Source organism: Lontra canadensis, unplaced genomic scaffold (genome assembly GCF_010015895.1).
Source record: "Lontra canadensis isolate GAN:19392208 unplaced genomic scaffold, GSC_riverotter_1.0 scaffold84, whole genome shotgun sequence".
Lineage (NCBI taxonomy): Eukaryota > Metazoa > Chordata > Mammalia > Carnivora > Mustelidae > Lontra > Lontra canadensis.
Window position 1 is genome coordinate 9,108,450 of NW_022631078.1, and position 69,238 is coordinate 9,177,687.

General features: G+C 52.3%; 2 protein-coding genes and 1 pseudogene across 4 annotated transcripts in view; 1 reads left to right on the forward strand and 2 right to left on the reverse strand.

The window, feature by feature from the left end:
* Positions 1 to 1,861: 1,861 nt before the first annotated feature.
* LOC116882527 lies at positions 1,862 to 13,747 on the reverse strand (annotated as a pseudogene).
* A 22,931-nt stretch (positions 13,748 to 36,678) lies between these two features.
* On the forward strand, positions 36,679 to 55,481 carry CBX7 (chromobox 7). Of its 3 annotated transcripts, none has more exons than XM_032882978.1 (6): positions 36,681 to 36,963; positions 39,333 to 39,376; positions 46,228 to 46,293; positions 50,657 to 50,723; positions 53,289 to 53,640; positions 53,990 to 55,481. In XM_032882978.1, the coding sequence occupies exons 1-6, from the start codon at positions 36,895 to 36,897 to the stop codon at positions 54,142 to 54,144; spliced, it is 753 nt and encodes a 250-aa protein (XP_032738869.1). In that variant the 5' UTR covers positions 36,681 to 36,894; the 3' UTR covers positions 54,145 to 55,481. The 3 variants fall into 3 exon arrangements, with proteins under 3 accessions (XP_032738870.1, XP_032738869.1, XP_032738871.1); XM_032882980.1 differs by having other exon boundaries at positions 36,683 to 36,963; positions 53,568 to 53,640; XM_032882979.1 differs by lacking the exon at positions 46,228 to 46,293 and having other exon boundaries at positions 36,679 to 36,963.
* Positions 55,482 to 66,122: 10,641 nt separating this feature from the next.
* The window catches only part of APOBEC3H (apolipoprotein B mRNA editing enzyme catalytic subunit 3H), a 4,745-nt gene continuing 1,629 nt past the window's right edge, over positions 66,123 to 69,238 (reverse strand). Inside the window, exons 2-5 of the mRNA XM_032882981.1 lie at positions 67,951 to 68,107; positions 66,997 to 67,264; positions 66,647 to 66,762; positions 66,123 to 66,322 (exon numbers count right to left, since the gene is read on the reverse strand). Coding sequence (XP_032738872.1) covers positions 66,275 to 66,322; positions 66,647 to 66,762; positions 66,997 to 67,264; positions 67,951 to 68,107 — 589 coding nt within the window. The 3' untranslated portion in view covers positions 66,123 to 66,274. The remainder of the gene's footprint in view (positions 66,323 to 66,646; positions 66,763 to 66,996; positions 67,265 to 67,950; positions 68,108 to 69,238) is intronic.

Sequence of the window (69,238 nt, forward strand, 5' to 3'; positions counted from 1 at the left end):
TTTATGTCAAACATACTTTATTAGCACAAAAAAGCAGCCATAGGGGTGCCTGGGTGGCTCAGTAGGTTAAAGCCTCTGCCTTCAGCTCAGGTCATGATCCCAGGGTCCTGGGATCGAGCCCCACATCGGGCTCTCTGCTCAGCAGGGAGCCTGCTTCCTCCTCTCTCTCTCTCTCTCTCTCTGCCTGCCTCTCTGACTACTTGTGATCTCTGTCTGTCAAATAAATAAATAAAAAATCTTAAAAAAAAAAAAAAAAGAAGCCATAACAAGCCACAGCAAGAAGAAACATACATTAGCAGTCAAATAGTTAATGTTGCCTACAAATACAGCTTTTCCTTTTTGTAGCCTTGGCAGTAGCCAACAGCTTGTAAAAGAACTTTCTGTCACAGCAGGGTAAGGAAACCAAGGAGTACTGACCGGTGGTCCAGAGCACATTAACAAAAAGACACAAGAATGGATTCGACGAGTGCAAAATGTCTGGGACAGAACTGTAAATTCAGTTCAATACTCAGAAGCAAACACTAGCACTTGGCATCACTTCCAAAATAGCTCACGGAAGTAGTATTTCATACTATTCTAAGTGACCAAAAGGTGCTAAGTGAAGTTATTTATAGATACAATGGTTGCACAGTATCTTTTAAGCCTGCAATGTGAGTTTCAGATTTTCCGTTAAAAATTAACTGCCCTGAAATTGTACAAACTGTACTTAAGCAATTCAGCTATGAGAGTTTACAGCTAAGAGCTATATCCTGCCATCCAAACTGATCATCGCAGTTTAACAATCATCTCAACGTCGGCAACCACTGCTGTTACCATCGGACTTGTCTGGGCATCTTCTAGTCTCACTTTCTTCATGGTTCACAAACGCATCACGGGCACAGGAAAAGATCCAGCTTTCATCCATGAGTAGACTGCACGTACTAACCTAAAAAAATCACACACAGGACCACATTGCAGCTCTTCCCAGTGTGTTTTAAGTTAAAGCACTCATTCAAAAAAAATTAATACCTAAGGCCTTGGGATAAAATTCTACTACCAGCTTTATAAGCCTGAATTTTTAGGAGCAACTGTCTAGGAAACCTGGTTTACTGAACAGTACCTTTTGCAGAAGAGACACGAGACTGACTCCAAATTCAACACTTCAGTGAACTTCACTGTACCCTTTTGGCCAGGAAATTGCATTTTTCTTTTTTTCTCAAAGGAAGGCAGTCTTTATCTTTTGGACTTCCAAATCTTGATTTATAGTAACTACAAACAGTGCTACTGTTGGAAGGCTGTAGAAAATTCTTCTAAAAAATAACAATTTCAAAGATTAGTCACACGGTTGAAATACTCATCCAATAGTAATAATTTGTTCTTTAGTAAGAAATAGAATTCTTTGGGGCCTGTGGGTGGCTCAGTTGGTAAAGCACCTGCCCTTGGCTCAGGTCGTAATCTCGGAGTCCTGGGATCCAGCAGCCCCTCATCCTGGGCTCCCGGCCCAGTGGGGAGTCTGCTTCTCCCACTCCCTCTGCCCCTCCCCCCTGCTTATGCTCTCTCTTAAGAAATAAATAAAATCTTAAAAAAAAAAAGAAATAGAATTATTCACAGCAAATGCCCCAGAGTTGTTTCACTCAATTACAACCGTCATTAAAAACCAAACTGTTCGCTCAATCAACAAAAAAATGTTTTTGCAGCCTTACTGAACACTCTGTCTTCTGTTGCCTCAACGGGCCCCACATATATCTGAGTAAGTAACAGCAGATGGCACCTGACAGATACTAACACTAAGCCTATACACTGTACTGGAAAAACCCTAACACGGATACGCGTCCTTGCTATGTAATAGCACACGGTCTGATGCACATAAAAGCAGATCAAGTTAATGCCCTTCGGGGGCATTCTTTGCCTTGACTGGTTCTCGTTCTAACCAGTGAACTCTTAACTTTTCGGGCATAATGATACTCTTTCAAAAAATCCTGCAGTATGAATGGTAAAGGGAGCCATCTGTTCCATCACACGCAGGGCACCTACAGACCACTGCCCAGCAGGTATATGGCAGGCTGAAAGGGAAAGTCCTATTTAGGGATAGAGTAAGCAATGGTTCAAAAAACATGCAAGAACTGGGATCTTCATAACGTTCCCAGAGTCCTGTTACAGTGGAGGCCTGAAATATACACGGGTGACCGGCACCCAGACTGCACTTGGGTGCAGTGTTCAATTCACAGAAGCTCACGGAGGTTCTGTGGTCGCAAGAGGTCATCCTCTTGCGTGGAAGGTGCAAGAAGCTGCCTTCAGTTTCCCTTCAAGGAAGGCTTCTGCTTCGTAACGGTCCATCTCTCCCCAGGAACAGGGGTTCCCTCGAATCCAAAGCAAGTCGGCATGTGGCAGTGCCTGTAATCAATTTGCGGATGGACTTTCCAACCCCCTGTCTGCTAACGTGGACATGGCTGTCTCCAGACACCTGACGTGGCTTCTGCCTACGTGACTGCAGGCACAGAGTGACTGTCCTCTTCTGAGTCATGGTTATCTTCTAGAATCGCAGTAATGTCCCCATTTACTTCAGTCATTCCAGGAGCTGACTTTGGTCCCAATTTACATAACGGGTTAACCTGTGCGGTGCCTTCAAATGTGGGTCTTTGTGCCTTGGGAGGAGGGTCAACCCCCTCTTCGATACTAAAGATCTTCCCTCTTGAAGCCTGTCTTCTTCATCTCCTGTACAAACCAATGATGGATTGAATAGATCAAAAAAGTTGAGTGTGGGCTCACGAGGGGCTCTGTGCTGTTTAATCAAATGCCATCGGGGAGCTACATCTGAGCCAGCAGGAAATGGACATTTCTCAAGCCTTAATTCAGAAACATGTATTTTTTTTTTTAATTTTTTTATTAGAGAAGAGGGTCTGGACTGCTGGCTCTAAGTTCTCATGAGGAAACACAAGCTCACAGTGTCCTGCAACCTCTGTCTCAGAGAGTGCCTTCCCACGGCTCTGCGGACACCTGTCCACATCGAGGACAGAGCTTACGCCATACTGCCGCTCTCTCCTTTGAAGTCCGCAGAGTTCTACCCAACTTTTTATCAGCATCAAATGAACTCTACGTCTTTGTAGAACAGGAATGTTTTCTCTTCCCACCCCATGGAGCATGTCCAGAGTACGGATCTCTTCTTGCAAGTCTCTTTCCTGGGGTGACACACGAATCATTACCCTTTTCAGTGTTTACTTCAACAATTTAGCAATTTCGGTGGCACAGTTTTGGGTTCTCCTTAAAGAATTCTTGGAAGGGCTTAATCTCAGTTGCAAGGTAAGGTTTTCTCCTAAGGGGCTGGTTTGTTGTTAGGAAGCTGAGTACAGATAAACATCTGTTGGACTTCGTGTCCACATCTTCCCCCTCCCTCGTGACCAAAGAGATTCTGACACCTGTGTTTAAAGTGATTCTGCATCTTCCCCACTTTATCTGTTGATTATAAGATCAGTTTGGGCACGTGGGAGGGCCTCCCCTGGGGGCACCTGAGGCCAGGAAGAAGGTCCCGTCTGTCCTTTTCGACTGACCAGTCAAGCACAGTCTCGCTTCCTCTGGACTAAGCCGGGGGCTCCGGGACCCCAACTCTGCCAGATGCTTCTGCACCCCCTTCCCCAGCCACCTTTCCCCCCTTCACCTTTTCCCCTCCCCCCAAATCTCACCGGAATGCAAAATACCTCCCCTCCATACCAGTTTTAGAATAATCTTGTCTATCTCTATCCTCAAAACATTTTGCTGGAGTTTTAACAGGAATTGTATTAAGTCCATATGCCAATTTGGGGAAAATTGACATTTTACTCTGCTGAGTCATCTTCACGAACATAGTATGTCTTTCCATGTCTTTGCCTTTGTTGATTTCTTTCATCCGTTTTTCGTGAGTTTTCAGCATGCCAAGCCCCGTGGACGTGTTTTTTTAGATTTACACCTCAGCATTTTATTTTATTTGAGCAATTGTAAATGGTACTTTAAATGTTTATATCTTTTGTTTCTTGGCTGAGACTTTTGTTTTCATTGGTTTCAGATGTGTTCGTAACACTTCGCTTATCTTGGTGTGGGCATCTTTGCTCATTCGGCTTGAGATCTTCCTGGCTTTTGGCTTGACGAGTGGTTTTCTAGCGAGACCTGGATATTTTGGGCATTGTGTGATGAGACTCTGTATCTTGTGCAGCCTTCTGCTTTAGCTAGTTGCCCAGGATGCTTCTGGAGTAGGGAAGTGGGGGAACTACCTCATTGGTGCCAAATAGGGTTAGAAGTCGAATTCCCCACTTGACCTCTGTTCGCGCTACAGTTGGTGAGTTTCCCTCTTACAGCGTAGGTGGAGAGGCAAGTCCCAGCCCCCTTCTTGGCCTTTCCCCGATAGCATCCCGGCAGGGAGATTGGAGCACCTTGTACACTGCTGAAGGGAGAAGTCTAGGTTTCCCACGTGGTCTTGCTGGCACGGATGGGGCCACAGATTTTTCTGAAGGGTTTGGCCGGAGTACACCAATTATTGTGTAAAATTTTTCTGTCTTGCTAGCTGCCTCTTTTCTGGTTCTTTGGCTAGATAGAGTAGGCTTTGTTGTTTTTTTTGGGGGGGTGTGTGTGAATATCCAATCCCCTTGGCATTTCCAGATTGCTGGCTTCTTGAGCTTCAAGTCTGAGCTATATGAGGCAAATAAAAAAAAAAAAAAAATTCCAACAACAGAAACTCATCGCTGTGTTGTTTCTCGGGTCCTGTGATCCCTAGCTAATCTGCCTTCTTCTCGCCTCCCTTCAGAGCCTCCTTGGGCTTGTTTTATATACTGTGATTAGGGTTTTAGTTGCACTTAGTGGGAGGAATAAGAAAAAGTACATCTTCTACTTCCTCTCAGAAGCAGTCCAGTTTAAATATAATTTTACTTTTTATGTCAAGTGGAGATTGTTCCGTTAACTAAAATCTTTTGTTCTTCATATGCTTTCACTGTCCATGTAGGGCCTTTAAAAATTTTATATAAAGTGTGTGTGTGTGTGTGTGTGTGTATCTCCCCTCATCCCTGAACCAAACCCTATTCCCCTCCCTCCAAAGACTCCTCTTCAAATGTAGTCATGATATGTTCTTTTTGTTTTGTTTTGTTTTTGTTTTTATTTTTTAAAATTTTATGTATTTATTTGACAGATGGAGATCACAAGTAGGCAGAGAGTCAAGCAGAGAGAGAGGGGGAAGCAGGCTCCCCGCAGAGCAGAGAGCCAGATGTGGGGCTCGATCCCAGGATCCTGGATCATGACCTGAGCCGAAGGCAGAGGCTTTAACCCACCCAGGGCGCCACCCAGGTGCCCCACGATATGTTCTTAAATAAATACATACCCTCGTCAAGCAGGCAGCTTTGGGGGAGTGTGTATATCCATTTTAAGTTTACACCAGTGAGATAAATGTCTGACGCCCCATTTTATTTCCTTTTTTTCCCTCAAAACCAGGTCTTTGGGTTTGACCCATGTTGTTTTACAGATGGGCTAAGTCTTCTCCCCTCCACCTGCATCCCCCACATTCCTCACCCATTTCCCTGGTGAGGGATGCCCGGTTGCCTTCACTTCACGATTGCTGCAAGCAGGGTCTCGGGAAACTTCTCGGGCATGGTCCCCGGAGGGCTGGATTGTAACGTGCCCCCAGTGTTACCCCAAGGGGAGGGCTGGCTGTCTCTCGGGGGGGCACACGCTGTCCTAACTTGCTTCTGCGAGGACAGTACCTGCTCGTGCTCCCGCCACCAGTGTCTGGGACATCCCATGGGGAAGACGAATATAGCATTGGGAATTCTCTGGTAAAGCAGACAGTATTTTGGTGAGGTGAACCACCGCCCTCTAAATCATGTTCGGGCTTGTAAACAGCCAGGCAGGCAGTATAACCCAAGGTTCCCTGGGATTTCCCCTGGTGATTGCGGGAGAGTCCTGCCTGGTCCAGTGCATAGGGACTGGTGTACGGGATGGGGAAGCATCCAGAAGCAGGGAGAGACTTAAACCCCCAGAAATCCCAGAAGTTGAAATAGTCCCTGGGAAATGGAAATGAATGAGCAGTGAAGGGAACAGCCCCTCCTGTAGAGCCTGGCATGCAATTCATACTCAGTTAATATTTACCAATTGTGAGAACCAACCAAGGAAGGAATGATTGGCCCAGGCCTCTGCACACTCACTGCTGGCGTTGGTGGGGTCTGTGCTTCCGGAAACCCCAAATTTTATTTCCGGTATTGACTCTCCAGCTGGAGGTGCGCATTTGTAAAGGGGAATCCGGTGTCCTGGAGGCCCTCAAACCCTTGCCTCTCAACATATAGTCAGGCCCTCATTCATCCCTAAAATCCTCCCAGACACCTAATGGTTCCGACCCTGTGCCACGCTCCTGGGAACTGAGATGAGAAGTCATGGATGTAGATATGTTCCCCTCAGACAGCCACGGGTTAGAGCTCTCAGTCTGTAGGGTGCCCTCAGCCTAGAGACTCCCCACTGCAACCCCCCAAACCGCCCCCCCCACCACAGCCCTCCCCCGCCCCCCACATTATTCTCCACTGACTTCCTGGACTTCCCTCCCCAGCATACATGTGATTTTTCAGTGTCTGTTTCTGCAATCATTTAATTTTTATTAGTGTAACCTATTATTTATGACTGTTTATCCAAAGTGTTATGTGCCCGACACATAACAAGAGTTTGGTAAATGCTGTGGCTTGACCATCAGAAGAATAAGGGCCGAAATGAAGGTACCCGTGGCTCTCTGAGGACAGAGAAACCGCCTCTGTCTGGGGCCGGGAGGGAGGGCTTCCTGGTGGTGGTGGCAATCCCAGAGCAGAACGTTTGCCAACTGGATCAGGGAGTTCCAGGCACAGAGAACTGCATGGCGTGTCCTGGGGACGGACAGTAAGTTGCTGGGAACCACCATGGGGGACTTTGGGCCGTGTAGGTTGAGGAATTTTTTTTTTTTTAACTTTTTATTGAAGAGCAAACTATGTAAAGAAAAATGCCTGCATCACTCAGTGTCCAGCTGGATAAGTTTTCCTAAACACACCAGCATAACCAGTGCCTAGATCAAGAAACAGGACATCATCAGCATCCAAGAAATCCCCCTTTACTCCCCCCACCCCAGGCACTGTGCCTCCTTTCCCCACAAAGATAACCACCATCTTGACTTGTTCAATTCTGTCTGTTTCTAAAATTCACATAAATGGAATCCCACGGTGCGGATGCCACCGTCGTGTCCAATTTCTGCCTCTCAACACTTTTTGTGATGTGTCCACGTGGCTGCCATACTTGTCCCTCATTGATTTTTCCTCCCTTCCACTGTTGATGGATATCCGGGTTATTTCTGGCCTTTGGCCACTGTGAACAAAGCTGCAACAAATGATCTTCTCCATGTCTTTCAATGGCCGTCTTCATGCATTTCTGTTAAACATAAACCCAAGGGTGGGATTGCTGGGTAGAGGGGAGACAATGCCAAACCACTTTCCCAAGAGCTTGTACCAGATACCCTCCCTTTTGCACCAGTGTTCTGGGAAGTCCCAGTTGTTCCACATCCTTGCCAACACTTGATAGTTTCTATACCTTTCCTTTTAGCAGTTTGGGTGGGTGTGCAGTGATACCTCATTGTAGTTTCATTTTGCATTGCCCTGATGATTAATGATGTTTTTGTGGACTCATAGGTTACTTGCAGAACCTTTGTTGTGAAGGGCCTGCTCAAAGCCTCCTGCTCCTTTTCACTTCCTGCCTCTCTTTTTCTTATTGATTTGTAGGAGTTCTTTACATATGTTGGAATTGAGTTGTATGTTTCGCAGATACTCACTGGACGTGACACCAGGGACTGATGTGGTTGAACTGCATTGCTGAAAGCTCCCCTTGGCTGAGAGGGAAGGACAGACTGTGAGACCTCAGGAGGGAGGGGGTGCCGTGGAGGAGCTGACCAGGGCAGTGGCTGTGCAGTTGGATGGCGGGGGCCGGGGTCTAGAGAGACTTCAGCAGCACAATTGACAAGCAACATCTGTCATATCGTGTCATGACATAAACAAGACGTGAATGGTGATGGAGTGTGGGGGAGGGGCAGCGAGGCTCACTTCCAGGTCTCGCGGGCTGGCTGATGAGCTGACGTACTCTGCCCACCCAGCTGCCAGCGGCGAAAGGCGGCTTTGTCCTCCGAGGCCCCACCCAAGCCTGCTGGTCCGGGATGCTCTGGGGTCACCGTCGGGACACTGGACAGAGTGTCCAGTGGTAGAATCTGGGTCTCCAGTGGCAACTGGGGGACAAACACCACCTCCCCCCAACCCCGCATGGCTGGGCTGGTCCATGGAGACCCTGTGCCCTGGAGGAGTTGGCAGCAGCGGGATCTAACCCCGCCAGGGCAGACAATGCCCCCCGTGTCTGCAGCCTCCTCACCCCTGCTGAGTCCAGGCTCAGGGGATGAAAGTCCTGCTCGGGTCCTCAGTCCCCAGGGAAAGGGTGGAAACAGATTCTGCTGTGTCTGGACTTCTGCCCAGCAGCGGGGGATAACGCTGGAATTGGGCCTGACTCTCTCCCAGAAAGCGAGGAACCCTGCGTCTGTACCGCAGGTTAATTTCTCACCAAAGTCCCACCCCCATTCTGTTTCTCAGTGTTTACTTGGAAGAGTTCCGCGGGCTCCATCTTGCAGCATTGGGCTCAGCAGATCACAGCATTTCTGCTATGATATTGTAATTAAACCTTACAAACTCCTTCCATGATGGGTAGAGGAATATGACACCCGGCCCCGGCTGCACTGTGCTAGCTGCTATACATACGTGACGTCAGTCATTCCTCCCCACGATTTCTAAGGGAAGTGTTCATTTCTTCATTTTGTACTGAGTATACTGACTTGCCCACATTCACACAGCAAGCATGGCTAGAGGGTGGACCTGAACTTGGGCCAGTTGGACCCTGCAGCCTCCTTTTCTCTATCTTCCTGCCTGGCAGACAGTAGGGGCTATGGGGGGATTGAACGTCCCCCCCCCACAACGGACGGCCTCACCCTCACATTACTGTGTGTGGGATGGGCCTGACTCAGAGCTGAGCTACGGGAAGGAGAGTAGGGGGAGGAGGCTGCCTGAGAGAGCTCAGGTTCCTATTCTGCCTTTTCCCCACCTCTCTGAGTGACCTTGGGTGAGCTACATTTCTCAGAGCCTCGGCCTCCCCATCTGAGCAAAGGGGTAATCCCTGCCCAGCCTTGCTCCCTGGGTTCTTGGGTGAGCAAGGTATGGAAAGACCCAGCTGAGCTGAGCCCAGGCATGGCTGTCTGCTTTTGTCACGCTAGCTGTTTGGATCCCTTCTGGAGCCTAAGCTGACCTTTCCTGTTCCCTTTTTTGGCGTTAGGGAAGAGTCAGATGGCTCCCCCGCCCCAGCCGTCTCCAGCCTGCACTTTTCCCAGCTTACTCAGTCCCCAGCTGCCCAAGTGTCCCAGGCAGGCCCTGGGTTCTGGCCAATGGTGGCTGTCCCCATCCCGGGGCTCCAGGCTGGCCAGATGGGCAGATGGTACTGGAAATAGCCTTGATAGGAGATTCCCCCCTTGCCGGCGCTCAACCACTTCCTCTCTGACAGAGCGCGCCCTCTCCAGGAGGTCCTGCTAGGCGGGCCGAGGGACATGCCTCGGGTCCTCGTCTTTTGATCGTGAGTCTCGTGAATCTGTCCTACTGTAACAGACGCTGAGTGGTTCCTTCTCTGGCACCCATTCCCTCCCCTGCCTCGGGATAGGACCCCATGTTTCCAAGGGTAGACGCGGTCTCTGCCCCAGGTGGGCCCTGATTGATTTAAACCAATTATGATAGGGCATCTCATGGCTACTGTGATTGGCTCAGGGATGGACACGTGACTCAAGCCATCCAATCAGAGCAGAGATCTCTACTTAAGCTCCCCGGGAAGTGGACCTTCTCTCTGCAGGTTGTTAAGGCAAGGTAGACCCAGACCCAGCTGGGGGCCAGACTGAGAGCCCCAAGGGAGAGCCAGCGTGGGACAGGAGCCAGAACATGGAGCCAAGAGATGGAGGCAGAGAAACCAGGTCCTGTCACCCTGTTTTCAGGGCTGGGTCCAGCTTTGCTTGAAACCTCAAATACTCATGTGCTTTTCACTATACTACACAGCCCACAGATTTTAGTTTTCAAAGTCACCTTGAGTGGGGTTTTCTGTGACTTGGAACCTAAAAATCCCGAACAAGGCCTACACCGTAATGATGGCCAGGCCTCCTCTTCCTGCCTGTCCGGCTCAATGGATGGAGCCCAGGGCAGTGCAGACAAGGTTCCCATGGAAACATGTCCCCGTGGCACCTTCAGTCTCAGAAGCAGAAGACCACTTAGAGGCCTCGAATGGATTTTCCAGATGGGGGAAACGAGGTTCCCTTCAGCCCTTCCCTACTCCACTGTCTGTGTACCTCAGATGGGAAAGGCTGAAGACCCAGCCTGCTGCGTCCCCAGGCCTCTGGGAAGGCTCCTGTCTTCCCCATCCTGCTTCATCTGAGGATAGAGGCTGTGTTCTGTATTGATAAAACCAGAGAGGGCCCGGCAGGTGCACGGAAGGTAAATAAATACCTTTAATTGGGTGTACTCTCAGTAGCCTCCAGGGTCAGGTTCAAACACCTTAGCCTTACATCCAGGACACAATGCCCTTGACATTTCCTCTTCATCTTCTGCTCCTCCCTGGAGGCATGGACGGAAGCTTGGGGCCGCTGTTTCTGTCCCTGCAGAAATGTGTTGAGTGCCATCAGGCCAAGGGACGGAGGGTGATCTGAATTTCATGACCATAAGTCTCAAGTTGGCCCTTAGTGTTGTTCTGGGTCATAAAGTAAAGGCTTAAGACAACTATGATTTTATCATCTCTTGTGGATTCTGGGGGTCATGGAGTTGGGTGGGGCTCAGCTGGGTTGTTCAGGGTTTCAGAGAGTGGCAGTCACGTGGTGGCCGGGGCTGAAGCATCTGGGACTGGCAGGACATCTCTCCCTCTCTGTGACCTCAGAGCTTTTCCTTGTGGTCTCTCTGGATGAGCTGGTTTGGGCTTCCTCACAACATGGCGGCCCAGGGCTCCAGCGGGAGTGTCCTACACGACGCGAGTGTTTCCCATGTCACTTCAGAAGTGTGGCAGCATCACTTGCACTGCATTCATTGCCAAGAACTGAGTCACCAACCTGCCCAGGTTCAAGGGGATGGGGAATTATATTCTGCTCCTTAGTGGGAGAGTGGAAGGTTCTAGAAGGGCTTGTGGGATTCAAAATGTTGCTGTGGCCCTCTTGGGAGAATGCATCTGCCAGCATGCTGTTGGGCAGAGCAGCTATATTTCTCAGGTCCCCTGGCTCCCCTTCCATACACAAGGGCTCTTGCAAACCTCCTCCCTCTGCAAACCTCCAGGGCCCTCTGCCCTTATTTGTAGCCCACGGTGACACTCCTTTTGCACTGAAATAGCAGAAGGAATCATGGGAGAACATCCACGTGCTCCACCCACCCTCCTGCTGGGCCCTGCACCTGCTCAGGCTGCCTTCTCAGCTAGTGTCGTGGGTGGGGTACCTGTGAGTCTCCAGCGGGACGATCCTACACACGTGCACGTGCACTGGACCCCCAGCCCTCCCGCAGTCTGCACTCAACCTGCTCCATGGGTTTCCCCTCCCTGGGTTCACTCTTTGGGAGGGAATGCTAGTTTTTCTCCCATCTTAGAAACCAAACAAAACCTGAACCAAACCAAAAGACAACCCTGTCTTCACCCCACCACTCATGCTGTCCGCTCCAGGAGAACCCTAACACTGGCAGGCTCTGGGGCCAGGGTCCAGTTGGAAGTCTGCGTACTGAAAGTCAATATCCAAGGGGCATAACCGCGTGAAACATGTGTGAAGTCAAATAGAGGCTCTTTCTCCATGAGAAGCAGATCTTATTTTTTTTTCCTTGTTCATACAGTATTGTCTTCCCTTTATGAAACCCTGAGTCAAGCACATTTCCCGGTCTGCCTGGGGAGGCATAGGAGAAGAATATACAGGGCAGACGAGACCTCTGGGAGGTGGACATGGCTCCTTCCTGTGGCAAAGAGGAGGAAAAAGTCCACCAGCAGGCACAGGAGCGCCATGGCCTTTGGGAGGGTCAAGCTGCTAGGCTCTCATCGGTCGGTGTCTCTGGTGGTTTTAGCACTGCCGCAGACAGTGATGGGCTCAACAGCTGAGAGCTGCTCTCCTGACCAAGAAGGCGGTGGCGGCTGGCTTGGCCCAGGCATCCGTTTTTAGCGGATGCGGGCCTGTGGCAGAAGAGCCGCTCCCCAGTGCAGAGAAGACAGAGAGGGAGAAGTCGATCTTTTTTTTTTTTTTTTTTAAAGATTTTATCTATCTATTTGACAGACAGAGACCACAAGTAGGCAGAGAGGCAGGCAGAGAGAGGAGGAAGCAGGCTCCCCGCTGAGCAGAGAGCCCGATGCGGGGCTCGATCCCAGGACCCTGGGATCATGACCTGAGCCGAAGGCAGAGGCCTCAACCCACTGAGCCACCCAGGTGCCCCGAGAAGTTGATCTTCTTAATGAAGAGTTTGGATTCAGAATTCTCCCACTCCTGGAACACGGCGGCACGTGGGGGGCCAGCCTTGGCCATGACCTGGCACGTGGCCCTGGCACTGATCTCCGCCCAGGTCCCTCTCTTTTCTGACCCTTGGCTCCACCCGCACATTGACCGGCCCTGAGCACCTGTGTGTGGACACCAGCCCAGACCGAGAGCTCTGGCCACCGTCCCCCACCCTCCAGTAAACAGTGGCCCCTTGGCCACTGCTGGAGAGGGTCGTGGGAGGATGACCTGTGGGGCCCTCTGAGCCTCTTGCTTGGGTTTTGGGACACCACTGAGGCTCGCCTGTATGGCCAGCCTCCTGGGAAGAGTTGTCCTGACTCACCTTTCTGAGTTTCTCTCCACTGTTGCTAGCCTAAGCCTCTCCCACCAGGCTCACACCCACCTCTCTGTAGGAACTGTGTTTGTCCCACTCTCTTGAGCACCCCTTCCCTGGCTCCTCTGCTGGTCCCCTTCCTTCTCCCCAAAGAATAAGTAGTTGGGGGAGCCCGGGGCTCAATCCTTGGACCTCCTCTTTGTGTCCATCCCTTCCCGGGGGGGATCTCCTATTTCGTGGGTTAATTGCCATTCACAAGGCAATGACCCCCAAATGTGTGTCCCCAGCCGGGACCTGGACTTCGGGTCTGGCTGCTTGCTCTGCTACACCGGGTGGATGTCTCAAGTTTGTCCCTGGGGTTCTCAGCCATTGTCCATCCAGCCTCAGTGCCTGCTGCCTCTGTTCCCTCACTTGTTGCAGCCCCGTCCTCCCAAGAGCTGGGACACACGTCTTAGAAGCTGCAAGCACCATTACTCCCGGCTTCAGAATACACTGAGATTCCCGTTCCTTGTCCCCATCCCCACACTGCCAGCCCAGCCTGGCGCCCCCACCTCTCTCTGCCCCTCCCTGCCCTCCACCCCAGGCCACCACAGAGCAGGTTTACTATGGCTCAAGTCAGTTTGTGCACTTCTCTGTTCAGCCCTCCCCCACTAAGGCTCCTGCTGTCGCTTGGAAGAAAAGCCCAGGTCCCCACCACAGCCCCACACAGACCTACAGGTCCCCCTCTGACCTCGTGTTCCCTGTTTCCCCTGGGACCCTGCATGCGCTGTCCCCCTCCCCTTTTCTGAAGCTCCCCTCCTCAAGATTCCACACCTCACTTCCTTTTTCCTCCCAGCAGATGCCCCACTATCACATAGAATCAATCCCCGCCTGCCCTGGCCTCATCCTTCCTCGTAGTGCCTCTTACCATCCGGCATGTCGGTTCTTTTATTCCTTAATTGTTCAATTGCCTGTTTCCCTCCATTGGGCTGGAAGCTGCACTGCAGGATTCCCCAGATGGTGTGTGGCACATAGTAGGTCTTCAACTAGTTCTTGAATGAATTGCTAATCAATCCTTGCCTTCTTTCCCTGTGAGTGCCCACTTAGCTTCGGAAGCTCTGAACCCAGAGCTCAACCCAGCACCGCAGACTTGGGGTGAACTGCTACCTGTGTGTCATGCCTGCTCCAGACAAAGGGTGGTCTTCTGGCCACCACTGTGCTTCCCTCCATTACTGCATTCCCTCCCTGAAGCCCTGGGGTCTCAGTCGGTCAAGTGGCTGACTCTTGATTTCTGCTCAGGTCATGATCTCAGGGTCCTGGGATCAAGCCCCGAGTTTGGCTCCGTGCTTAGTGGGAGTCTGCTTGAGGACTCTCTCTCTCCCTTTACTCCTTCCCGACTCAAATAAATAAATATTTTTTAAAAAGTCACCTCCTCCCTGAAGCCCTCCTGATTCACCTGTCACTTTCTTTCTTTCTCTGGTGCCCTCTGGGGCTGGGGGGGAACTGCAGTGTATCTGTGTCTATGTTATCAGTGACTGGTGACTGTCCCACCCTCGTGATGGACAGTGCTGTCACCAGGGAGGGCTACATCTTGAGCATTTCCATAACTCCACACTCAGCAGAGCCTTGGTACCAAGTAGGTGCTCCCTCAGCGTTCGCTGTCTTGAGTTGAATATTTGGTTTTATTTTATACTTAACATTTTCCACTAGGCCTTCATTTCTTTTTATCTTAAATCATGTTTGTTTTCTGCTTCCTCTTTAATTTGTTTTTTTATTACCTCTTTTTCCTTTTTCTAGTTAAAAACAAGTGCGCCTTGCAGAAAATGTTGAAAATAGCCAAGAGTATAAAGGAAAGACAAGATTGCTCATAATCTAGCAATCTAGAGATAACAATTATTAGCGGTTGCTGTATTCGCTTCTACTTCTTTTGGGTGCACTTTTTTTTTTTAACTAACTCTTAAATTGTGACAATTTTTTATGTCATCATGATTCTTCAAAGGCATCATATTTAATGGTTGCCTAGTACTCCGCCCATTCCGCTCAGTTTATCATAATTCATTTCAACAATTATTCCACATACACAAACTCCTGACACACACCTCGTGTCATCCTCCCCCGCCACACGCACGCACCACGCCCGCAGACACGCCGGCGCACACTCGCGTGGCTCCCAGTCACCACAATGGTGGTGATTTCCCAGCGGGGGTGAGGAGTGCACTGGTCACGTGGACCCAGCAGGGTGTGTTCCAGCCTTTTCCTTTTGTGGTCCCTCAGACAGACAGATGTCGGGACAGACACACACACAGGACGAGCAGGCAGGAAGCAGACAGGGGCCCCGGCCACGTGGTGGCAATGGCTTCGGGGGTGTCTGGGCTGTCAGGGGGATCGAGTGATGGGGAAGGTGGGGTTGTTGGGAGCAGGACCCTGGCTGCACTGTGAGGGGCAGGTCCCGGGCAAGGGCAGGTGACAGAATGGGGCTTCCTCTGTTTAATGCAGTCAAGGGTAAGCAGGGAGGGGTGGGGCATGGGAATTTGAATCTCAGAATCCCGGGACCGCTGCGGGTCTCAGTGGGACTGGCCCGGAGGGGCCACCTTATCCAACTCTCCAGCAGTCATGCAAGGGCTGAGGTCCAAGCATAGGGATGTCTTCTGACTCCTAACTTGGGCAAAGAGCTTTTTCTGCCTCCCCAAGTGGCCTGGACCAGGTTCCCCAGTCTCTGTCCCCAGAGTCAGAGTGAGCTCTTGAACTCTGCAGTGGGCATCAAGGGCAGTGGAGAGGCTCTAGGATGGGGCCGAGGGGCTTGGGGTGGTCCTTGAGCTGCAGGAGAGGAGAAGGGGAGGGAGACTGGCACCCAGGCAGGACCCCAGAGGTGCCACCTCAGAGCAGCCGCTGTGCCTTCCCTGCTGGGCCTGTGTGACTCTGCCGAGCCCCCCAGCTGCAGAGAGCAGTCAGGGAGCAGAGGGGGTGCCTGTATCTGGGGCCACCTGCTCACAGGCTTAGTCTCCCCAGGAGAGGAGATTTCTGATGTGGACCCCTGGGGATCTGCCCTATTGGGCTCCTTCCCAGACTACTCCGGCTCTCACGGTCTGAAACCAGAGGCTGTTTGCAGGGAAACATGGAAATGAATGAACTCAGCTCTGGGTGGCTTTGGGAGGAGCTGCAAATGCGGGAGGTCCCGAGTCAGCTCAGCCCGGCTAAGTGGGCCTGGGATCTTGGACAAGTTATTTCCCTTCTAGGACCCCCAAGACATATCCAGGGAGGAGGGTCTGGAGCGAGACCACCCTGGGACTGTGTTGTTTCCGGTTCTCTGGGTCTCAGAAGCCTGCGGACAGTTGCTGCAGATGGAGCAGCAGGTGGTCCCCAGTCAACAGTGAAACCCACTTAACCTGCACTAGGCCAGGCTCCAGGCAGGGACCGACTGGGTTTCTGTCCTTGGTCAGGGGAAGAGGCTCTCCGCAGTGATCACTCACTCACGACACCACAGTGTAGCAGGGCCGAGGTTGCTTAAAGGAGGGAGCCAGCCCTCCCCTTTTGTAGATGGAGAAACTGAGTCTCAGAGAAGGAAAATGACTGTCCCAGCCACAAGAGGCTGGGAGCCAGGCACCCTCTCCCTCTCCCCTCTTCACCCATCCACCTCTGTCCTCTGGCTGCTCTCCAGAGCTTCCCTGGGGGGAGGGGAGCAGGCTGGGGGGGACCCCAGAAGGTAGAACCAAAAGCTGAACCCCTTTCTTGTTGACACGACTGTCCCCAGACACCCCAAACCTCTCTTTACAGAATGAGGATTTGTCTGCTTCTGGGACGGCATGGGGTGAGTGGGACTGGGACCAGAGGGGTCCCCTAGTACCCCCAGCCCAAGGGGCACCCTAAGTGGGAGGCTGTCTTGTCATGCCAAGACAGCCTGGACCTGGGCCAGTGCCCCGCAGTGGCAGCTCAAGGCAGCTGGATGGGGCTGTCGCCAAGAATGCCAGGAATGTGGAGCGGCTGCGTCCTTCCCGCTCCTCTTCCTCCCCCCACTCCCAGAACAGGATATTCCCCGTCAAGGGAAGCCCAAGTCCAACCCCCTTATGGGAAAACCTCAGGGCATGTGCTGAGCATGGCTCCTGCCCGGGGGTAGGCACCCGGGCCGAGGGAACCCGGGGCTCTGGCACTGCAGGGCAGGACGCAGTGGGTCTGTGTGGGTTCAGGATGATGCTGAGGACCTACTATGTGCTAAGTCTCTCATGTGTATTCGCTCACTAAATCTCACAGCAAACCCTGGGAGAGGCTGTTTTCCAGATCAGGAAGTTGAGGCTCAGAGGAGCTGAGGAACCTGCCTGGCACCCCAGCTGGCAAGTGGCAAAGCCGGACTTGATCCAGGCCATCCTGACGCTGCTGTCCTTACTCTCAGCCATGAGGCTAGGTGGCCTCAATGCCACTGTGGCTGCTAGGAACCATCTCCTGGTGCCGCCCCCCTGGCAACTGCAGGGGTTGGGGGGCGTGTTGCCGAAAGGCGGCCCCTTCCTCTTGACAGCTGGTCTGTTTTGCAATGGAGGCTTGTCTCTGAGACACGAGGGCTGGAAAGTCTGCTCTAGGCCTCTCCCTGGCTGTTCTCGAAGGATCCCAGCACCAGTGAATCCCAGAGTTTGACAGGGGTACATCTCCATGGCTCAGGAGGGGCTCCTCCAGACCTGTTGCGGTGAGCGGGGGAAGCTGTCACTGGGGGGGGTTCAGGAATAGGAAGTGGGGCTCTGGGAAGACTGGAGGGAGATGCAGTGATTGGGGGGAGAGCCTGAGCTGCCCTGACTCCAGCCCTGTGACTTTGCAGGAGCCTCGACCTCTGCCGCCGTGCACCCACCTCCTCCTTCCTGAGCCCAGCTTGTCCCTGGCCCTTCAGCGGGGCTGCACCGTGGGGGCATCACCCCGAGGGTGCAGTGCAGCCCTCCTCTGCTGGCCCAGGAGCCTGGAGTGCCTAGCCCTGGACGGAGGTCTGTTGGCAGGTGGGGGACAGAGAGGCCTGCAGAACATTAGGCTGTGCCAGCCCCCGGGCCACCCCGTGCCAGCCCCCATGGGACTGGAGAACATAGCCATTGACACAGGGGGATTAGCCCATGAGAAAGAGGGTAAACCGAGGCTGGGGGGGTGGTCCAGGTGACCTGCTCAAAGGCACAGAACTGTCACTTAGCAAAGCTGTAATTTGAATCCCAGTCTTGCCTTGGCTCCCACCAGCCCTCTTGAAGGGTGTCTGGGCTAGAACCACTGGCCCCTCACCTTCTCCCGGCCTTGCCTCCTGTTCCCTTAGCCCCGAGGTCCGAGGTCCGGCTGGTTCTGTTCCAGTGTTGGTTCCTGGTCCCCCGGGGGGCCAGGGTCAGGTAAACAGGATCCCAGCCGCACTCCCTGACCTTGTTTACCTCCCAAAAGAATGTGAGGGCATTCTTCCCCTTCCCAGGCTGTGAGTCACCCCTCAGCAATGCACCAGGCTCCCGCCACTGCCTGCCCGGCCCCCATTCAACCCCCTCCGGACGGGACCCTTGCCTCCTTACCCGGTGATGTCAACCATGTTAGCCGCCCCCCCAAGCTCCCCCCCTACAAACCCATGGAGCCCACCAGGGCCTTGAGTCGTCATGGTGACTGCTCACAACAGGAAGCAAGGCCCCACGGAGGCCTGTGCTGGGGCAGAAACACAGGAAGCGGCGCCCGAGCACCGTGCAGCATTGTCAGCCTCGTAAAAAACAAAACAGGACAAAAAGATTTAATGAGAACAATTAGCCCGAAGAAAAAGGAAAAAAAAAAAAAGGCCAAAAAAACAAACAAAGCCAAACAGCCTGAAGGCAGGAGGCTGGCTGAGTTCCAGGGACCCCGTGTTTCCCCTCCCAACACAATGTCGGTTAAATAATACTTCCTTCTCAGCAGAAGGCTCCTGGGGAGGAAGAGTCCTTCCCAATGGCGCCTCTGCTGAGTCGCCCCACTTCTGAGCCCCCCTCAAGGTTAGCCTGGCTCCCCCTGCTTCCCCTCAATAACCTTGACCAAACCCAGCTCTGTAACCTCCACTGAAGGCTTAGGGGGACGCGATGGGCTAGTGTTTCATCCCCATGTCTCCCCACGCCATTGTTACTTCCCAGGTCCTCTGAGGGGAAGCACCTAACTCAGTGCAAGACAGAACACAGGCCCTCCGACCCTGGGATTCTGCACGAAGAGAGCTCTTGGAGGACCCTCAGTGGAGACTGTTGGAGGTTCAGGGCTGACCCTGGCCATCAAGGAGGCCACATGGAGGAAGAGGAAAAAGCTGATAGGAGTTTATCTGGAGGTGATGAAGTGGGTGGCTGTTCTGGTCAGGGCGCAGCTCGCACAAGGGTTCGCTGATGGGAAAGCCCACCGTGTTCCCGGCATGGGAACTGGACCCACGTGACTGCAGTGGAATTTGGTGTCACAAAAGAAGAGGAGACCTGGTGGGAAACAGATGTGGGAGCCAGATCACAGGAGGCAGGCACAGATGGCCACCCCCAGGAGCCAGCGCCTGGTACTCAAGGCACCCGTGCCCCCTGGTTGCCTCTGAGCAGGATGGTGACGGGACAGTTGGATAATCTGGAGGCCACTTCTAGGCAGAGTAGGAACGTGGGGTGGGGACATAGCCGGCAAGAGCCCAGAATGGGAGTTCGGGGAGCCTGGGGTCTGCTGACTTGGTTTCTTCCTTTTTGTCAGCATCAATGACACATCGTAAGTGTTCAACCAGTATTTATTGAATAAATGAGAGATAACCACCTTCTACTGAGATATTTAAGTTTGCATACATTGTCTTGGCAGTTCTCACTACAACCCTATGAAATAGGCCTCGTTTTTCCCAGTTTTTACACAGGAGAAACAGAAAGCTCAGAGAGGTTGAGGAACTAGCCCTAGGCTGCACAGCATGTAACAGCAGAGCTGGATTCCAGCCCAGCTGATTCCATCTGCCATCCCAGACAGGCCATGCTGCAGAATTTGTCCTGTGCTGGCTCCATGCCAGGTCGTGGGGACACATAGAGGGTCAACCTCCAGCCATGCCCCCAAGGAACCCGTGGGCTAGCGGCCTCAGTCTGCCCAGTCATAGATTGAGCGGTGGTGGAGGAGGCCCTGGGTCCCTCTGAGCTCGCGAACAACCAGCCTCAGTGAGGAGCTGTGGCACTGGGGAGCGAGGCGGGCACCGTGGAGAGCAGGGAGGCTGTCCCGGGCCAGTTGGGGGAAAGGAAGGCTGAGACAGACCAGGGAAAGAGGGGTACCTGAGAAGAGATGAGGTAACCATGGGGTGTCCCTTAGGAAAAGGAGCAGAGACATGGGCTTGGAGAGCGGCAGGAGCAGGTGTGCTCGGAGGCCAGGAGGAAATGAATATCGGTCCCAGGCCCAGCCCTCGATTGGGCCCTCGGCCTTCTCAGCCGGAAGCTGAGCTTCGAACACAGCAGTTGGGGTTCTTCTGGCTATACCTGAGGGCCTCAGGTGTGCCCCGGAAAGGACATGCCTACCCACACCCTGTCCTCCTGCTTCCTCATCAGTGTCCCTCACCCACCTGCCACGGGGGTAGGGCAGGACCAGGATGTCTTCCAATCCTGCTGGAAATCCTCGTGGGGGCTGTTGAAACGGGATGCAGGAAAGGGACAGAGTCCTGTGGGCGGTGTGGTGTTTCTGGAGCAGGCGGGCCACGCCGGGAGGGGCCCCAGGAGGCCAGATGGGACCCGGGCTGGCCTTCTAGGACAGAAAGGGACAAAGGGGGATCAGAAGTGGCTGAGGAAGGGGCGGTGGGCTTGGAGCTACCAGGCCAGAGTCCAGTTTTGGTTCTGCTCCACACCAGGGGTGGGGGGACTCTGTTGAGTTATCTCCCTCTGAGACTCAGTGTCCTCGTCTGTGGCATGAAGGGTTCTGTCAGAGGAGGCAGCAAGCTGGCCTCGTGCTTGAGTCTGGACCATCAGGCCTCAGGCCCCTTCTGACAGCCTGATGGCGAGGGGTTTCCATAACACAGGACATAATATGCTCTCAGGGGTCTAGGTTCTGGCCGCAAGAGTCACTAGCTGAGTGCCTTGGGCAAGATGCTCCGTCCGTGCACCTGTTTCCCTGCTTCTACGAAGAAGACTATGAGAGCACTCATCTTCTGGGGTGCGGAGGACCCCGAGACTTCATATACCCACAGGGCAGAACAGTGTCCAGAGAGCCATCCTAAGATGCTTTCTAACTGGCGGTCCCCAGGACAGCTCCGCTTCTGGCCCCTAGGCGCACCCCGGCCCTCAGGACAGAGGTGGGAATGGCCAGAGGAGGAGGGAGAGAAAGTAGGGAACTCACAGCCCCAGAGGCTGGAACCACCTCCCTTGGCTTCTGTCTCCTGGTAGTGATCTTGGTCTTAGGGCTCAGATATTGGGTCCTCCTGTGTTGTCTCCCTCCCTGGACTGGTCAGAGCTCGGCACCCAGCAGGAGCTCCGAGGGGAGCCAAGGTCCCAGGAGGGAGGGCATGGCCTGGGTTCTCAGCGAGTCCCCTACCCTCTCCAGACTTCAGTGTGCACCTCTGCAGAACAAGAGGGGACGCCTGAGGGGACCCAAGGACAGTACACTGTGGAAGTTCCTGGTTTTTCTCTCTCCAGCCTTCTCCTTCTAGAACCATCAGCTGCCCTTCCACCAGTCCCCACCTCTCTGTTGGTTCTCCCCCAGCAGTCCATCCTCAGTGTCTGCCCTAAAACAAACCAACAAGCCCCTTGACCGAGCTCCGCCATCCTTCTCCCCCCCCGCCCCGCTTCTTGTCCATACTGCCTCTCCGTCTGCCCCCTCACCCCCCTGCTGTAGCCAGCACTCTGGAAACGGCCACATCTCCCGAGGGCCTTCAGCGCTGCTTGTATCTTCCTCCTGCTTGGCTCCAAGAGCCTCTCTCTACTGACTTCTCCTCGGTCTGCTTGGCTTCCCCTGCCACCCTGGACCCTCTGGGTCATTCTTGGGGTCTCGGTCCTACCCTCTTCTCCCCTCCCAGCCCGGCCATCCATGTCTAATCCCTCCCTAGCAGGGGTTTGCGGGGGGGGGAGGGGGCAGGACCCACAGCCTAGCTGTGTCACCTTTAGTTAGCTACTTACCTTCTCCGTGCCTCAGTTTCCTCACCTGTAAAATGCGGCTAATGGTGGTTTCTACATCTTAGGGTGGTGGAGAGATTAACTGAGTATTAAGTGTGAAGCGGTCAGAATGTTCCCGTACATGGTGAGACGGAGCCTCTGAGTACCCACGTCACACAGCCAGTAAGTGTCAGGATGGGGACTGGAGCTCTGGTCTTCTGGACCCAAGTCCCGTTCTCTTCCATTTTCCTTGTGACACACTCATCACCCCCCATCCTCCCTGAGGGGTTTTGCAGCCAAGAGCAGGCATCCCATCTCCAGTGGTGGAATCTCTGGGGCAGAAAAGGAAATGGGGTAAGATGCCCTGAGGATCTGAAATGACACCCAGGACCTGCATAGGGGACCCTCTTCCGTTGCTGCTGTGGTCCTGCAGGTTCTGACTCTGCCCTCTTTGGGGTTCCATCCCTTGAGGGAAGTTGGGGAGCAAAGCCTGGGTAGCCGGACGCCTGGGAGCCTGGCGCCACCTGGTGGTCACAGTGCATCCTACTGTCCCCCTGAGCTCAGGATGAGAGCTCTGAAAAGGCACCTTGGACATTCTCTAGCCATCTCTCGGCAATCAGTTTTTCAGCTGAAGCTGGCCCTTTAACAGCCCTCCCAGCCCCTCTTGTGTAACCCCTCATCTTCTGCCCTCTTCCCCATGCATTGCTTAAGCCAGCTTCTCACTGAGCATTCATTCGCTCACTCAACAAACACTAACCCCTATCTTGTGCCTCGCTCTAGGCAGAGCGGAGGATGGTGAGATGAATCCGATGTGTTCCCTGTCCTGGAGCAGCTTGATGGGGAGGGAGACACGCACAGACAAACAGTAGGATCAGGGCTGCGACTGGGGGAAGCCCGGGGGTGTTGCTGGGGGTCAGGGAGAAGGGTAGTCTGGGATGGAGGAGGGCATGTTTGAGCTTCATTTTCAAGGATGGACACAATAGCAGCTGGTAGAGGCAGAGGTCCATGGTAATCACAGGAGGGGGTGTGGGGGAATGCCAAGGAAGGAACCTGCATTGGCAAAGTATGGAGGTCCTGAGCGGAGAGCCACTGAAGCGTGGTCCATTGTGTTTCCCAACACCACCAAGCAATTAACTCAATTCTGTTTCTGTCTACCTGGAGATAGTGTTGGATCCCACAGGTTGAGGGTCCGTCAGTCCTACAAGTCTCCCCCACACCATACCCCACTTCAGATGCCAATCACGAGTCTAAGTTCCTCACCTGTGCTTCCGACCAACTGACCTGCTATAAGTGGGAGGTTCTCATGACATCTTCCTTGGGTTCGATTAATTTGCTAGAGCAGCTCTCAGAACTACGGAAAGGAGATTCCTCACTAGATGCCTGGTTTGTTGTAAAAGGCTACAGCTCAGCAACAGCCAGATGGAAGAGACGCACGGAGCAAGGTTTGGAGAAAGGGTGTGGAGTTTTTTAAAGTTTAAAAAAATTTTTTTTTAAAGATTTTATTTATTTGTTTGACAGAGAGAGACATAGTGAAAGAGGGAACACAAGCAGGGGGAGTGGGAGAGGGAGAAGCAGGCCTTCCACTGAACAGGGAGCCCGATGCAGGACTCCAACCCGGGACCCTTGGACCATGACCTGAGCTAAACGCAGATGCTTAAGCCTTGGTGTGGAGCTTTTATGCTCTCCAAGCACACCACTCTCCTGAGACCTCCAGGTGTAAACCAATCCGGAAGCTCTTTGAACCCCATCCTTTTGGGTTTTTATGGAGGCTTTGTTACATACGCACAACTGGTTAAGTCACTGGCCATTGGCTACCAATTCAACAATTCAACGTCCAGCCTCACTCCCCACTGCCCTGGAAGTCAAGGGGTTGGGGCTGAAAGCTTGAACCCTGTAACTACCTGGCAAGTTCCTCTGGCAACCAGCTCCCATCCTTAGTTGCTTCCCCAAAGTCACTTCATGAACATAAACTCAGATGCAGTTGAAAGGGGCTCCTTAGAAATATCAAGACAACTTTATTTCTCTAAACCAAGGGTTTTAGAAGTGCTGTGCCAGAGATGGGAAGAAGACCAAATCCATATTGCTTATTTGGAATCACAGTCTCATAAGTGGTTCGTAGGAAATGATGCACCGGCTGTAAGTGCCGGATGGAAGAGGCAGCAGGGACCAAGGTGAGGGGTGCTGGTGGCTTGATCTGGGAAAGAAGGTGGTGGTATGGTAGTGGCCATAGCGGTTGGGAGAAGAGGAAGGAATTGAAAGATGGGTGAGAGCTGAGCCAGACGGAGGGTCTGAGACACTCTTTCGGGGGCTGAGAATCTGCATTTTTATATTTAAAATGCAAACTGTAGACAGTATGTCTAACTTTATTAATGATCTTAAAAATCATATGATAATTCACCATAGTAGTTAACTTGATAAGAAAAACCATATGATTATCTCAACAGATGCAGAAAAGGCAAATGACAAAATTCAACATAGTTATAATGAAAACTCTCAGCAAACTAGGAATAGAAGGAAACTCTCTCGATCTAATAAAGTGTGCCTACCAAAAAAACCCACAAAAAACCCTATAGCAGATATCATTAATACTGGTAAAACTCTGAGTGCTTTCTCCTTAAGATCAGGAAAAAGACAAAGATGTCTGCCCTTCATACCTCCAGTCGACATCACACTAGAGGTCTTAGCCAGTGCAATAAGGGAAGAAAAACAAAGGCATTCAGACTAGAAATGAAGGAAAACTGCCTTTAGTCTCAGACATGATCATCGATGTAGGAAACTGAGTGAAATTTATAAAAAAGATAATAAAACTAATAAGTGAGTATGGCAATTTTTGTAGGATACAAGGTTAAATTTAGTTCTGTATACTGGTCATGAACAATTGGAAAGTGACATTTAAAAATGCCACATAATGCAGCAAAGAAACACTTAGGGATAACTCTGACATGACCGTGTAGCAATAATACACCCAGAACTACAGAACATTGCTCAGAATGTCAACATTGTTGAAAGAAATTAAATAAGAACTAAGTATTAACTGTTGTTAAACAAGAGTTATAATATTTTCATGAGCTGGAAAATTCAACATTGTTAAGCTGTCAGTCATTTCAAAATAGAGCTATGGACTCAACATAATCTCAATAAAAATTCAACCAGTCTTTTTTGGGGAGGGGAATTGACAAGTTGGATAACCATATGGAAAAACAAAATGAGCCTGGATCCTCACTTCACATCATATACAAAAATTAACTCATAATGGATCATATACCTAAAAGTAAGAGCTTTCATTCTTGGAAAGACACAGAAATTAAAAGACAAGCCCCAATCTGGGAGAAAATATTTGCAAGACATTTATTTGATAAAGGACTTGCAATGTATAAATAAATGAACAAATTCTTGAAACTCAGAAATAAGACAACCTGCCTTTTTAAATGGGCAAAAGATTTAAAAACACACTTTACCGAAGAGGATATAGAATGACAAATAAAGAAGCAAAAAGATGCTTAATATTATTAGTTGTTAGAGAAAGGCAAGTTTTCTACACTCTATCAGCACAATACAATAAATAGTTAAAATGGAAAAAACTTACCATATCAAGTGTTGGCAAGGGTGTGGAGCAACCGGGAACTCTCCCAACAGTGTTAATGGAATATAAAATAGTCCAGCCCGTGTAGAAAACAGTTTGACAGTTTCTCTGAAAGTTGCCATTTACAACCCAGTGATTCTGCTCCAGGCAGATGCCCCAGAGACCTGAAAATTGCTTCCTAGGCATGCCGCCACCGGTACCCTTCCACTGGACTCCTGGATAAATCCCTTTGTTTCTTATTTCCTACACTTCTCTCTGATTTGATTTCGACCTCTTGTACTGACAGGTGCTCACCAAAGTCCATAAGCTCCTCTGGTCCCTTGGTGCCATGACAGATCACTCAATCCCTTGCATCCATTCTTTGCACCATGACTAGTTCTTGCTAATGAAATGTGCCTGGAAGGTGTGTTATTTCCATGGAAGTGACATGCTTTCCATTTGTGCAACAACTACATGTTCCCATGGAGGACTCTGAGGCTCCAGGGGATGGTGGAACAGCCAGACAGAAGTCTGAGTCCTGAATGACTGTGTGGAGCAGCCTCCCCTCCCCCCAACCCCAGCCCCACTAACCTACATTGGATTCTAAGATGGTCAAGAGATGAGAACTCTTCGAGCATTTAACTACTGAGACTGTGTGTGTGTGTGTGTGTGTGTGTGTGTGTGTGTGTGTGTGTATTTGGTCTAAGAGCTAGCATTTTTTTTTTTTAAGATTTTATTTGCTTATTTGACAGAGAGAGAGAGAACAAGCACGGGGGAGGAGGCAGAGGGAGAGGAAGAAGCAGACTCCCCACTGAGCAGGGAGCCCAACAGGGGGCTCAATCCCAGGACCCTGGGATCCTGACCCAAGCTGAAGGCAGATGCTTAACTGACTGAGCCACCCAGGCGCCCCGATAGCTAGCATTATTTATCCTGATCCACTGCCATTCTCCCTGAGGTAGATTCTGAAAGAACTTCCTAATGAGGGATGTTCAGGAGGCAGGTTTTCAGAGCTCTTGCAAGTCGGAAAAATGTCTTTATTGAGCCCTCATAGTTGAGTTTGGCTATTGAGGCTAATCTGCTAGTTGCCTACCTGATATCTATTCCCTGACTTATTTCTTGTTCACAGAACCCCTTTCCCAGTATGGGGCAGCAATGAAATTTGGCTAACTACCTGCTTCCTTGGGCTCTTTGGCAGCCAGGATGAGCTATGCGACACACTTCTGGCAACTGAACTATAAGCAGAAGTCTTTTTGGGTTTCCTGGATAAGCTTTGTTTCCCTGATAAAATCAGGGTAAAAGGGACCATAAGCTTGTGGCACCAACCTTTCTCCTCCTTCTTGAGAGGAAGATGTGATGCCTGGAGCTGTAGCGGCTATCTTGTGACCATGTGGCAATAAACACAAGGTAGAGGTCCGTGGAATCACAGAGATGCTTGCCCTGATGTCTCTGATCTATGGAATAAGCAGGCACTACTTCCTACATGTATTCTTAGATGAGAAAATGACCTCCTGTTCGTTTCAGGTGCGTCAGTCATATTTTCTGTTACATAGACCATTTTTAACTGACCCAGAAGGTATATAATTTTTGGTTCAAAGTAATTTTCCCTTAGAATTTGAATTTCTTTCTCTGCTATCTTCTGGCCTTTGTTATAGGTGATGTCAGACTGATTGATACTCCTTTCTTTGTGATTTTGTTTTATTTTATTTTACTTTTTAGAGAGACAGACAGAGTGGGGGGGTTGGGGGAGGGGAAAGGGAAAAATGGAGTGGGAGAGAATCCCAAATAGGCTCCACACCCGGCTCAGAGCCTGACATGGGGCTCCATCTCACAGCCCTGAGACCACGACCTGAGCCGAAATCAAGAGTTGGATGCTCAACCAAGCCACCCAGGCACCCCCATGATTTTGTTTCAAACAGAAAGTTTTTAATTTTTAAAATCCTAATGTTCAGACATTTCTTAGTGTGTATAGGTGCCTTTTAAAAATTGTGGGGGCATCTGCGTGACTCAGTCAATTAAGAGTCTGACTCCTGATCTCAGCTCAGGTCTTGATCTCATCAGGGTCGTGAGTTCAAGCCCCACCTTGGGCTCCATGCTGGTCATGAAACCTACTTTAAAAAAAAAAAAAATCCATCCTTCTCATCCTTCTCATCTGTTGATAAGCTTTTCAATTCGGTGATGCTATCTCTGTTTGGCGCTGGAAAATTCTTTTCTATTTGGCCATTTCCTCCCCGTTAGCCTCCTACTTTCTCTTTCTGAAACACCCGATATAGCAGATGTTGGACCTGGATAGACCCTTCATACCTCTTGTTTTTTGTTTTCATGTTTTACATCTTTGTGCTATGTCCTAGGATCCACTAGTTCTTTGTTAGTTTTGAAAATTTCAACAATGTTTTTAAACATCCAAGAATTTGGGGATCCTGGATGGCTCAGTGGGTTAAAGCCTCTGCCTTTGGCTCAGGTCATGATCCCAGGGTCCTGGGGATCGAGCCCCGCATCGGGCTCTCTGCTCGGCAGGGGGCCTGCTTCCCTTCCTCTCTCTCTGCCTGCCTCTCTGCCTACTTGTGACCTCTGTCTGTCAATTAAATAAATAAAATCTAAAAAAAAAAAAAAATCCAAGAATTTGTTCTTATATTCTGATGGCTCCTTTCTTAAAGTATTTTTTTTTTTCTTGTTTTGCTCATGGGGTATCTCCTAAAATCTCTCTGAGGAGCTTTCAACCCAAACATCCTGGGTTACTCTTATTTTCTTTTGAGTGAGTATTTTATCTTATTTTATTTGAGAGAGAGAGAGAGAGCAAAAGCAGGGGTGAGGGGCAGAGGGAGAAGCAGATTCCCTGCTGAGCAGGGAGCCCCTGTGGGGCCTGGGGGCTCCATCTCAGGACCCGGAGATCATGACCTGAGTCAAAGGCAGATGCTTAACCGACTGAGCCACCCAGGACCTTCTCTATTACTCTTAGTACTTCTCTTTCAGCTATAATTTCCCCTTAAACTATCTGGTACTTTTAGGATAAAGACAAAACTCCTTAACATAGCCTACCATGCCCTGTAGAGCATGGCCCCCTAACTACAGTTCCGGAAACATTTCTTTTTAAATTTAATAGAATTTTTGGATTGTGACACATAATACATGTAAGGATTTATAAAACATATGGACGTTCAAAGAATAATAATAAAGCAGACACCCACATAAACAACTTCCAAATCAAGAAAGGGTCCATCATCAGGACAAAGTGTTCCTCTGGGTTCATACTTTCCTGGCTCCCCCAGGGGGAATCATTATTTTGATCTCTGCAGTAAGAATCTCCTCATTTCCTGGGCACCTGGGTGGCTCAGTGGGTTAAAGCCTCTGCCTTCGGCTCAGGTCATGATCCCAGGGTTCTGGGATAGAGCCCTGCATCAGGCTCTCTGCTCAGCAGGAAGCCTGCTTCCTCCTCTCTCTCTGCCTGCCTCTCTGCCTACTTGTGACCTCTATCTGTCAAATAAATAAATAAAATCTTTAAAAAAAAAAGAATTTCCTTGTTTCGCATTGGTTTTACCATCAATGCGTGTGGCCCTACACAAAATAGTGTTAGTTTTGCCTGATTTCGAGCTGTATTATAAATGGTACCATATGGTTTGCGTTCTTATTTCTTCGATTAAACGTTATTTTGGAAGACCCATCCAAGCCGATGCATATCGCTGCCTTCCTTCAGCCCCGATGCTGAATAAGAACCCAGCGTGTGAATATTCCAGGCTTCACTGGCTCAGCCTCCTGGATTTGGGGGCGGGTGGGTTCCAGTTTCGGGTTTCCACAAACACCGTTGCTATGAACATCTAAAAACAGATTTTGGGGTGCACGTGTACAGGCATGCCTCTGAGGCGTGTCCCTAGGAGACAACCTGCTTGGCTCACAGACTCTGGGCAGGTTTAAGTGTAGCCAGGAGTGCCAACCTGATTTCCACTGTAATTCTCACCAATGGTGTGTGAGCCCACGTGGTTTCTACGCTCCCCTCAGGACTGGTCATTATAGGACTTTTCAATTTCTGCTTACTGGGTGGGGGTGAAGTGGTCCGTCTCACTGGGGGCTTGTGTTTGCACTGTCTATGCCTATGTGTTTGCAATGCCTATGAGGTTGGGCGACTTGTCATGGTATCAGTCATTCGTGGTTCCTCTTGGTGAAGTTAGGGTTCAAGTCTCTTACCCTCCTTCTCCACTCCCGTATTTCTGTTCCAATTGGTCTATCCTCCTTCTCGATTCATAGGAAGTCCTCACATACTTTCCTTTGTCAATTAATGAGTATTTTAAACACTTTCTTCCTCTTTTAACTGTCTAGATAGTCTTTGGTAGGGTTTATAACATTAACCTGGTCAGAGTATCAGTTGTTTCTGGTGTGACTTGTGTTCTTTGTTTCTCGTGGAAGAAATTATTCCCTACCTCACATGAATAAAGATATTGTAAAATGGGGCACCTGGGTGGCTCAGTGGGTTAAAGCCTCTGCCTTTGGCTCAGGTCATGATCCCGGAGTCCTGGGATTGAGCCCCGCGTCGGGCTCTCTGTTCAGCGGAGAGCCTTCTCGCCCCCCCACCTGCCTTTCTGCCTACTTGTGATCGCTGTCTGTCAAATAAATACAATCTTTAAAAAAAAAAAGATATTGTAAAATGTCATCTCTGAAAGTTTCAGAGTTCTGCTTTTCTCATTAAGCGTGAGAGTCATATAGGATACATTTCTGTGACGTAGAAGACCTAACTGCATTTTTTTCTCATGCGAGTAACTAATCATCTCAGCGCCATTTACTGAAAAGCTCATACCCACTGACTAGCCGTCTCAGTCTCTCTCCCTTCTTCCCTCCATATCTATTTGTTGAGTTATGTCTTGCTATCTGCTGGGGACAATTTCTTCTCCTGTCTTCTCCCTTCTCTTCCCTTCTTCTCCTTCAGGGGTCCCCCGGCTAGTCTCAGCACTCTGCACTTCCATATAAATGTTACCTACAGCCTATCCAGTTCCAAGCAATTGGATAACTTTGATTAGGATTACCGTGACTCTATAGATCAATTTAGAGAGAATTGACATGGCTCCATTACTGAGTCTTTAAATCTACGAACATGGCTTAACTCTCCATTTAAAAAAAGTTTTAATTCTAGTGTAGTTAACATACAATGTTAGGTTATTGTTGGGTGTACCTTATGGTGATTCCACAATTCTATACCTTACTTAGTGCTCCTCGTGATAAGTGTACTTTTCATCCCCTTCACCTATTTCCCCCGTCCCCCACTCCACCTCCCCTCAGGTAACCACCCGTTTGTTTGTTAAAGATTTTATAATCTCTGCACCTAGCATGGAGCTCAAACTCACAACCCTGAGTTCAAGAGTCCCGTGCTCCACCGACTGAGCCAGCCAGTGGCCCCTACCTGTTTGTTTTCTATGTTAACCTTCCATTTTTATCTAGTCTTTAACGTCTTTCCAAATAAAGTTTTATTCCGTAAGGACCGTGTGTATTTTCATTCGGTTTATTCCCAGGTACTTAAATATTTTTTAAATGACTTTATTTATTTGAGAGAGAGAGAGTGAGTGGGTGGGAAGAGGAGCAGAGAGAGAGGGAGAGAGAGAATCTTTTTTTTAAAGAAGTTTATTTATTTATATTTAAGATTTTATTTATTTATTTGCCATATTTGTCAGAGAGAGAGAGAGACTGAGCAAGCAGGGGGAAAGATAGGCAGAGGGAGAAGCAGGCTCCCTGCTAAGGGAGGAGCCTGATGTGGGACTCAATCCCAGGACCCAAGGATCATGACCTAGGCCAAAGGCAGATGCTTAACCGACTGAGCCACCCAGGCGTCCCAAGAGAGTCTCATGCAGACACTGCACTGAGCATGGAACCAGACATGGGGCTCGATCTCACAACCCTTAGATCATGACCTGAGCTGAGATTAAGAGTCGGATGCTTAGCCAACTGAGCCACCCAGGCGCCCCAGCATATTTTTATTATGTTATAAATGGTATCTTACTGTACTTCATCTTTTAAAAAAAATTTTTACTTATTTATTTGACACGGATCGATAGAGAGAGCACAGGCAGGTGAAGCAGCAGGCAGAGGGACAGGGAGAAGCAGAGAGCCCGACACGGGGCTCCATCCCAAGATCCCGGGATCATGACCTGAGCCGAAGGCAGACAATCAACTGAACCACCCAGGCGCCCCTATCTACTGTTTTTTTTTAATCCAACAATTTTGCTAAATTCCTTTATTAATTTGAAAAAATAATCTGAAGAATTTGATTTTCTACAAAGAATCCAAAAATAAGGACAGTTTTGTTTATTTCTAATACTATTACTTTTGTTTTCTTTTTGTTGTCTTGCTGTCTAGGATGGCATTGTCCAGGACAAACCTAATGTGAGTCATAGATGCCAGCCACATGCATAATGTGAAATCTTCTAGTAGCCACGTTAAAAAAATCAAAAGAGGCAGGTGAAATTAATTTTTATAATATATTTCATATAAACTTAATGTATAAAATATGTAATCAACATAAAACTATTAATGAAACATTTTATGATGTTAAGGGTTTTTTTGTATTAAGTCTTTATTTTTTAAAACTTATTTTTATTAACATATAATATATTATTTGCCCCAGGGGTTGTACTAAGTCTTTAAATCTAGTATGTACTGAATTTTGCTCTCACATCTCAATTGCAACTAGTCACATTTCAAGATCTCATTTGTCACAGGTGGCTAGTGGCTACTACTTCGGAAAACACAGGTCTAGGATATCTGGTACAGTGTTTAATGGAAATGGGGATTGTGACCATCCTTGCTTTGTTATCAGTTTCAAGGGGAATGCTTTCAATATTTCCCCATTAACTAGGATATTTGCCGTAGTTTTTTGCAGATACCTTTACCAGGATAAAGACATTCCCTTGTATTCCTAGTTTGTGACACATTTTAAAACAAACAGACGTTGAACCCTTCCTGCATCTATGGAGATGACCATGTCTTTCTCCTTTGACTTTTAATGTGGTAAATTACATCAACTGATTTTCAAACGTTAAGCCAACCTTGCATTTCTGAACAAGACCCAATTTTCTCACAAGGCAGTATCATTTCACGATACTGCCAGATTTGGTTTGCCAATGTTTTGTTTAAGATTTTTCCGTCTAGGGTGCCTGGGTGGCTCAGTCATTAAGCATCTGCCTTTGGTTTAGGTCATGATCCTGGGGTCCTAAAACTGAGCCCCACATTGGGCTCCCTGCTCAGCCGGGAGCCTGCTTCTCCCTCTCCTGCGCTTCCTGCTTGTGTTCCCTCTTTTGCCATGTCTCTCTCTTTCAAATAAATCTTAAAAAAAAAAAAAAAAGATTTTTGTGTCTATATTCACGAGAGACATTGGTCTATAATTTTTTTGCACTGTACTTGTTACAAAACATTGGGAAGTATTCCCTCTTTTTCTGGTATGTGGAAAAGTTGGGGTGAGACTAGGATTATTTCTTCTTTAAAGAACTCATAGGTGGGGACGCCTGGGTGGCTCAGTGGGTTAAAGCCTCTGCCTTTGGCTCAGGTCATGGTCTCAGGGTCCTGGGATCGAGTCCCACATTGGGATCTCTGCTCAGCAGGGAGCCTGCTCCCCCCACCCTCTCTGCCTGCCTCTCTGCCTACTTGTGATCTCTGTCTGCAAATAAATAAAATCTTAAAAAAAAAAGGAACTCATAGGTGAAATTTTCTTCGTGGGAACATGACTGGTGATTGATTCAATTCTTCTAATGGTTATGGGGAGGTCTGATGCTCAGTTGGCACCATGGGACATCAGGGGGACATCGAGTTGCTAGAATATCAAGATGTTTCATACCAGCTTGTACAAAGCCACCACTCCCAATCCCCCAAGTGGTTGCATCAGATTTCCCAGACCTTCTGATGACATACAGATTAAAGCATTAATGCCTGACATGGCCAGAGGTCTCTCGGACTCTGCTCAGTGCTAAGGTCGACTCCTGCTATGAACGCTCAGTGTTCTGTTGTTAGATTCATTGCTACTACAACCACGGATGTTCATTCAGGTTTTCTCTCCATTCAGTTTTGGTAAGTTATGTTTTTTTCTAGGAATTTTCCCAGTTCATTAAGATTTTTAAGCTATTGTCATAAAATTACTAATAATTACCTTTTATCTTTTCTTTCTCTCAATATTTGCAGACTCTCCGGCTTTTTGTTCCTGACACTGGTTAATTGTGCCTTCTCTCTTTTTTTCTTGATAAATTTCACCAGAGGTTGTCAATATGATTAGTGTTTTCACAGAAATAATTTTTGGTTTTGCTGATCCTTTTCATTGCCTTCTGCTCTGTCTTTCCCTCTGTCTTTCCTTCTGTTTTCTTTGTTTTACTTTACTGTTCTTTTTCCAGCTTCTTGAGATCGGCATTTACTACTTTCAGCATTTTCGCTTTTCTAATATAAGCATTAAAAGCCATAAATTCCCTTTAAGTCATGCTTTAGCTGTGTCCTGCAATTAAAAAAAAAGATTTTATTTTTTTAAAAAATATTTTATTTATTTATTTGACACACACACACACACACACACACAGAGATCACAAGTAGGCAGAGAGGCAGAGGGTGGGGGAAGCAGGCTCCCTGCTGAGCAGAGAACCCAACGTGGGGCTCGATCCCAGGATCCTGAGATCATGGCCTGAGCCGAAGGCAGAGGCTTTAGCCCACTGAGCCACCCAGGCGCCCCAAGATTTTATTTTTAAGTCATCTTCACACCCATTGTGGGGTCAAACTCATGACCCCAAGATCAAGAGTCGCAGGCTTTTCCAACCCAGCCAGCTAGACACCCCTGCAGTTTTTAATATGTGATGTTTCCATCCTCATTCAGTTACAATATAAAAGTATTTTATAATTTCCATACGATTTCTTCTTCCATCGGTTATTTAGAAAAATACTTCTGAATTTCCAAACACATGAGGCTTTTGAAGTTATCTTTTTGTTATCAGCTTCTGGCTTGTGTTGAGGTCAGAGGATGTACTTTCTGATTTCAAACTTGACAAATTTCTTGAGATTTGCCGTCTTTGTAAATACTCTATATGTAATTCTGGAGTTGTCACTGCTGTGTTCTATGAAAGTCCATTAGTCAAATTTCTTAGACTCTTAGTGAATATATTTCTGTTTCTTCTACCAGTTACAAAAGGGTATGTTTTTAGGACTCCCATTAGAATCGTGGATTTGTCTATTTTCTGTGTAGCTCTCTTCATGTTTCCTATATTTTAAGATTATGGAATTTGCACACAAATTTGAAATGGTTCTATCTTTCTGGTGAATTGGATCCTTTTCATTATGAAGCGACTTCCTTTATCTCTAGCGAGGGTTTTCATAGAAGTAATTTTTCTTTTTGCTGATCCTTTTCATTGCATTCTGCACTTATTCCACTCTGAAATAATAATCCCCCCTCGCCCCAGTATTAAAGGAGCTAGAAGAGCCTTCTTTTCGTTAGCCTTGGCATAATGTAGTTTCCTGTGCATTTATTTTCATCCTTTCAGTACCCTTACGTTTTGGGGAGGTCTCTTCTAAATTGCATGGAGTTGCATTTTTATCCAGTCTGATAGTCTTTGCATTTTAATTACAACATTTAGCCCACTTGCTGTATGACTCCTAGCACATTTGAATCTGTATCTGTCATCTCTTTGTCCCACCTGATATTTATTCTTCTCTCTGCTCCTGCTGATTTTAGGATTGATTGGGTGTATCTCCTCATTCTATTTTCCTCCTTTAATAATTCGGATAAATGTTATATGCTGCATTTCCATTCTTTTAGTTTATCCTGGTAACCACAACTTACATTAAGTCGGCCAAGTCTAAGTGTATTTGGTATCTCCCCTTGCCTCCTGACAAACATAAGGATCTTAGAACCCTTTAACTCCGCTCATCCAAGTTATATGCTATTGTTCTTGTGCATTTTAATTCTGTTTTTATCCAGGAGACATTGTTATTGTTTTATATCGTCAATGTTCATTGTTCTTTATTCTCTATTGCATCAGACCTCTGTCTGTGATCATCTTCCTCCTGTCTGAAGTTCTTCCGCTGGAATTTCCTTTAGGGAGGGTCTGATAGTGGCAAAGGCTTAGTCTTAGCATATGTTATTATTTCTCCCCCTCCTGGACAGATATTTTCACTGGGCACATACTTTTTGAAAAAAAATTGCACTGGGTACGTAATTCTAAGATGATGGTTATTTTCTCCTTGGACATAAATCATTCCAGTGCCTTCTGGCTCGCTTCCGTTGCTTCTGATAAAAAGTGGAGCGTAAATCTATCATTTCTTTTTTTCTGTGCGCCAGACAGAGGCGTTTGGACTTTACTCTGAGGAGAATAAGGAGCTACGGGAGGTGTTTAAGCACGAGGGTGACCAAGTCAGATCTGCATTGGAGAAAGCGCTCTCTGGCACCCTGTGGACGCGGCTCCGAGGGGGCGGCAGCTCAGTGAGGAGGTAGTCGCTGCAGTCCCGCGGAAAGGACGAGGGGTGTGCAGGGAAGCAGGGCAGGGAGGCAGGACTTGGGATCCACGCAGGTAGGCGGTGGGAGCGCGAGGGGCGCGGTGCCGGGCGGGCAGGAATGGTGGCGCCGGAGCGAAAACAGAAGGGGGATGGCCTGGGTGAGGCAGAGTCCGTCGGGGACCTCAAGATCCATTCATTCCACAAGCAGTGGGACGACTATTATGTGCCGAACGCCAAGTGCGTGGCGGAAAAGCCCGCCCCCGCCACACCTGCGGCGAGTTACTGCCTAGCCGGGGGCCTCCGCACAGCCGCCCAAGGACGGACGGACGGACATGCAGGCGAGTGCTCAGGACCGGCCCAACCACGCCGCTCTGGAGCCCGGACCCACAGGCCTCGGTCCGCAGAAGCGAATCTCGGCTGGCCCCGCCCTCCCGCCGCTCGGGGTCCGCGCCCCGGCCCCGCCCGCTCCGCTGTGGGAGGTGGGGGGACACATGGCCTCCGCGCTCTCGGCCCGTTTCTCATCGGCCGAACCGGGGCGTGTCGTTTCCGGCCTCCCAGAGTCACCGGGAGCGTTTTAAGAAACGCGTCTCGGTCTTGAGATTTCGTTCCGCCCCGACACCAAGCGACGCCCGCGCCAAATAAGTCCCGCGGACCGGCGCCGCGAGGCAGCAGCACGCGGCCCCCCGCAAGGCGGCGGAGAGGGGCGGGGCTCCATCGGGGGCGGGGCGGGGCCCTCGGGGAGGGGGAGGCCCAGGAGGGAGGGGCGTGACCTGCCGGGCGCGAGCCGAGCCCCCGCCCCGCCCCCTCCTCGCGCGCTCGCTTGCTCGCTCGCTCGCGCAGAGGAAAACGTTGCGCAGGTTCAAAAATGGAACGTCGGCGGCGTGAGGGAGCGCGAGGGGGTGTGCGCGCGTGCGCGTGCGCGTGCGCGCCCGGGCGAGGGTGACGGGGTCCCCGCCGGCCCGAGCATCGCGCGCCTCAGCCGCGGCACCGCAGCTCCGCCCCCGGCCCGGCCCGGCCCGGCCCCGGGCCCGCTCGCCCGCCGCCCCGCATGGAGCTGTCAGCCATCGGCGAGCAGGTGTTCGCGGTGGAGAGCATCCGGAAGAAGCGCGTGCGGAAGGTGAGGCTGCCTGGGGGCGGCTCCCAGGACCCCTCTGGGGTCCCCTGTTGTCCCCAGCACCGTCCCTTCCACGCTGGCGGCGAGGGGGAAAGTGGGGCGGGGGCCCAGGCGGCTCCGCGCTGCTGGGCTCATCTCCCCAGTCTGTGCCTCAGTTTCCCCTGCCACCTTGTAGGACGAGTAGAATAAAAGTTGTCGCCCCGGCATCCTGGAGGTAGCTGAGCCCGCCAGAGCTGGAGGTTGGGGTCAGACTGTAGGGATCCTGAACGCCATCCTTCCTCAACCTCTCCTTATTCTAAATAAGGGGAGATGGAGGCCCAAGTTAAGGAAAAGGCTCGCTGGTGTGTTAGCGTCGGAGCTGGGTCTCGAACTCAGGACTCCGGGCTCGGTACCGAGACCTTTGAAGTTGGAGGCGGAGCTTCAGCCTCCTGCCTCTGAGGTCTAACTCTGGACTTCGACCTTTTCGGATCCCTCTACCCCCACCTCCGGCTTTCTCCCCGTCTTGCAGCGCACACCTCTCTGTCTTCCCCACCCCAACTCTCAGCCCCGCCCGGCCAAGCTCAGTGAGGCCGCCTACAGCGCTGGGGCATCCTCTAAGCTCCTCCCCCTTCCATTCGCCTCCAAAACATGCCCTGCAATTGAAAGAGGCATCTGTTCCATTGGGTTCGGGTACCCGCGCCTCGGGGGTTCACACTTCCTGTGCACCTGTTTGCAGAGTGGTCTCCTCAGACGAGAGGTGGGGGGATGGAAGCCCTTGGGGAAAGTCCTTCCGGCGCTCACCACCATCCTTTCCCCTTATCTCCCCTCTGCAGCCCCTTGGGAGGCTCCAGTGGCAGGGCTGGGAGGGGTCTTAGAGGTCACGGTTTGACAGAGGCAGAGACTGAGACCCAGGCAGAGGAAGTGACCTGGTCAAGGTCACACAGCAAGGCAGAGATGGGGGTAAAGCAGGAGCTCAAGTTGGCTAATGGCTAGCTCATCTTTGGAGAGAGAAAACTCAGTCCTGGCATCGAGAGCCAAGGGTGAAGGTCGAGGTGTGCCAGGGGCTTTTCTTCCTTCTGCTCTGATGGGGTTGAACTCTTAGGGCTGCCCCTCCTCCTTCTCCCTTCCTCCAGGATTTCCTCGATTTTAATTTATTCCACAAAGCCCATTGCTTTCCATGCACAGTAGCCTAAGCAGATACAGTGGTTATCCTCCTTCTTCATGGTAGTTCCAGAAAGTGAAGGACATCATTCCTTCAGCTGTTCCCTCAAAATATATTTATTGAGGTTCTGTTATGTACCAGGCACTATTCTAAGCCCCAGGGAAGCAGACATCCCTTCCCTCATGGAGCCAGCATACTGGCAGAGGAGACAAGCAATGAACAAGGAAATAAACACAGATGCCTTCCAGGGGGGCTGTTTGCTATGCAGAAAGAGAACTGGAAGGTGGGAGGGATGGCATTAGAAGGGTTAGTCGGGGCAGGCCTCTTTGATGAGGTGACATATCTTGGTCTTAGAGTTCTGGTGCCCATGGGGTGGGACTGGAAAGCCAGGCCCCTGTCAGTGAGGAAGGGAGGGGTCAGACTCTATTTTCTAACTACTGGAGGGGTGACCATCATTCCTGAAGGTGGAGACTTTGTCAGCCTTTTCTGGGGTCCTGCCAGGGTCTTTTGAGTTAAAAGCCTTTTTTTTTTTTAAAATTTTATTTATTTATTTGACAGACCACAAGTAGGCAGAGAGGCAGGCAGAGAGAGAGGAGGAAGCAGGCTCCCCACTGACAGAGAGCCCGATGCGGGGCTCGATCCCAGGACCCTAGGATCATGACCTGAGCGGAAGGCAGAGGCTTTAACCCACTGAGCCACCCAGGTGCCCCTTGAGTTAAAAGCCTTAAAGTTATCTGCCTGTCAACCCCTGGGCCAGAGGCAGCCTCTCCCAGGGAAGCGGCGGGTGGGGTTAGAGCCATTGGAAACATGCCAGTGAGGAATTTTCTAGAATTTGGAGAGTCTTCTGTTCGAAAAAGTTAGAGGAGTTATGGTCTTAGCTGTGGGACTCTGGGCACTGGATCTTTGGTGATATGTGCCCCATGTGGCCTTAGTTTCCCCATGTGTGACATGGGCTCTGAGCTGCCACAGAAGCCCCAGAAATGTTTGGGGCCAGATGCCCTTCTGTGCTTTCACAGGAAGGACAGTCTGGGGTAGTCATGCAGCAGCCAAAGTTTGGGTGTCTCTGGGTTGGTGGGGATCTGGTGCAGAGTGGGCGGGGGGGTGGAGTGTCCCTGGATTGTGTATGTCTTGGGAGAACATCAGTCTGCAGAAAGTATTGGGTCTTACTGTCCTGTGAGTGGTTGTTGGGGCAGCTGTGTATCTCACTGTGTCTGCTTCTCTCTCTTCCCAGGGTAAAGTCGAATATCTCGTGAAGTGGAAAGGATGGCCTCCAAAGTAAGGCTCCTCTGTGTGTCTGTCTCTGCCTAACTGTTCATCCTTCATTCGCCTTTTGCCTCTCTCCCACCTAGCTTTTAGCTCCAGCTGCTTTAGTGGCATTCGAAGCTTGATTAAATCTTCCTCTTCTCTGGGCCCGTTTCCCCTCGCCAGCTGAGGCGCTAGAGGGACATGAGGGTCAGAGTGGGCCCCACTCTTCTCTCCTGCTGCCCTCTGGGTTGAGCTCCATCTTCTGGCTGGAGCCTCCCCTCCCCTCTTCTGGCTTTTCCTGGCACCTAGGAGGTGAAGGCCCAGTATCTTGGCTTCAGAGATGGCTGCTGGCCAGGCGGAGGTAGAGCAAATACAGAGCTGAGTGCGGTTTGGGGGCTGGATAAGACAAGTCTAGCCGGTGGGGCATGAATCCACAGTACCACAGAGCTAGGGCCAGAGCCTGAGCCCACTCTGCCTTTGGACAGCACTCTGCAGTGTACCAAATAGGTTTCCATACAGCCTTGTAAAGTAGGTATGATGGTGATCTCTAAAGATGAGAACACATGCTCAGAGAAGGTAAGCACCTTGCCTTAGGTCACACAGCAAGTGGAGGCAGAGGTGGGACTTGAACTGGGCCTCCCCAGTTTCGGGTATCTCCTCTATGCCTCTTCCATCTCAGAGTTGGGGGGTAGATTGCTGGGTCTAGGACCTCTCCCAGTGGCTCCACCTCTCCTGCTGAGGTCCAATCAGGAACCTTCTTACTAACCAATCACCTCCCAACAAGGGGGTGGCAGTGGGAGGGAATGAACCAGTCGTGGGGCCTCTTCATTGGTTTGTGGGTGTCCTGCCTCCTTGCCCTCCGTGCTAGGGACTGGCTCCTGGAAACCCCCGTTGCCCAGAGTGTGCTGTGTGTGCCAGGGGCTTTCTGCCCTGCTTGTGTTGAGGGCTGACCTGGTCCTGGGTTCTGGGAGCATCTTGGGGGCCTGGTAGGGAGACGCAGCAGAGGGAAATACAGTCTGTGTTCCCTCAGCTTCCCGATCTGCAAAATAGACTCTAGAGGGCGGGCCCAGCTCTCCTCTCTCACCCTCCTTCCCCTTGTGGGGTGCAAGTCCTGGGTGCAGGTGTTTAGGGCGACCTGCAGGCATCCTGAGGTGGGGCTTGGAGACTGGCCAACCTGAGAATGCACTGGTCTACTCCTGCTGCCTCCCCCTGCCAACACCCTGGACCTGGGGGAGGATCCCCTCCTCCTTGGGGCACGTGAGAAGTGGCATTCTAGGCTGGGTGAAGGAGCAGTAGGAGTTGAGGCAGGGCTAGGAAAGGAAGATGCCTAGGGTGGGCGGCAGGAGCACCGACCCCCTGGGTGTGCTCTCTCCCTTAGCTTCTGCACTGGAAGGCAATACATTGGAGCGTAATGACCAGCCTGTTGGCCTTTCAGGCACTGCTGGTGATTTTTCCTCCTCAAAAGACTCCAGCTTTTAAAAGATTTTCTTCTCTAAACAGAGGTATTATCAAGGAAAAGTTCCTTCTTCCGCTTTTTCAATCCGACATGGATAGATCTGCCTATCAGAGCTTTAGCCAGGAGAGAAGTGCCTAGCACTCCGAGAGCACTCCCTCTTGTTTCTGCTGACCTGAGCCCCTGGCTCTGATGCTGCTTGTTTCGTCACATGCTGAGACCACCAGGTGGGCCCTAGTGACAGCCTCTTATGACTCCCTGGAGGAATTCTGGGAGCTAGAACCAGATGACCTCGGGTACTGCTGGCTCCCTTGCACTTTAGTCCTGGGTTCCTGGCTGGCTCACAGCTGTCCAGGTCCCCAACATGGTGGGGCCTCTGCTTCCTGATTTACAAGTCGGAATAATGAAGCCTTTATCACAGTGCTGTTGTGAGGACTGGGTGATGGAGACAGGTACCCAGTGCATTGTCAGATGGCCAGGCACTTAGGAAATGTTTGTTGTTAATGTGAAGTTAGACAGCTCAGCCTCTAGGTCTCCCTGCAGCCAGGAAAGGGATCTGGGAGATTCCATTCCTCATAGGAGCTCAGAGGAGGCTTAGAGATGGCTTAGGTCAGTCCCAGATGGGGAAACTGAGGCCCAAAGAGGGGAAACCATGATAAGACTATAACTTCCACCCCATGCGGTATGGTACCTACTTCTGCCAACCACTGCATCACCCTACTTCACTGGGGAGGAAAACAGGTTCAGTTAGGGGAAGATGCAGAAGAACCCCGGGCTCCTTTGTAATCCACTTGGGCTTTAGTCTCCCCCCCCCCCAGGGGCCCTTGCTTGGAGAAGAGGCTGCGAAAGTGGGGGAGTGGGTAGTTGGGCAGGCTGTTTCCTGCAGGCCTGGGAGCCTTGGCTAGGGTAGTGCCAGCCGTGGTGGGGAGGAGAGTCAGATTCTCCTGCTCAGCAACACCTTCCTCACCTGATCAAGGAGGCTTATATTAATAACAGAAAGCATAATTTAGATATATACTCATTCTGTGCCGGGCCCATGTTAGACCATTACATGCTTTGCCCATTTTCTGTCCCCAGCTGCAGACAAATGACTGACCTTCCTCCCCAGCAGATGGGGTAGAGGAGCTATCTTGTTTGTTCTGGAAGGTACAGCAAATTGCCCAGGGAGGGGCTGGGGGCACAGGGCAGAGGATGTCAAATCGTTAGTTCCAGGCTCTCTGACCCATACAGACCCTCAGATACACTGCCTGCCCAGGACTGCTGTTCCCGCTTTGGAAATGCATTCCTTGCTTCTTTCCCCACTTGTGAATACGACCCCATCTTTTAGGGAGGACTGCCTTTGTGGAGATTTGGTAATGATATTGTCAGTGGGCATAGCAGGCTGCTAATCCATAAGCACCTTGTATGAGTCAGACATTGGCCCATTTTTAATTGCCTCATGACAACCCATTTTACAGATGGGCCCACAGAAATCTCTAGCAGAGGAGTCTGTGCCTACGGTCAAATACAACTGGGATGATTTGCACTATGGTTTGCTTGATCCCAGGGCTTGGGGTCTAGAGCCTGTGATACACCATCAGCTCTGCAACTGAGGATCTTTTGCCTGTTCCTCTCTTGACCATTCAGAAGGAAGTGCTTAGGCTTTTGAGCCAGACCCGGCTGCCTTTGAACCCTAGTTCTGTAGCTTTACAAAGCCCTCTACCTCTGCACCTCCATTTCTCCACCTGTAAAGTAAGGCCATAGCCTCACAGCACTCTGTGGAAGGCTGCCTGAGACAGAAGTTTCATAACCCAGTGCCAGGGACGGAGGAGGCGCGCCTTCCTCTTCCAACGCTGGGTTTGGGCAGCAGCAGCAGAGTCCAGGGCTCTGGCCTGGCAGGTTTTCGCACTCCATTGTTACTGATTTAATTAACGCGTATTTGCTTTTATTATGTATCACACTGAGCTAAGTGCTTCACGTGGCTGAGCACATCTAATGGTCACTGAAGCCCCCAATACAGGGACCTTTGGTAGTCCCACTTCACGGATGAGTAAACGGACTAACCTGCGCACCGCCGCGCGCCTCAATCTCGGACCTGAGCGCGTCGCGCTGCTTCTCATTTTGGGGAGCTTTAAATCGGCCTGGGGGACTGGGGCGGGCCTGGCTTTGGGGGACCCCGCCCCCTGCACCGCGGGAGCCTGCGCAGCGCGGCTCAGGCGGGGCGGCCGGGAGCCTGTTTACCCGGTCTCGGGGGCGGGGCGGTCGGTCACGTGGCCGTGTTTACCTCGGGGCTGGCGCGCTCCGTCCCCGCCCCCGCTCCCCATTGGCTGGCCTGGTAATTCGGGGCGCGCCCTCCTCCGTGCGTGCGCGCGCACGGCGGCTGCCCTGCAGGGGCGGGGCGGGGCAAAGTAGGGCTCTCCGCCCCCCACGGAGCGCTCGGTTCCCGCCCTGCCAGTGCAGTCCCTCAGCTCGCTCCACCCGCCCTGCCGCCCGCCCGCTGCGCGCTCTGGTCCTGCCTGCGCCCAAAGCGCGTTTGCGGTGGCTGTGGCCCCTGGCTCCCCGCATCGTGGAGCGGTGTTAATGGCCTCCACTTTAGGGGGCGGAGATGTCCAGAGAATTGAGACCGTAGTGCAGACTTCCAACCATTCCTCTACCACAGTATGGAGCAGGACCAGGCCTCCTGCTGCTTACATAGTCTGAGCCTGTCAACACGCCTCCCGGCCCTGTAACGATTCGCCCTGAATCCGCTGAGCCTTTCTGTGCACCCACTGTGTGCAAGGTCCCGGTCAGACACAGGACGTAGTCAGGCACTCTCCGTCTCCCAAGGACATCACAGACCGGTGGGGAGCCAGATGCAGTGACAAGTGAGAGACCCAAAGGCCAAGATTCAACAGTTCCAACCACAGACGGGCCACTTACTGTCTCAGTGACCTTGGCAAGATGCTTACCTCTGTGCCTGTTTCTTCATCTTTAAATAGGGTAACCTACCCTATGGGGGTTTTATGAGGAATAGATGAGTCCCCGGTAGTGAGTGGTGCTCTTACCATGATGGTGGTGGTGGTGATTCTTAAGATGAGGAAATTGAGGTCCAGCGAAGGTTAGGGACTTGCCGGGAACCACACAGCACCCACATCAACAAAAAAATGGGCAGGGCAGTGGGGAAGTGGGCAGGGCAGAGAAGACTGGAACACTGTAGAGACATCAACAGCTAGAGGAGAGAGGGCGAGGCAGAGGACATAGGAGGAACACAAAATTCCTCCTTCCTTGTAACTAGTTACTGCTGAAGAAATCTAACCTTTGTTTTGCAAGAGGAAGTTCTGGAGTCTCTGCCAGTCTCTGGTTGCTTATACTTTGGGCTTTATGCAAAGTATCAGAAAAACCCCAGTTTCACGCTTAGCCTTTCTTTAGGGTGAACAGAACTCTGCAGTGGCTTCTGTATCATTCCCAGAGCACCCAGGGTGTGAGGCTGGGCACCCTGGAGAGGGCTTGCAGTCTGCCCGCCAGGATGCCAGCTGGATTCATCAGAAATTTTGGCAGGTGTCAAGTGCACTAGGCTGTGGAGAGCAGCAGAGGGGAGGGTGAATTCTGCAGGGAGCTTGAGGAGGCTGTCAGGGGAAGCTCTTGAAGGATGAGGAGGAGATCATGGAGGGACTGGCCCTCGGGTGGAGAGCACAGCCTGTACAAGGGAGGCGTGACTGTGCCTGAGGCTGGGCATGGGGCGCTTGGGTAGGGACTGTGAGGTCCTCAGGGCTCAGACCTTTGTTGCTGAGTGCACAGAGAGCCTGACACGGGGCCAACACAAAGTCCGTGTGAGGAAGTGCCGGTGGAAGGAAGGAGAAAAGGATTCTGTCCTCGGGTAGCTTGTTCTTCGAATCCGGATTGGACTACTGGTAGCTCTCAGTTTAAGATGAAGGTTTTAGCTCAGCAGGTTAGAAGACAGCAGGAGCAGAGTCTCTACCCAGCCTCTTCCTGCCTCCTAACACCTCCCTGATACCTGTTCACCTCCCCTGTTGCCCAGCAGAGCTGGGTGCAGCCTGGGCCAGAATCATAGTCCGTTGCTTTGGTGTTGTTTGTTCATATACATGTATGCACATGAACGTACCCGTGTTTATATGTTTGTACGTATGTTGTATATTCGAATATGTGTATATACAGACACATTCAGGTACGTGTTTTAAAACTTTTCATTTTCTATTTATCAGCATCTGTTTATGGTGAGTGACTCTAGTTTTTCCATTTATGGAAATCATAAGGTTTTTGTTTTTTTTTTGTAAGTTTATTTATTTATTTTTTTTAGTAATCTCTACACCCAACATGGGGCTCAAACACATGGCCCAAGACCAAGAGTTACATGCTCCTCTGACTGAGCCAGGCAGGTGCCCCTAAAGTTTGTTTTTATTTTTTTTTAAAGATTTTATTTATTTATTTGACAGACAGAGATCACAAGTAGGCAGAGAGGCAGGCAGAGAGAGAGGAAGGAGGAAGCAGGCTCCCTGCTGAGCAGAGAGCCCGATGCGGGGCTCCATCCCAGGACCCAGGATCATGACCTGAGCCGAAGGCAGAGGCTTTAACCCACTGAGCCACCCAGGCGCCCCTAAAGTTTGTTTTTAAAATAAAATTATTAAACAAAACAAGTGAGCTGCTTTAGAGGCAGATGTTAAGTAAATAGCGCAGGTGGAAGGAAGATGGCTTGAGCTGTGAAGTGCTGAGCTGTCCCTCCCAAGTCTGGCCCAACAGGGGGCGCTCTGTGGTCTGGGGTGGTGGAAGGTCCCCCTTCGAAATACCAAGGGGACCTGCCGTGGGCGTGCGGCACCATTCAGTCGCTAGCCATCTACCTGGTTCCTGCTGCATGCCAGGCCTGGCAAGGAAACTTCAGGCCGGGCTGGGAAGGTACAGCTGTGAGCCAAGGAGAGAGGGAGCAGGTCAGCCCAGTCAGAGGAGGCTGCACTGGGACCAGGGCTGGAAGGGTGGGCAGGGACAGCATCCGGAAGCACGGAGCACTTCCTGTGCACCAGGCACTGTGCTAGGCAGTTAGATGAACACCTTCAGCAGCACAAGAGTTCTTTACAGATGGGAAAGTGGAGGCGCAGGGACGTTGAGTAAATCCTTCAAGAGCTGGGATCTGAAACCAGGTGGTCTGGTGCCAGTGCCTCTGTCCTTGACCACATGCTCAGGCTTCTCACCAAAAGGGAGCCCCAGGAGCAGTGCCCTGTACTTCGGAGCATGAGGTCTAATTGGGAATTGGACACAGTTCTTTGTAGGGTGGTGTGAATGGTACTCAGAATGAGGGGAGTTCTGGTGTCGTCAGAGCCCCCTGACCTAGCCTGGGCAGCCAGGTACAGGTTCTGGGAGTAGGTGGCAATTATGGGGGCCCAGGCAGGGGGCGAGAGCCTGCAGGGAATGCTGGTGGGGAGCAGGGCAGCTTCTGATCTCTTGCTTCTCTCCCCAGATACAGCACGTGGGAGCCGGAAGAGCACATCCTGGACCCCCGCCTGGTCATGGCCTATGAGGAGAAGTAAGGGGGCCTCAGCCTGCCACTGGGGCTGGGCATGAGACAGGCTTTGAGGTTTCACATGGAGCCTACTGCTGGGTTGGCTCTGAACGAGGGGCACGGGCATGGGGTGGGGCGGGGGTTTGGCAGGACAGCTTGGTCTAGTCTGCTGCTGGGAGAAGTGGGGGTGGACATCAGGTCCCAGAGCAGCTGAGGGCCCTGGCTCCCTTTCCTGTTGCTGAGTGATGTTGGCCACTTCTCTAACCTCCCCATGCCTCACTCTGTGCTGTAAAGTGGGCCATCCCTCATAACACCGGCTCCAATTCCCCCAAGGTAGGACTTTCAATTGCTGTGATGGGTATAAAAATGCTTTACAGAGCTGGCGCTGTATGAGGGGCAGAAATGTCCTTAATGGGCAGTCATGACCTTGGTGACAGATCCAAGAGAGATTCTCCATAGAGACTCTCTCACCAAGAGAAGGAAAGTCCAGTGGAAGCTTGAGAAAGGGGAGGGACTGTGGCTTTGGAGCAAGGATGTTTAAGTTCTAGTCTGTCCCACTTGGCCACCTCCCAGCTTAGGGGCCCTGGGCAAGGCTCCTCTGGGCCTCAGTGTCCCTTATCTGCTCGTGCTCTGCTCTGATTCCGAAGGTAGGTCAGTGATTGGCGACTCCACCAAAGGGCAGTGATGATGCATCTCAGGGAGAAGCTTTTGACAAAGTGTTGTTGCTCCTGGTTGGGGAGTCTTTTGAGTCTAGCCACCCCCACCTGCTGCAGGAGCCCCAGCTTTACTGACCTCCCTGCCAGCGGGCAGCCCAAATCCTTGTGCCTCTTCCCAACTGCCCACCCTTACAAGGCAGGATCTTTGCACAAAATCGTTTCCATTTGGCCCTTTACAGGAACCTCCTGAGACGGGGATGAGAGTCTCATCTGACAGATGAGGAAACTGAGGCTGTGGGAGCTAAGGAGCTTGTTGGGGGGCACCTCACAGCTGGGAAGCCGCCTACCCAGGGCTTCACCCGGGCCTCCTAATCCCAGTCCGGTGCCCTTCCTCTGCCCCTCCTTGCCCCCCTTCCCATTGCTTCTCTGCAGGAAGTGTCTCGCTGCCCATTCCAAGGAAAAGTCACCCCTGTTCTTCACTTTAAAAATCAGGGTGTCCCCGTCCCACAGCTGTTCTCTGGCTCCTGGGCGCTTGGTGGGGCCTTGATCCAAAAGGACTGTGGTGCTTGGGAGAATCCTGTGGAATGTCGTGGACTGCTGGAGGAGAGCGTCAGGCCGGTGTACAAGCCCTGAATTAGAGTCCTGGTTCTGCCGCTCGCCAGCTGTGTGGTGGTGGGCAAGGTCTCCTCCCTCTCGGGGCCTCATCCTCCCGATCTGTAAAGTGGGGACAGTTGTGCTGACCTTGCAGGGCTCTCATGGGGAGCAAGGTGTTTGAAAGCACTCTGTAGATCAGTGAGTGTGGGCACAGGTGTGCGAATCATCTCCCTGACGGTAACTAAGGATCATTCTTTGGCTCGTTCAACAAGTCTTTAGTGAGGTTCTGCCGTATGCCAGACACTGTCCCTGGTGCTGGGGACACAGCAAAGGATCAAAACCAACGAACATCCCTATTTTCATGGGGCTCGAATTCCAACGCAGAGACACACAATAAAAACAAAAAAAACAATAAGTGTATACGATATCAGACGGTCATAACTGCTGCAAAGACAGGGTTGGGGGGAGGGGATGGGGGAAGGGTGCAGGGATCAGTGGGATGGTTAGGCGGGGGTGTTTGACCAGAGTCCTGAGGGAATGAGCCCAGCAAGTATTTTAGAGAAGAACATCCTAGGTGAAGAGAACGGTCTGTGCAAAGGCCCTGGGGTGAGAGCCAGTGTTTAGGGAACAGCACAGAGGCAAGTGTGGCTCTGAGTGTGGCTGGCTGGAGTGGTGTGAGTTGAGTGAGGTGTGGGGGCTGAGGCAGGAGTAGGGCAGCTGAAGGAAGGGGGAGCACAGCTCAGGGAGTGCCTCATAAGTCCCGGTGGAGGATTTGGATCTTACTTTGAATGAGTCAAAAAATGTAACAGTTAAGGAACAAAGGAAGAGCTTGGAGACTGACAGACCCACTGTGTGACTTTTGGCTTACTTCTCTCCCAGTCTTGGTGAAGAGGGGTAAAAGAGGGATGACGTCCCTTTAACCCCTGCCTTGCAGGGTTTTATTTATTTTATTTTATTTTTTAATTTTTAAATTTTTATTTTAAAGATTTTTGTTTATTTATTTGTCAGCTAGAGAGAGACAGTGAGAGAGGGAACACCAGCAGGGGTAGTGGGAGAGGGAGAAGCAGACACCCCACTGAGCAGGGAGCCCGATTGCGGGCTTGATCCCAGGACCCTGGGATCAGGACCTGAACCGAAGGCAGATGCTTAACCAACTGAACCTCCCAGGCGCTCCAGTCTGCGCCTTGCAGGGTTTTAAAGAGACTCAGAAGGAGTCTGGCCAGGGGACTCCTCTGCGGGGTCCCGACCGCAGGGAAAGGCTGAGAGGGCGCGCCTCACAGGGTGCCACTGCCCTGCAGCCCTGGACATTGATGGGCAGGATCCAAGGCTGACAGAAACCAGGCCCCGGGTGGTGAGTCTGGATAGAACGGACCCCTTCCCCGTCACGCACGCACGCACGCACGCTGCAGGTTAGAAACCAGGGTCATGCGGCCTGGACTCCGGGCCTGCCCTGCTGCCCCTGGCTGGACCCTGGGCCTGACCCTCACTAGGCCTGGAGCCTGGAGCTCAGCGGCCGACGCTGTCAGAATTTTGGCATTGGGCAAGTGACTTAACCTCTCTGTGCCTCAGTTTCCCTGACTCTAAAGTGAGGAGAGTAACTGCGGCTCCCTCACAGGGCGGCCATGAGGGGGAGGTAGAGCGATGCCTTGTGCAGAGTGTCCCGTGTGTGATGATAGTAAACACCACCCGTGGAGAAGTTGTAGACACGCCACCATCACTATTCCTTTCCCCTCCAGCCCTTCCCTCTCCCCCATCTTCCTCCTCTTCCTCTCTTTCTCGTCCTTCTCTCTCCTACCTCACTTTGTTATTTCACTTGTCCGCCCCCCATTTTGATAGATCCCAGGGACCTCTCTTGCTTCTCCCGAGAGCCCTGGTGACCAAGGGAGAAGGGACCCTCTTGCTCCAGACGAGGACACTGAGGTCCAGAGGGGAGGTGACTGGCCAAGGTCTCCCGTGGGTCAGGGTGCAGCTGGGCCTGGAACAGGGGTTCTGGGGAGCCCAGCAGCGGCTTCTCAGAGAAGAGTCTCACCCTCAAAGGCCGGCAGGTCGGTCCTGGCAAGCTGAGTGGCTGGTGTCACAGTGTGATCAGATGGCTGGCTCCTGGGCCCCAAGGCGGGCTGACTCCACGGGGACTGCGGGAGGGCCCAGTGCACAAGGCACAGCTCCGCAGGAGGGAGGAGGGCTGAGGGAGAGGGTGAGGGGTGGAAACAGCTGCCCCGGACGGGCTGGACTCCCCGAGCTCAGATGGAGAGACCGCCTGGGGTCACACAGCCGGGGGCGGGGAGTAGGGGTACGCTCCCGGCCTCCACATTCTCTCAGCTGCCCACACGGCCTCTGCAGTGGGGGCCACAGAAAATGGGGTGGAATGAAGTGAAATTGGCAGAATGAAAATGGCTCTGAAGCTTTCACCACCTCCGGCACTGCTGTCGTTGGAGTCTCTGTTGTGTTGTCTCATGTGTCGTGTGTGGCTTTGTACGCATCCTCGGGTTGTGCCTGTGCATTTGGGATGTGGGCAGGGCCCCCGACAGAGAGCCTGGCATCCACTAGGGACTCAGTACAGGCGAGTTTCTCTCCTTTTCCTGAGCCAGATGATACAGGCGAGAGCCTGTCCTCTCCACGTGTGTCACGCACATCCCAAAGGGGGAAAGACTTGGGCAGAGCTTCATTGCACGAGGACCAGTCCAAGTCCCAGCAGCTCCACCCGGGATACTGGAGGCAAATTTGATTGACAGGTTTCTGTACCCCTCTCCAGAGGGCGGGAACCGATCTGTATTGTTTTGGGGGCTGTACCCAGTGGTATGGAGAGCTGAGCTCTGGCGTGACTCTGGAGCCCAGTAAACACCCACGTACTTTCGGAGACGTCACCCAAGTACCCCCTTTGCAATTGGGACCAGTGGCTGTGCCCCCGCCCTTTTGCCAGATGGGGAGACCAAGGCCCTGGGATTTGAACATGGGACCCCACCGTTACGGTGTAAAGAGAGCAGTGGGGAGGAGTGCCTGCCCTAGGATTAGGGAGTGATGTATGGCGGGTCCCCCTTTCCCTGTAGACTGCAGAGCGCGAGGCGGAGCGGACGCTTCACTTTCCCTTAAATGTCACCCGTGTTTGCTTTTCTTCTGCCATCTGCTTTGCACCCCAGGGAGGAGCGAGACCGAGCGTCGGGGTATAGGAAGAGAGGTCCGAAACCCAAGCGGCTTCTGCTGCAGGTAACCCCGTCAGCCTTGGTGCCCACCCACAGGTCCCCCTGCCCTCCCTCGCCGCCAGTCTCCCCCGCCCCGTGCACTTGCACCAGCTAGTTGAGCTGGACCACTTGCCCTCCTTGCTCTGCTCAGGGCACTGTGGGGTGGGGGTGCTCAGTGGGTAAGTCTCTGTGGGGGGAGGGAGGGAAGGAAGACAGCCTGGATGGGAGGTGCTGTGGGGTTCGGGGGAGGGTGGATATATGGCTGATGGGAGCCTAAAATTTTGAAAGCTTAGAATCTTGTAAATAAGCCTTTATGAGGCTCAAAATCCCCAAAACACAAAATTGTAATATTTGGGGACCTCAGAAACATAAACTTTAGAATTGAGGAAACGTGGGAGCCTGGGATTTTAGAACCTGAGAAAGGGAGACTCAGAATTCTGGAACCGTTGTCATGGGATGCCCTAGAAATGGGGAATTTTTGAGGAAGGGGAAACCTACAGGGTCCCCTTTTCCAGTCCTCTGCCACAGGTGGGCATCTAGACTCCAGGGCACCCCAAGTTACCCAGGTCTTGGGGCCACTTTGCTGACTTCACTGCTTTGCTTGGTAAGTGGATGGAGTTTGAAGTGATGTGATTTGAGGCAAGTCTCCACCCCTCTCAGCTTGAACTTTGTCATCTGTAGAATTGAGATGACGAGCTACCTGCTCTCCCTAGTTGAATGAGGTTCCCCAGGGGTTCGAGGCCGAATGATAAGGCTTCTTGGTCTACACACAGTGTGAGCCGCGGCCAGTCTCCTGCCCACTCTGGAGTGTGGATCCCCTGAGGCTTTGGGCAGAAAAGATGGGTTTCCCTTCACGCAGTGGGCATTTTCCGTGGGGTTTGGTGTGAATTGGGTCCCAAGATGAAAGGTAGCATCTCTGCTTCCGGCGTCTTCCCCGAACTTAGCAACTTAGAGCGGTAAACACTCAGCGTGTCACACAGTGTGGGTGGTCCGGAGTTCAGGAGTCCTGTAGCTGCTGCTTTAGTGATTCCAGTTCGGGTTACGGTCGTGATGTCAACCAGCGCGCACCGTTTGGAGGTTTGGCCGGAGCGGAGCGCTCTGCTACCAAGGCGGCTAGTCCCTTGCCCACAAGTCAGCTCTGGTTGTTGACAGGAGGCTTGGTACTTTCCACGTGGACCTCTCCAAGGGCTCCCCGGTGGCCTCACGGTGTGGCCACTGGCTTCCCCCAGAGCGGACGATCCAAGAGCAAGAGCAAGAGCAAGGGAGAAGCACAGAGTCTTTAACGGGCCAGCCTCGTGAGCCCCACGGCACAGCACCCGGGGCCCGAGGGGATGTGGGTGTGACTTCCTTGAGGCAGGCCTTGCTGGGGCCCTGTCGGGGGCCGGCCACTCCGGTTTCTTCATCGTCGCACTGATGCAGAAACTGAGGCTCTGGGGGGCCAGGAGTTTCCCCAGGGTGTCACAGCCTGGTCTGACCCCGGGGGCTCTGGGATGCCTGTTCGGAGCTGCAGTCCTCTCTTGGTGAGGTGGAGAAGGGCAGAGAACATCGTCTTGCAGGGTTGGAGGAGTTTACTGGGCTCGAGATGGCTGCTGAGCCAGGTTGAAGAAGCAGGTTTAGGTAACGCTGCGATGGGACAAGCCCTCCCAGCCTTGCAGCACTGTCCTGACCCCTGCCCTGCAGCCCTCCTCCTGGCCTGTAACACCCCGTACCCGGGCCGAGTGCCAGGCCTAAGCGGGCAGGACGGGAGACTGGAGCCTGTGGGTGTGATCTCTGCTCCCAGCTGGGGAGCGTTTGACCTACAGGCCCCATCTCACGGCCTCACTCTCTTCCTGGGGGCTCTTGGCCTCTGGTGACGGGTGGCTGCAGAAGGTATTGTCCCGGAGGGACCCGGGCCTTAGCACCAAAGATCTTCCTTGGATTTGTGCACTTCTTGGCCCGAGTCAGTGAGACAAATCCTGGAGTACAGAACTGCAGCCCTCCGGTGGTAGAACACGTGTCCTCCAGCCCCATCTTAACAAGAGTGCGAGGTGGCATCGCCAGAGGGCTGTGCCGCGGCTTGGGGCCAAGGAGTAGCCTGTGGGCTGCGGGCAGAGCCCTGTCCCCATGGCTGCGTGACACGGGGCACCCAGTGCCATGTGCCCCCCTTGGGTACTTGCCCAAGAATCTCAGGGCATCCACGTCACACCATCTCCTTGGCAAGCTGGCTGTTTCAGCCCTGGGGGTCCTTTAGTAGGCAAACATACCTTCCCCATGACGAATGACTCCGTAGTTTATCTGCTTCATAAATCCAGATTTGCTTTTTCTTGGCCAGTTTTCAGTTTGTCCTCTGGGATGCTCTCCTTCTGTGCGGCTTCCGTCCCTGAGCCCCCTGCTACCTCTCAGGGAGATGTGGTGGCCCCAGGCCAGACCTGAGGCTGGGGCTGGTCAGGGGTGGCTTTCTGGGCCGGGTTGGTGGGGCTGGGGTAATGGCTGGCTCCGGGCCACGGAACATGGGGAAGGGCACTCCAGGCGGGAGGAACAGCATGAGCAAAGGCGCGGCAGCGGCGGGGAGGGCAGGGCTGACCCGCCGTGCCCTGGCTTGCCCCCGCAGCGGCTGTACAGCATGGACCTGCGGAGCTCCCACAAGGCCAAGGGCAAGGAGAAGCTCTGCTTCTCCCTGACGTGCCCGCTCGGCAGCGGGAGCCCTGAGGGGGTGGTCAAGGCAGGGGCGCCCGAGCTGGTGGACAAGGGCCCCTTGGTGCCCGCCCTGCCCTTCCCGCTCCGCAAGCCGCGCAAGGCCCACAAGCACCTGCGGCTCTCGCGCAAGAAGTTCCCGCCCCGCGGGCCTGACCTGGACAGTCACAGCCATCCACGGGAGCTCTTCCTGCAGGAGCCGGCGGCCCCGGACGTCCTGCAGGCGGCCAGCGAGTGGGAGCCTGCTGAGCAGCCCCCCGAGGAGGAGGGTAAGGTGGCCCCTCGGCCCCGGCCCGGAGCCCCTGAGAGCTGGGGAGGTCCCTGGAGTCGGCAGGTCCAGCTGCTGCCATGCCCAGAGCGGGCCCAGGGCGCTCCTGAGGCCACTTAGCCCGTGGGGCTCTGGCACCGCCCCAGCCCTTCCTGTGACCCTGCTGCGGCGGGGTGGTCCAGGCAGGGAGGACAAATGCGGTGACCTCCTCCTGGGTGTCCAGCCTTGAGCCAGGCCCAGAGCTGGGCGGGCAGGGGTCTGCATGCCGCCCCCACTTCCTGCTCCCGCCTTCCCGGTGCTGTGGTCAGGGCCGTCCTCATTTCTCCATCTTTCTCCCGTGCCTGCCACAGATGGAGACCTGGCCGAGGGCCCCCCTCCTTGGACTCCTGTGCTCCCCCCAAGTGAAGTGACAGTGACCGATATCACCGCCAACTCCGTCACGGTCACCTTCCGCGAGGCCCAGGCGGCTGAGGGTTTCTTCCGGGACCGCGGCGGGAAGTTCTGAGTCATCATTTTTACTCTTCCTAAACTGTTTGCTTTTGGGCTTGGGGTGGGGACTTCCAGAGATGGGGAGGGGTTGGGGACAGGGTAATTATTTTATTTAAAAAATATGGAACAGGAGCAGGGGGCAAGATCCCGACACTTTCCCGCCACTTTCCGCCACCTCGCCCCCTTTCTCTGCGCCTGACATTTACAGAAAGGCTCAGTGGTCTGCTCTGGGGGCTGGCTGAGGCGGCCTGGCATTGCCCTGCCAGTCAGGGGGTCCTCTCCGGGCCAGGCTGGAGACCGGGCCACCTGTTCTTGGATGCATCCCTCACCGTTCTCTAGAGACGCAGCAGCTGGTCCCAGGAACCAAAGGAGAATGGGAGGGCCCAAACCCTCTCCCTTGAGCCCCCCACTCCTGCCTTTCTGGGTGGCTTCCCTTTTCCTTTTTGGGGGTGGGGGGAGTCCTTGTTTTTAACTTTCCACTCCAGCTTTGTGGTGGGACATGGAGGCTGGCTTTGACCAACTATGACCCAGTCAAGACGAGGGGCAGGAGGAGGCCTTTGAGGTTGTGGGGTGCATCCCATGCCCTTCCCTGGGGTGGCTGCCAGCTGGGCCCCTTCTCCCTGGGAGCCCCCCCACATCACCTGGCCTGTGAGAAACACTCATGTGCACACCCAGCCACACGGGCGTGCACACACAGCCCCGGGACGCCGGGACCGCAGGCATTGTGTCTACAGTCGCGCACAGTGGTTCTTGCAAACCTCCTGTTTAGAAACCCCGACCTGGTGAATTGTGGGGTGACTCCAAGCGCCTCAGAACTTGTCACGGGCAGCCCACACTTACTAGCCTTGCTCAGCACGTCACGGGACAGGGTCTCTCCTGACGCAGTCTGCTCGCAGCTGTCCGCACAGGGCCAGGTGGCCTCCGAGGCTCCGGGCATGCGGTGCGGGGCTGGGACTTCCCCCGGCCAGCTGCAGGGGTGCCGAGGGTCAGCACAGGCTCTGAGGCACTTGGGCCCCGTCCTTCCTCCCCTGAGGGGCTCTCGTTTTCTCTGACTCAGGTGACTTTTCAACCCGACCCACTCTTCTCTTTTGCTGTCCTCCCAGAGAGGGAGGGAGCGTCCCACCACCTTCTCAGGGCAGCCTCCAACTCCTGAAACCCTTCCTCCTTCCCTTCCACGTCCCCTCCCCATTCAACCTAAATGCCACAGCCTGGAGTGACCTAGTGTTCCTGCAGGGGAGGGGACCTCTGCCATGTCTTCCTGCAGTGGGGCTGCCCTGGATGGTGGGTCAGGCTGTGTATAAGCCCAGCCAGCAAGGGGCTGTGGCTGCCGGAGGAGGGGCTCTTGTCTGCACCCAGGTCAGGAGGAGGGGCTATTCCCCTGCCCCTTCTCCAGCCCAGTAAGGGAGAAAAATCCAGGTGGGGCTGGGCACCAGGGAAGCAAAAGTAGAAGGCCGGCTCCCTCCACTTCCCCTATCCTGAGTTGGGGCACTAGGAGGTGGGGCCTGCCCTCTCCCGGGGCCCTCTCCCCACTCTGCTTTGTCCTGAGGAAGTCAGCAGAATCCTGCTGAGACGAGGATAGGGCGATTCTTCCCCCAGACCCCTTCTTCCCAAGTTCCCAAACCAAAGACAGCCTAGGCCCCATTTTTGTTTGGGGTGCCCTGCTGGCAAGATTCCTAAATCCCTGAGTCTCTCTATCTCCCCTTCCTCCTTAATCCTTCGTTGTCCAGGGTCAATTCAGTGCTTCCATTGCGGGGTGGTCCCCTCTGGTGGTTCCTCCCAGCCCAGGAAGTTGACTCTAGAGGAGTATACGGGGGCGGGCCAGGGAAGGAGGGGCAGCACAGTTACCCCTGCCCCTGCCCCGTCCAGCTGTGAGACCCTGGGTTCCGGAAGGGCAACTTGGAGTTGGGGGTCTCTCCCAGGACACGGGCTCCCAACAGACGTGAGGGTGGTGGAGTGGAGGTGGCCCAGTGGCAGGGGCCGGGGGGGGGGTGTCCTCTCTGATCGAATGCTGTTGGCTATGGCTTTGGGGCTGGGCTGGCAGCATGCAATAGAAGGCCTACAGCCCATCCCTCTGGGGACGTGGGACCTCGTCCTGCCTCATGGGCTCTTTCAAAGAGCTGTTTGTGCAATTTGGGGAGGGGGGGGCTGGGGGCCATTTGTGGAGCGAGACAGCTGACTTTCTGTCTGCTGCCGCAGGACAGATCTTGCCTCTTCCTCAGCTCTTTGTGACGCACAGGGCATCCCGCAGCTCAGAGAGGGCAGAACCCTGTGAGCCGGGGCTCCCCACGGCTCCCCAGGACGGAGACCTCTATGAGGGGCTGGATGTGGTCTTGCAGACCTTTGTCCAGCCCTGAGCGTCCCAGCGGGGCCTGGGACACTGAGCTCCCACCCCACCCCACCCCTCCCCAGAAGGCCAGTACTCGCCCGGGTGGGGGCGCTTAGAACGAGTTGGACAGCCTGTCCTTCCCTCCCCAGCCCCCACCCATTTTGAATGTAGAGAGCATGGGTGGTACTTTCCTCTTGCTGTGGGATGGGGCCAGGAGAGGATTCCCCCACCCCTGGCACGGCCACTTGCCATGCCCAGCCGAGCCCTGTCATCCCTCCAGGGGGATGGTCCCATTGCTGACTCCCCACCCGCAGGGGGAGGCGCTGTGCCCGTGGGGGTGGCTTAGCTTCTCTTCGGAAGTGGCCGGCCTGGCCTCCACGTCTCAGCACAAGAACGCCGCCTTTGCACGGAATGAGCGTCGAGCTTTGTTCAGACAACATGAATGTATTTGGGAGGGTTGGGGGTGCGGGCTGATTCCAAGCACATGCCTTTTCCGAGTGTGTGTGTGCTGGGAGGGCTAGAGCGGGTGCAGAGCGCGGTTTATTTTTGTACTGATCTTGGTAAGAGACTGTATAGCATCTATTTATTTAGATGATTTATCTGGTAAATGAGGCAAAAAAATTATTAAAGATACATTAAAGATGATTTTGAAAAAAGCTCTTGCATTCGTGCCTTCGCTTCTGGCAGGGTCACAGCTGGGCCTGGGGAGGAGCTCCAGCCCCCAGGGTAGCAGCCTGGGACAGAGGTCCCAGGTCCACCAGTTACCCACCATGATCTTAGGCCAGCCCATTTCCAGAGCCTCCAGTTGTACAGTGAGATGAATTGGGGCAGGGGGCTGTAGGGAAGTGGAAGCTGGCACGTAGATGGGCGGTGCCCACCGTCGGAGTCCCCGCAGGGTATCATCCAAGGCCCAGTGGTGCTTCTGATGTCTTCACCTTTTCTCTGCTTCCTGCCAAGTGTGTTCTATTCTAGAACCCAGGGGGTGGTCAGTATCCCGGGCCTCAGTAATTGCAGCCTCTGGAAGCCAGGCCTGCCTCGAGCTAACGCTTCTCTGCTGTGTAGCCAAGCTGAGCACAGCTGTCTGAGCCCAGAGGGTGGTGGTAGGGGCCAAAATGAGTGACAGCTGGGAGAGTCCTCTAAGCTTCTCTGCATTTAGGTTTGCCCCGGGCTCAGGGCAGAGGCTAGACAGGGGCGCACAAGGGTTGGTGACAGCAGGTAAAGAATCAGCTCACATCCCAGCCCTCCCTGCGGCCACCCAGGCAGGGAGTGGTGGTGGCCACAGCCAGGGACATGTCTGTGAAGGAGGGAGAACAGAGAGGTTGGAGGTCGACTTAGGTGGGAGACTTGTCAAGACTTGGGCAGTGGTTTGGTGGGACGGTGAGGGAGGTGTCACGATTATGCCCGGGTTTCCAGTTTGGACCTCTGAGTGGATGGTGGTTCTTCATCTGGACGGAGGCTGAAGGAGAAGCAGGTTTGGAGGTACCTCGGTCACCCCCAGAAGCAGAGCCCAAGACAGGGGTTTTCTCTGGGGAGTGATCCCAGGAGCAGGAGTGAGGGGGTAGCATGGGCTGGGGAAGGAAGAAAAGTCACGGGAAGGTGCATTCCTGAGGTCACCATTGTGGGCAGCTGTGTCATTCCACTTGAGATGACCTGACAAGTACAGCCACGTCTCCCAGAGTTGTCCATTTGGTGGCCCAAAAACCAGAAATATATCTGCTCATGGTTGCAGAGGCAGGAAGTCCGTGGGAGGTGGGGGGAGGCGGGGACACAACAGAACCCATGGCAGATGAATCACTGGGATGGTACAAGGGGAGGAGTGGGGAGTGAGGCTTAAAAGCTACCAGTGGCTAAACAACAAAAAGGGGCTTCAGACCCCTCGTCACAGCGTCTCCATCCCGGAGTGGGCTGTCGTCAGGCCCTGGCCTCACAGGACCGTCGTGGCAGGGTGCCGGGGCCCGTGGCAGGGATCCTGGTCAGGCGGGTAACCCCCAAGTCGGGGGGCGGTACTCTCCTGGGCCGTTTATCGCCCCACTCAGTCCGCAAGCGCCGAAGCCCCCCCGGCACGTACCCCTCATTCCTGTTCGGGGGTGTCAGCGGCTCCGTAGCACTGGGGGCGGGTGAGTGATTTCCTCCTGGGCCGGGGAGGGCTTCCCTGCTTGGTCCGTGCTGGGGTCAGGAAAGGAGGCGGACGTGAATCTTGAGAAGAAAAAGTGTAATCTGGAGAGGTTCCTGCCCCGGGTAAGGCCTTCCCACGGTCACTGGGCAAGAGGCCTGCCTTCCCCAGTCAGGGTGACCGGCTGCCCCTTGCCAGCTCCAGTGGCCAGAAGACTCCTCAAACCCCTCATCCCAAATGTTTTCATCCCAGGGCATAGGCTCCTGTTCCTTTCTTGTCAGAGTCCCCAACTTGGCGTAAGAGGCCTGTCTGGGCAACATGCAGCGTCCTCTGCTCCTCTCACGGCTAAATATTGGGCCTAGTGGTCTGCGAGATGTGCCCCATGTGGAAAAAAAAATACGGAAATAATTCTATTTTCCCAAACAAAAAACCTCCGAGAGGCTCTCTGGCGTTCACAGCAGGGCCTGAATCCATAGCGGCCGAACTGGCTGCGATTTTCTTCCTCCAGGCTTTCCCACTGAGCCCACACCGTCCCCAGGGTTCTGTGGCGTCCCCGCCTCCCCCCGCCTCCCCAGATTCATATACGAGAGCCCTAACCTCCGGTACCTCAGAATACGACTCTATTTGGAGGCAGGTTCTTTACAGAGATAATGAAATGAGAGCAAGTTCGGAGGATGGGCCCCGATCCCACGTGACTGATGTCCTAAGAAAAGGGGAAGTTGGGGCCCAGAGAAGGACATGAGGACATGAGGAGGGGATGACTGTCCCCAAGCCAGCCTGGAACAGGTCCTTCCCTCACGGCCTCAAGGAACCAAACTTGATGGAGGGCTTCCAGCCTCCAGAACCGTGAGCAAATAGATTTTTGTTGTTTGGGGCCGTCTAACCTCCCCCTCCTCATTGTGGCGGCCCCCGTGAGCTGGTACCGCGTCCGGGGGAGTAGAGTCGGAGGCGAGGCTTGGGTGCGGATGCTTTATTTGGGAAGTGGTCCTTCTAGGAAGCAGGAGTGAGGGCTGGGGCTGTTGAGGTCGATGCTGTGGGCAACGGGGGCTTGATTCCACGTGGACTTTCTGAGAAGCATTCAAAAGCCTCCTCCAGAAGGACCAAGGGAGACCTGCTTACCCACGGGCTTCTGCCCTCAGCGTCCAGGATGCTCGGGGCGTCGAGTCGCTCGTACTTCCGAGCTGTGTTTGTGCAGAGGGCGAGAGAGGTCCCACCCCGGGTCAGAGGAGCTGGGGCATCGGAGGGGGTGGAAGCTGGACGCTGAGGGACCAGCACTGGAGAGGCTGCGTGGGGAGCCAGCTACGGTGGAGAAGTGAGAGGAGGACCACGTCTGCGGACGGTGGGGGAAAGAGAGGGAGGCCGCCCTTGCTGGGACTCCGCTGGGGCGGCCCGCAGCTGTCCTGTCTTTTGAAGGTCTCCCAACAGTCCTTGCTAATCTGAGTGTGAAGGAGAAGAGACAGCTGGGTCCCAGGACAGCCCACAGTCCTGTACCTCACAACAGGGCCTTCGGCTGGCTCCCGGTCCCCCCTTCTTAGATGGAATCAGATGCTGTCTGAGCCTGGTGTGATCCTACCGGCCCTGCGCTCTGGTGCTCCTTCCTGGGTTTCATCTCTCCTGCCCTCAGCCAGTGGCTTCCAGTGGTTTCTTCCACCTCTCTCCGCACTGGGTGCATTCAGGCCTTGGGAGGGCGTGAGTGGGATGCGGACCCGGCCCACCCCCATACAGGAAGGCGCCTTGCCGAGGAAGCCATGTGGCCCAGGGAGTCTCGGGGCAGCCAAGAAGGGCAGGCAAAAGTCTGGTTGAACGACTAAGCCAGCGATCAGGCTGACCCTGGAGCCGTCCACCCGCCCGCCCTCAGTTACTAGGGCTGTGCTTTGCCCACGAGAAAGAGTGAGAGTTCTTCATCCACTCAGTTCTTCATGCCCTTTCCCATCTTCTTCCAGCCGTCCAGCCGTCCAGCCAACACCACCAGCGTTTCTGGCTCAAATGGCAAAGCCGAGCCAAGCCTTTACCTCTCCCTCCTCCTAAAATCCCAGTAGGATGACAACCGAGCAACCAATCAACAAAATGAAAACTAAAACAAGAAATTATGTCTAGCAGAACTAGATACCTGGAAAGGCAAGGCCATTCAACACAGGACAAAGGCTGAAGAATTTCCAGAAGGTGTAAAGGTGGCCGAGGGCAGAGTAGCAGAGGGAACATCAGAGCACACCAGCAGAAGGTAAAGGGCACATCCAGAAGGACAGAGGAGGAGGTGGCTGGCTTTCCAGCGACCAAGTCGAGTTTCTCAAATAGACCTCGAGAACATTCCACACTCTGGCTGTTGTGACCTGTTTGTGTAGGGCCTTATGATGCACAAACAGAGAACTCAGCTAGGCCAGGAACTCCCCAAAAATGACTGGCCAGGGGGGCTCCTACGGAGGGAGGCATCCCCAGTGTGCTTCTGATGAGGACATTAAGGTCAGGGAACACAGCAGGGAGGAGGGAAAACAGTGGCTCCAACGCTGAGAAAACCCCCTTCACCCCGTCTTCGGCTTTGTACCTACTTCTCGTTGAAGGGCCTGGGTGCATGGACTCTCTCGAGTCCTGCCTTCCCCCAGCCAGCATCTTGCTGCAGCTGACACCGGCACTTACCGTAGTCATGCACCAGGGCCGCCAGAACTGAGTGCTGGGCTTCAACAACACGTAAATTCTCTCCCAGTCCTGGAGGCTAGAAGGCCGAGATCAAGGTGTTGGCGGGGTTGTTTCTTCTGGGCCCTCGCTCCTGGGGTTGCGGATGGCCACTCTCCTTGTATCCTCACCTGGTCTTCCTTCCATGTGTGTCTGTGTCCTAATCTCCTCCTCTTCTTCTTCTTTTTCTTTTCTTTTCTTTTCTTTTCCTCAAGATTTTATTTATTTGAGAGAGAAAGCAAAAGAGAGAGCAAAAGCAGGCAGAGGGTAGGGAGAAGCAGGCTCCCCGCTGAGCAGGGAGCCTAACGCAGGGCTTGATCCCAGGACCCAGGGATCATGACCCGAGCCGAAGGCAGACGCTTAACCCACTGAGCCATCCTGGTGCCCTGGTAATCTCCTCTTCTTATAAGGACACAGATCCTATTGGATTAGGGTTCACCCCTCTGACACCATTAACTTCAACCCCTCTTTAAAGGCTCTGTCTCCAAATGCAGTCACATTCTGAGGTCCTGGCTATTGGGACTTTAGTATAGGAACTTTTCAAGGCCTGGCTCGCTCAGTGGATAGAGCCTGTGGCTCTTGAACTTGTTCTCAGGGTCGTGAGTTCCAGCCCCACATTGGGCGTGGAGCCTACCCCCTCCCACCCCCCCAAAAAAAGGAAAAAAAAGGAATTTTTCAGGGGACACGGTTGAGCCATAACACTTAACCACCAATGCCCAACTCGCCTTCCTGCGTACAGAACTCTTCATTTGGGAGGAGAGGAAGCAACAACTGACCCAGCGAAATGCCGCTCCCCACCGCTAGGGGTGCTTTAGGACCAATGATAGGCGAGGGAGCAATTTGGAGCCCGCCCCTGAATGGGGGCTCATCCAATGTTTCCTCTCGATGAGATTCAGGTCATGCATCTTCAGCGGGGACATCACCAAGGTGATGCTGTGTTCTCACGGCACCTCGGGACATAGCACACGATGTCTGTTTGCCCCATTGTTCATCATGTCCTCTGGATCGTTTGATTAATGGGGTGTCCACTAGTTACTCCTTTTCCTGTTGGAATGAGGAACTATTTTCCGAAGATCTTTTGAAACTATGTAACTATCCCATTCTTCACATTTTCAATGTAATTATGTATATATATTAGTAGGGATTCATGGTCTTCTATTTCATTCAATGGGCTATCTTTCATTATGTTATTACTTACTTGAATGCTCAGAATTTCTCAGATTTGGCTAGCGGGAGGCCCTGTAAGCTAGTTTAACTCTTCTAGCTTTAGGGTATGTTTAATAGTCAATATCTGTAAAGTTTTAAAATACTTCATAGGGCAAACCCTCTTCCCTCCCAACATTGTTGCTCTTTTTCGGAATTCTCTTGGCTGTTCTTACAGATTTTCTCTTTTCATTGAGACTAAAACGGATAGGCCAAATTATGGAAACAGATTCAAAGGAAATTTTGGTTAGGATTGCTGTGAATTTATAGAAGAAAAAGAAAAAAGGATACTTTCTGTAAGGATATTAAATTTTTCCTCGCTTCATGTAGCTTCGATTTTTATGTCCTTTATTCACATTTTAAAATTATGTTCATAGGGGTGCCTGGGTAGCTCAGTGGGTTAAGTGTCTGCCTTCAGCTCAGGTCATGATCCCAGGGTCCTGGGATTGAGCTTCGCATTGGGTTCCTTGCTCCGCGGGAAACTGCTACTTCCCTCTCCCACTCCCCCTGCTTGTGTTCCCTCACTTGCTGTGTATCTCTCTGTCAAATAAATAAAATCTTTTAAAAAAAAATAAAATTATATTCATAAAGTGTACATCTTTCTCCTTAGGGCTTTTCCTAAGCATTTCATAATTTTCATGACTGTCAAGCATAACATCACTCCACTAACCCCACATAAATACTCGTAAATTGGGGATCATTAGTTCACAAGAATGCTATTTCTTTTTTTTTTTTTAAAGATTTTATTTATTCATTTGACAGAGATCACAAGTAGACAGATAGGCAGGCAGAGAGAGAGAGAGAGAGGAAGGGAAGCAGCTCCCCGCTGAGCAGAGAGCCCAACTCGGGGCTCAATCCCAGGACCCTGGGATCATGACCTGAGCCGAAGGCAGAGGCCTTAACCCACTGAACCACCCAGGCGCCCCAAGAACTCTATTTCTATATACACTGTATTCATTTCCAGGGCGCCATGACCAAGTACGAAGCAGCAAAAATGTATTCTCTGGTTCTGGAGGCTAGAAGTCTGATATCACGGTGTCCGCCGGCCATGCTTTCCCTGAAGGTTCTAGGGGAGGATCTTTCTTGCGTCTTCTACAGGTGGTGCCTTTCCCCTTCCGGTGTTGCTGGCGATCCTTGGCATTCCCTGGCTTGTGGATCCAAACTCTCCTTCGGTCTTCACAGGCCCTTCTCCCTGCAAGCCTGTGTCTGGGTCTCCCCTCCTCTCGTAAGGACACGGGTTGTATTCAATTAAAAGCCCACCCTACTTCAGTGTGACCTCATCTTAAATAATTACATCTGCAATGGCATTAGTTCCAAATAAGGTCACATTCTGAGGTTCTGGAAAAGGACACGCATTTTGGAGGGGATGTGATCCCGCTCAGCACACACACCTTTCACATTTACTTTTAGATACTTTCTCACTTACGTGACAGAGACTAATTGTCCCACTCTATTCTCTTTTTTGTCAGTGTAAAACCCTTGACTTTCCCCAAGTTATATGACCATCCCCAAGAAAGGCTACATTTCCCAGAGCCCTTTGCTGCGAGATGGGGCCGAATGACTAAGTCTTAGACAATGCGATGTGACAATGAAGGCCAAATGACAGCTTCTGGGACCCTTCCGAGGAGACAGCCAGCTGGGTCCTTTGTCCCTTTCTTCTCCACTTCCCCATCCAAAGTGGCAGAACACAGATGTTATGACTGCACTACATTCTGGGGACACGAGGACAAAGACCGCACACATCTCGAGAACGAGAATGGAAAGCTGGAAGCAGCCTGGGCCATCCTCATTCAGCAGCTCATATCTGGACTTTTTCTGTTTGGGATAAACGTCCCTCGGGGGCTTCCGCATTGCACAAACCCAGGGGGCGCCTTCCCACTGCAGAGGACGTAAACAGAGACCTAGGAGCTTGGTGATGAACAAACCAAGCTCAGAGGCCCCTGTTCCTAGCTAGTTTCAGCCCCTGGTTTCGGGGCTTCCTGTTACTTTCAGGGAGTCTCAATTTAACTAATACAGTTTTGATAGTGCTTTAATACCCAGGTTTCTGTGCCTGGAGGGCAGCACTCAATTTTACTGGTACTTAGTAGCATTGAACAATTTATGAAAGCAATAGAACTCTGGAAATCAATTTCCTTAAACATTTAAACATTATTATTAATGTGATTAGTTACAGTTCCTCAAAACCTAGATGGCAATTACAAGTCTAGTGTGATTGATTTTTTGACCCCTCCAGACATCTTAAATAGCAGGCCAGACAGACACAGAAAATTTCAGGCCCGTCGAGAGGGCAGGTTCTGAGTCATCTAGACTGATTTCCTTACTGAGAGGCACCCTTGAAGGAGATTTAAACCGAAACCTTCCATCATGAGGCTCGGTCTCTTTCTGTTTTTGTTTTGCAATATTTATTTGTGGCATTGGAGACTGTTAAGTTTTCCTTTGTCATACAGATTTTTAATTTTGGAAACTTGACATCTTTCTCCAAACTTCTGCATTTTCTAAGTTTGCGTGGCAATTGGCGGTCTCTTAATATTTCACAGGAATTTTAGGATGGTTTTTCCCATTTCTGCAAAAAATGCTATTGAGATTTCGATGGGGATTGCCCTGAATTTGTAGATCACCTTGGGTACTGTGGACATTTTAACAATGTTAAGTCTTCCAAGCCATGAACATGAGACATCTTTCCTGGTATTTGTGTCCTTGATTTCGTCCGGTCATGTTTTGTAATTGGCCATTTACAGGCCTGTGCCTTCTTGGTTAAGCTTAGTCCTAAGTATTTTCTTCTTTTTGATTAAATGAGATTGTTTCTTATTTAGTTATTTATTTATTCGAGGGGGAGAGTGGAGCAGAGGCAGAGGGAGAATCTGAAGTAGACTCCTTGCTGAACGTGGAGCCTGACATAGGTCTCAATCTCATGACCCTGAAATCATGACCTGAGCCGAAATCAAGAGTTGGATGCTTCACCGACTGTGCCACCCATGTGCCCCAAAAGGGACTGCTTTCTTAATTTCCTTTTCAGACTGTTCATTATTTAGTGCATAGTAGTACAACTGACTTTTGTATGAACTGGAGTTAATACTTTTTTTTAAGATTTTATTTATTTATTTATTTGACAGAGAGAAATCACAAGTAGGCAGAGAGGCAGGCAGAGAGAGAGGGGGAAGCAGGCTCCCCGCTGAGCAGAGAGTCCAATACGGGGCTTGATCCCAGGACCCCGAGATCAAGACTTGAGCTGAAGGCAGCCACTTAACCCACTGAGCCACCCAGGCGCCCCCTTTTTTCTTGTTTTAATCAGCCGGTGTTGGGGCTTTATTGCTTCAATGAAGAACACCAAATAACACTGTTCCAACTGGTTTTACTCAGTTCAGTGAGCAACTGCATGCCCTCAACAGTTTCATCTTATTTATTTAGACACACAGTTGATACTGAGAAGGAACAGAGAATATTGGCATGACAACATGACCCAACTATTCTAGACTCCAGAGGGAATTCTCAAACACATTTTTTTTCTTGGTGTAGTAGGATAAAAAGGCCTTTGTATTCATTTTTTTATGGGGACAAGTCCTGATTTCCCTTTAAGAAAGGAACCCAACTTTTATGGACTTAAAAATTATGTTTATTTTTTCAGTTATAAAAATACATACCCACTTAATAAAAAAAAAGAAAGAAAGAAAGAAAGAAACAAACAAACAAACAAAAGAACCGAAGGAGGAAAGGAAGGTTTTCCGGACACGTGGGAGGCTCAGGTGTGCCCGTGGAACTCACAAGTTGCTGCTAAAATCAGCAGTTTGTGAAGCACTGAGTTGCTCCAGGAATGTGGTAGGGGATCGATGGTTCTCAAATGTGCAAATTTCTGAAGTTATTCTCTAAATTATTCTGGGAGTGCTAAGAGAGAAAGAGAACAGAAGTGTCATTGGCAGGCAGTGGTGTGGGGAGCAAGCCAAGGCGAGGGGACAAGGAGGTCAAAGAGGGACAGGGAGTCCTCGAGGGAACCAGAGAATGGACAAGATCCTAAGAAAATGGAGACAAAGAAGGAACTGGGAGCCGCTGTTGGGGCGAGGGGAAGGGTGTTGGGAGAAGAGAAAGCTGTGGGGGGACAGTGGGGACAGAGAGCAAGGAGAGGAGGGACAGAGACAAGGGGGCGTTGAAGTTGGGAAGAGGGGTGGTGTGGGGGGGTGCAGGTTGCCTGCAGTGGGGACAGCTTCTCACCTCAAGGATCCTCCGAAGCCGACGAGTTATGCTTTCACTGTGCTGTTCCAGCTTGCTCCAGGGCTGGAAAGGCTCGCCCTGGTTGTCCACAAAATTTCTCCAACAGTCCTCAAACTCTAAGATGAAGAAGGAAGGCAGTTAGGCCTCAGGGGCAGGGGAGCATGCACCCTGCAATTCCAGGGACCCCTCGTTCCTTTGCCCTTCCTGGTGGTGTCAGAGCTTGGGCCTCAGCTGGGCCAGCCTTCAGGCCAGCCACACGCAGCCCCACCCCCCACCCCCACCCCCCAGTGACTTTTCCCTCTTGGAGCTGCAAACCCTTCCATCCCCTGACAGCTCAGCCCTTTCCCTACCCTGGAGTCTCATGACGGCCACTGGGATCCTGGATCTATCCAGAAGCCTCAGCCCCTCCTGATACTTCAAGCGCCAGTGGAAATACAGGCGGGAGGCAAAGAGCCGCAGGCTGATGTGGGGATGGTCTTGGACAAACGCATCCAGTTCCTCCGCACAGGTGGGGCAGGGGCTCCAGGTCAGGTAGCAGGTGATTTCATATCTCTGGGACTGGTCCAGCCGCAGTGCCCTGATATTGTCAATAAAGCGCATTTCTGCATGGCGCTTTTTCTAGAAAGGGTCCCAGACAGAGAGAAGAGAGGTTTGGTTACAACGCAGAGGCCAGAGGTCACGTAGTGAGGGCACCACTGGGGATAAGGGGCTCTGCCCTGTGAACTTGTCTAGGACAGGGAAAGAACATTCCTACCTTCCTTCTTTCACTCCTCCATTAATTCGGCACCCCCCCCCCCACCAAAGCATCCGCAGCTTGATCTGAATCAGACCCAACCCCCTACCCTGGGAGGAGATGGGTTGGCAGACAGACACCCCAGGGCACAATTCCCAAATGCTCAGCAGACCCTGCCTTTTGGACATCAGGGGATGTTGGAACATGGTTCCCAAGAAGCAGGTCAGAATGGGAGGGAGGCGGGACGGGGCAGGTGGGAAGGTGAGTGCAAAAGCAAAGGGCAGGTTTGTATGAGGGAGTTCTTGGACGTGGGGTCTGTCCATGGAAGACCGCTTGGCTTCTCAGAAGCAGCAGCTGAACTGACATCTAGAGGACAAGAAAAGATTGTATTCTCCATGAGGGCAGGAAGCGCGTTCTGCTGGAGAGAACAGCTTCTGCGGAGGCCCGGGGATGGGAAAACCATGGAGAGTTCCCAGGAAGCAGGACAGAGACCTGGGTAAGCCTCAGTATTCACCCCTAAGAACCCCTAAACGCCCACACCTGTCCAGACAGCCCCTCCCCCGCCCGGCACCTTGTTTTGGAGGCGGACTCGGCGGGTTATGGGGCCCTCCTGTGGCTTCAGCTGGTAGCACAGGTAGGTCTTCCTCCGGTGGTAGGGCTTCGGGGCCCGGGGCTGGTTGCCGAACTGATGGTAGAATATTTCTCGTCGTAGTGGATTCATTGTGCTTCTGTGAGAGAAGAAGAAAACCAAAGATGCTCAGAGTGTCTTCGGGTGTCAGCCCAGGCTCTGCCACTTCCTGAGCCCAACTCCGTGGGTGCTCTGAGGGCCCCTGGGGTGGGGAGGGAGGGGGAAGAGGGTAAGCCCTCCCAGCCACACCCGGATCCACCTCCTGGGTGCCCCATAGGGCCTGCCATGCCCATGCTGGAGGCCACTGTGGCCACATGCCTCTGGCCGGCTGCCACCCCCACCCCCACCAAGAACTTGACATCATAGGTCCGTCTGTGGTTCACCCATCTTTGTCCTGTGCCCCAGACCTCTCTGTTCAGGTCCCACGGACATCTCAACTCCGATGTCCAATGCCACAGCCCTCTCTTTGGGGAGGGAGGGGCTGGCTGCCCTGGTCTTCTTCTAACTGTGCTCTTTGCTTAGGTGTGGGTGTCCCAATCTTGACTATCTGTACAAAGCGCAGAGAGGCTGGTGGACAGGAAACACTGTTGTCACCAAGGGAGTGTTGTGACAGTGACTTTGGCTGAAGGACTCACAGAGCTTGTCCTACCCCCAGGTGTGATTATACTCTAGACAACATTCCAGTTTGTTTTTCAGCGGCACCGTGGCCTGGCTCACGCGGGCACGTGTGCACAGGATTCTTTTCCGTAAATGCTCTCAACGCAGCAAAGGTACGAACAGGTGGACAGAGCTACAGCCTTCCTGCCCGCCACGGGGAGGTGCACGAGAGCTCCGACCGCCTGCATGCGGAGGTTACTGACCAAGCAGATGCCGAACAGTTCAAAGGAATGAGGGAAACTTGACGGGGCCCCAGCCCACTCGCCAGCGGGACCCTCCACTCCAAGCTAATGTGAACTGGCCGACCGCGGAGTCTGGCTCAGGTGACCACAGACGCTTGGAACTGGACACAGGAATCAAGCCAAGGGTGCCATGCCTCGGGGCACAGACTACGGGATACCCTGCTCCTGCAAAGCCAGAAATGCCTCCCCTATACCTCCAGCCAACTTGGTGAAACATCATGGATTCTACCAACAAAAGACCATTTCTGGGGGCGCCTGGGTGGCTCAGTGGGTTAAGGCCTGCGTCCCCCACCCTCTCTGCCTGCCTCTCTGCCTACTTGTGATTTCTCTCT

Bases quoted from the DNA above. Each gene is read 5' to 3' on its own strand.
- CBX7 (XM_032882978.1), top strand. From the start codon at position 36,895: ATGGAGCTGTCAGCCATCGGCGAGCAGGTGTTCGCGGTGGAGAGCATC. The intron at 50,724-53,288 runs GTAACCCCGTCA...TTGCCCCCGCAG, and splicing joins CCAAGCGGCTTCTGCTGCAG to CGGCTGTACAGCATGGACCT. The intron at 53,641-53,989 runs GTAAGGTGGCCC...TGCCTGCCACAG, and splicing joins GCAGCCCCCCGAGGAGGAGG to ATGGAGACCTGGCCGAGGGC.